This window comes from Corvus kubaryi, unplaced genomic scaffold, assembly GCF_017639235.1.
Source record: "Corvus kubaryi isolate FWS band 111438036 unplaced genomic scaffold, C.kubaryi_AGA036_p1.0 132, whole genome shotgun sequence".
Taxonomy (NCBI): domain Eukaryota; kingdom Metazoa; phylum Chordata; class Aves; order Passeriformes; family Corvidae; genus Corvus; species Corvus kubaryi.
The window spans coordinates 7,546,740-7,606,602 of record NW_024580666.1 but is presented as its reverse complement, the minus strand read 5'-3'; the positions used below and the strand labels follow the sequence as shown (position 1 = coordinate 7,606,602).

The 59,863-nt window shown below is 40.5% G+C and overlaps 1 long non-coding RNA gene across 3 annotated transcripts; it reads right to left on the bottom strand.

Annotated features, from left to right (window-relative positions):
- Nucleotides 1–10,523: 10,523 nt before the first annotated feature.
- On the bottom strand, nt 10,524–40,356 carry LOC121666246. Of its 3 annotated transcripts, none has more exons than XR_006016627.1 (5): nt 39,266–40,356; nt 35,599–35,685; nt 13,961–14,114; nt 11,824–12,852; nt 10,524–10,892 (listed from the first exon to the last, which is right to left on the bottom strand). It is a non-coding gene; the product is annotated as an uncharacterized LOC121666246 (long non-coding RNA). The 3 variants fall into 3 exon arrangements; XR_006016631.1 differs by lacking the exons at nt 35,599–35,685; nt 39,266–40,356 and adding exons at nt 13,023–13,128; nt 14,500–28,092; XR_006016624.1 differs by lacking the exons at nt 35,599–35,685; nt 39,266–40,356 and adding an exon at nt 14,500–28,088.
- Nucleotides 40,357–59,863: the final 19,507 nt, after the last annotated feature.

Genomic DNA, 59,863 nt, shown 5'->3' with positions numbered 1-59,863 from the left:
AAATGTTATAAGAAAAAATGAACAAACAGAAAAAGAAAAAAGAAAAGAAAAGAAAAGAAAAGAAAAGAAAAGAAAAGAAAAGAAAAGAAAAGAAAAGAAAAGAAAAGGAGACAGTGACCCAACAGGTTCAAATACGCTGAATATGTACCTTCAGATGCCTGCTTGAAACGCATGCTAGAGTTACAAAGGTATGAAACCTTCCTTTGCTGCTTTACAAAGTAAAACATCTCAGATTGAGTAATTTGGATCCTTGATAGCTAAGTGATTATTTATCAAAAGGTGCTAACACTCTATTTGCCCCTCGAGTAATGGTCACACAGTTGGGCTGAAGAAAACAAGACTGATCATCCATTTAAATAAAGCTGAGGAATTCTGGACTGCATTGGCTGAGAATCCATTTTAATTTGTGTTATTGTCTTTTCTTAAGGATAATACAGACCTTTTCAAACAATTAAAAGTAGGTGATATACAGTGTTCAGACTCCAAGGTTAGAAAAACATATTTTAAAAGCACAGCATTATTATTATAATTTTCTATTATAAAATATCAGCCAAGAAAAATATTTCTTGTCTTCATAAAACTGTTAAATTCCCAGTAGGGTGGGATGCAGATTACATTCCTAGTGGTTTGCTGTCTTGTTTGGAGAACCATGTGATTAACAGCTAAAGGGCAGAAATGCTTGCTACTGCAGAATTGCAGTCACCTCAAGAAAATGCATAGCCTAGAGCATTTCATAATTCAGCCACAGCAGAAATGCAAAGGCAAAGAATGGTAGGGAGAAGAGGTAATTTACTTTGGATTATTGGTGTGATCTCACTGTTACTTACTAATCTCAATTTGTACCAAAACCTTTGCACAATATTGATAACAGTGCAGTATTAAATATGGCAAGGCAGCTGCACCATAAAGAACCAAAATAATGGGGTTTACATTAACTCCTACTGTGTCACATTTCTGCAATAAAAACAACTTTTTACTGCTCCAAATCCAGGAAGACTTTATTTTTGATCTTTCAGGAAAAGTACAGTGATAAGCAAGTGCCTGTACGAGGAGGGGAAAATAGAGCTGATTCCATAAAGCTTTCACCCTTTTTATAACACACATGTGCTACTTCTTCCCTCAGAGCTTGGTGGGCTGCCAAGAGCCTTGAAATCTCAGAGCCTGGGTCCAGATGGATCAATGGATCCCGAGGAAACTGCTGGGAGAGGAAGCTACGGTGATTATTGCTTAAGAAGGACACAACGATGGGCTTTCTAACAGGTCTTTTTCCTCTTTGACATCTTGGAGGCAATCATGAAGCGAACAGAATGCCAGAGAATCATGAAGTGCATGAAGTCCAGTAACTTGATCTTCTCCAGTAATGTGATTTGGCTCTCTTTTAATGAGGAGGTTTCATACCTTCACCCCACCCTGCAAAGGTATGAATGACAGCCTGTTTCAAGGTCTTAATTTCTAGTAATGCTTATCAAATGTAATACAGCTATAGACTTGATGCCAAGCCCACACATTAGTCTGTGCAAAAAAACCCTATATATCTGACATCTCCAAAATGCTACACAAAGAAACCATCCCATGCTGCAAATTTTTTGGCTCCTATTACACTGGTGGAACTATGATAGTCATAATGAACTGCTAAAATTTCCTTGTAAGCTTTTCCTATATTGAGAAAAATGCATAGTAATCCATAAGACTTTGGTTTAATCAGTATAAATCACAAACAAGTGAGGCATTTTTTTCTGCTCAAGTAACATGAGACTCTAGGGTTTTTTCCCCTTTCTTATATGCGTTAAGTCAGTATTTAGTAAACCAACTCATAGTATGAGGAATCCAAAGCATCTCCTCTAAGCAACTCAGCATCTTCATCTTTAAAAAGTTTTGGCAAGAAATTGAGGCCTCTTCTGGTTTTGTTAAAGTTTATGGTAAATCTGCTTTTAACTTCAAACTGAAGCAGAAGTTTATCCTTAGTGTAAAATTCACAGAAATTTGGAGAAGACTAAATAATGGAGAAACTGTAAGCACTAAGAAAACAAAGAGAATTACTGGTTGCTTTTTTTTCTTTCTTTGTTTAATTACAAGTCCATTAAGCAAGCAAAGTAAAATCTTGCATACCGGGGCCAGAGCAAAGATAGCCAAAAAAAGGACATGATATTTTTATCTTTTGATAGATCGGATGATAAATGCTGACTATCACCATAGTTACAGGTCATTTCTGTATTTGAACACAGAGAGGCAGAGTACACAACCGATCCTGACTCATGCCCTACAAGGCTAGATGTTCAAGATGGATGGAGAAACATAATGAACTCAGTGCCACAATAACTGAAACAACCTTTTTCTTTCTCAGTGTTGGGCCTGTGCAAAACAACTAATTGATGTCTTTTGTTGCCTCATAGAGAGCTTGGCAACTGTACAGCTCCATGCAGTTTGTAAAGTAAGCACCACCATCAACAATTTCACAGGAGGGAAATGGGGGCAAAGACAGCAAGTGTCTGGTCCTAAATCACTCAGCATGTCAGTGTCTAGTGTGCAATCAGGGACATGGTAACGACCCCCCAAGGCCTGAGCCAGCCTAACACTGCTCTTCCAGGAATCCCCTTTCCACACAAGCCAGCTGGCTGAGAGACCAAAGCAGCAGAGCTGCAAATAATAAACAAATCAGGAGGGATGGGACCAAGTTCCCAATGGCAAATACCTCCAAGATTTCAACTGCTGTCAGCAAAACATATATCCCAACACAGGCATTACTGTCAGCAATAACATAATACCATTGTCTCTGGCTCTCTTCAGTGCAAGGAGTGTATAGAAGAAATCAAATGTTGAGTGGTAATGGTTAACTTTGTCATGCCTGATTCCCCTCACCCACATTGCTTGGTGTTACCTCTCCAACCTTCTCGTGCTGCTCCGTGGATAGTCATAACTCAAGTGGCAGAAAGGGTGGGGAGAGAGGAATAGCTCAGGCCCTGTCATGTTTTTACCCACCATTTGTGAACCACAGGATTGAAATCACTGTTACTCGTTGTGTGCTGCCAAGATGGAATTTAACAGAGTATGGTTGGGAGAGCTGAAAATAAAAGCATAACTTTATCTAACCTCTCTAGCTTACCACTGCATTTTTTTTTCCGTCCTGAAAGTATTCAATAAGAAATTTTAACTCTGAGATGAAAAATAATAGCTCGACCCTGCAGTTATCAAGGTCCTTCCTTGGTTTACATGGGATACTGTTCCTTCTGGAGTTTTGCTAGTTGGTTGTTGTTTCTTTCTGAGTAGTAGTCATGGTGCCTGAGCCCTGCTCGAACACTTTCTCTGACTTCTTACCAGGCAGCAATGTTGTCAGTTGTCATGTACCATCCTTATAAAAAATGCATAAATGGTGAGTCCAACAGTTGGATTTAAATCCATTATTGTTAAAATTGTGAGTTCAGAGAAGCAGGGATCTGACCTTCTATTCATTAATTTTTTTACTTTATTTGATGCACAAGAACTGACACACGGAGCTTCTATAGATACAAAGTAGGTAAGAAAAATAACTCAGTTCTCCCTCCTTCCATAAAGTGATCTAGTTTGCCTTTCTTTTCTCCTTTAGTGGGAAAGCAACCAATACAAATTGGAAAGCAGATCAAAAAATGCTGCCTCTACATGGAAAGACTAACCTGTATTCTCTACCCAAGGGCCAGGGAAAGCTTCACATCCTGGAGGCTGAGATAAATGGAAAATACCATAGGTTTGGCTCCATTTGCAGCCAAGCAGCACTACCTCTCCTGAGCCAGGACATGTCTGGTTTGGGATCATTCCTCACCACACAGAATAAAGGAGAGAGGTCAGGCTCTCAGAAAAGTTTCATAATCCATGTTCACTTTTGGGGTATAATCGGTGCCTGACATTGTCTCAGGTGGCTTGAGACAATGCTTTTTTAAGTCGGTGGAAAGATTTCTGCTGACCTCAGTGCTCCTTGGGCTGCTACTCCACATAAATCATGCACCAATTTGGCCATGGCTATGGGAAGTGGGATGCAGTATTTTGCATCATCTTCTGGTTTAGACTACACCCCACACAGAGCATGTTGAAATAGCTAATGTTTGTTGGGGTGGATCACATCAGCTTGTGTTGCTTTGGAAAGAACAAGCAAAAATGTAAACCAGTTCTTCTATTACACAAGTGTGCCGTAGCAGTGTGGAGCCCAGTAAGACATGAAAGAAAGAAATATCATAAAGGGCAGGCATAACTTTGCATCAGTCATCTGCACCTCCCTGTCTTCTTCTCCTTGCTAACTGACAGACTAGGCCAAGTCACCAGAAGGATGGGTTTCCAGCATCCACCTACATGTCATTATACCACAACCACACTCAAACTTACCAGTAATCTGCATGAAAAAAAATGTGACCAGGCACCCAAACAACAATATAATCTTGACCCACCAAGTACCAGACAAACCTGACAGAGCCTTATGCAGGTGGCACCTTCTCATTGTGTGCATCATATTGTCCGTTCCATTCAATCCCCAGTGGTATTTAGGTCTCTTAAAAGCCTGTTTCTCCCTCCATCACTACAGACCAATAACTTCCTTGAGCAAACAGGTCTGTGGCAACAATAGATTGTGCAGGATTGCACACCTACATAAATATTTGTACATTCAAACCCTTCCAACCCCACTGATATGTTCAGAAATTATGTCATCTGAATTAATGTCTTCCTATTAAAGCAGTGGTGACATCAGAACAAATTCAAGTCTCTGCTCTTTTAGAGTATCTATGATACTTTACATCCATATGCAGTGTAACTGAAATGAAGAGTTAGAATCTGTAGGAACAATTAAGTAATTTTCATGGAACTGTTTCCTTCTTTAGGTCCCTGAAAATCATTGTATGTCATTACTGCAGTTGTTCAGCTAAGGCTAATGTTCGTGGAAAGTGTATTCAGAAACACAAGACATAGATTTCAGCTAGCTGTCTCCTGAAGAAACAAAAAACCCATCTGTTGCAACATAAGAAAAATGAGGAACAGGCCTGAGGTTTTACAGGAAGAAAAGCAGTCTGGAAGAGAAAGAGGGAGAACAAGTCTTGCCTGCTAGCGATAACAGTTTTAAAGGAGGCACAGTGTTAGATCTTCTGAGGAACCCCTGGCCCCTTTATTTTATTACTAGTTGTGTCTCGAAACAGCCATTTATAGAAGAGATCCACTCTGCTCCTTGTCAATTACTAACATATGTCCCACACTTGGCAAACAAGACAACTCGGGAATGACATTTTGTGAATAATCAACAACATCACCCAAAAGTGGCTGCGTCTTTGCTTTGGGCTTAATGAAACATTTTTTCCCCAAACAAGATAGCTTTCTCACAATGGTGCCAAATGGAACATATTAAGCTTTAATAATGGCTGAAAACACTACGCACCAAAGAGGCAGGGATGGGGCTGTGAGAGCTCGCCTTGGACCTTAGGACAAACAGCTGCGTGTGCACCAGCCACAGATGGGGCTCTGCACAAAGGAGCCTCTGGGCATTGCTGCACTACAAATAATGCACTAAAATGGCAAGCTTTGGCAAACTGAACGTGGGACTTCGCAGAGGTCTGGGATTCAATCGTAAAACACTACAGAGAATGTAATCCTCAAAGCAAGCAACAAAAACTGTGGACAGCAAGGATAAGACAGGACATGGAAACTGCCAGCTTATTGCTGAAATGTGTATGGCCTACTAAGAAGCCCCAAATGTACAGACAGCTGCCATATACATGCATGCAAACAGTGAATACAGGCATAACGATGAACGTTTGCCTCAAGTGCTAAGGATTATGCTTGGCCTTTACCTCATTTAGCTTCCAAATATTTGTTTTGTAGTCCACATTCATTGTTCAGTCTATCTTTATCAAAACTCCAAGAGAGCAGATCAGCTTCCACAGTCCAGACTGCCTGCCTCTTTCCAGGGACTCTAACAAAACTCAGAAAAATGCCTTTGGGTGCTGTTTCACAGCTTATGTGTCTAGAAAAAGACAAGTGTCCTCTGTTCTTCCCTTCTTTCATACTCTTCCATCGTTCCAGGGAATCTCCCAACGCTGCCCCACCCTCCTTTTGAGGCAGCTCCATTCTCATCAGACACTTTCCTGAGCCATTTTTAGACTTTTGCTGTGTTAGTTCTCTGCTGCAGAGGGTCCAGTGGAGGGCCATGAAGATGATTAGGAGTCTGAAACATCGCTCTTATGAGGAGAGACTGTGGGAGCTGGGCCTGTTCAGTCTAGAGAAGAGAAGACTGAGAGGGGATCTCATTAATGTGTGTAAATATCTCAAAGGTGGGTGTCAAGAGGATGGTGCCAGGCTCTTTTCAGTGGTGCCCAGTGACAGGACAAGGAGCAATGGCCATAAATTGAAACATAAGAAGTTCCACCTCAACATGAGGAAGATCTTTTTTACCTTGAGGGCTGGAGAGCACTGGAACAGGCTGTCCAGGGAGGTTGTGGAGTCTCCCTCTCTGGAGACATTCAAAACCCACTCAAAGAGTTCCTGTGTAACCTGCTCCAGGTGACCCTGCCTTGGCAGGGGGTTGGACTAGGTGATCTCCAGGGGTCCCTTCCAACCCCAAAAATTTCATGATTCAGACCTGCCACGGACTGGATATGGCAGTTGCTGAATAGCCAGGCTGTTTTAAAACTTACCTCAGGAAGATACACTATTATCTCAATCCACCACAAAGTGCAGAAAGACAGAAGTGATCTCCAGGTCACTTCTAGGGCATAATTAGTCTTGTCTAGTAGTGATTTGTTGTTGCTTTGGGTTTTTTGTTTTGGTTTTTTTCTTGAAATGTATTGATTCTTCAGTCTTAAAAATAATCACTCTCAGTAGAAATGCCTACTAGCTCTTCAGTGCATGTGTATCATCCACATTTTGCTTTCCTTTATTTTAAATCAATTCCTAAGCCCTGAGAAAATCTAGCAGCCTTAAGAGCTTAGATTTGACAAAAGATGTAAAGTCATTTAGTACCATGCCACACACACACATATGTACATATCACTATCACCTTAATGCATTGCAAGCCCACAGTGGTTTTGCTGGATTATAATTCTCCCAAAATTATTTTCAAAGAGAAAAAGTACATTCCCCTGAAAAGTTCTCGATTACCTCAATTCCCAGACATATAAATTAAAATAACATTCCCTCTTTAAAGCATCTCAGATCAGGGCTCCAATTAGTATGAAATGAGGGTCTCCCACTGTTGCTCATGTGAACACTGCCAGCAGCTTAAAAGGTTTTGCTCTGGTGGGAAGAAGATGGGCCATGATTGAAGGGCTATGATTGAAGCACTGCTGTCATCTACTTAGCTAACGTATGTTGAGATAATTTCTCCCAACCGCCTTCTTTAAATCACTCACTTTCCTATTTCATCAAGATTCTTAACAGCTCCGAATCAGAGAGATCCCTGTAGACATCCAATTTATTCTGCAGTGTTTTCAGCTGTTTTCTCTCCATTTCCTGTTCTGTGCCTCCTTCGAGCTTTTACTTCTCCTCTCTGCAAGTTTGCTGTTTCTATCACTGCTGCAGGTATAGCTTTTCACCTTCAGACCTATCCTCTTCATTATACAACATAAAAATTTCACATAAACTGCAAAAAAACCCCAACAGAGGACTGAAAAACCTGGTGCTGTTAATGGCATCAAAGTGCTTTGAGAACAAAGCTTAAAGGACAATCCCTAATAATTCACCTGTGACCATTCTTCTAAATTCTTATACACTCTAGTGTGAAATGACTGTATTTTATTGTGTTACACTTAACACTTAGAGTCTGGCCTTTGGTATTAATGGGAATGTCCTTCAAATAGTGCTGCTTTTTGTTCCTTTTCTTTGATTCATTAGTTGTTTACTGCAGGCTATTAACAATCCTAGGACTAGCTTTAATCCACAGCCAGAGCCTTTAAATATAATACATCATCAACAGGTAATTATTCACTTTGAAGTCTTCCCTTCTTTTTTTCTTAGCTGCTTGAGGTGATATCTGAGGCTTTAAAGTATGGTAACAGAGTACTTGGATTAAAGCACTAAAATTAGTAATGCAAATGTCAAGAAGTTAATTTGCGTACTTCAAATATAAAGATGGCCTATCCTTCCTTCCTTTCTTTTCTTTCTTCCCTCCTTTCTTCCGTCCTTCATTCCTTCCTTCCTTTTTTCTTTCTTTCCTTTGATTTTTGTTTCTTCTTTCCTTTTTTTTTTTTTTTTTTGACTCCAGCTAGACGTTTGGAAAGCTTTTGATGCTTTTGCAACAGTGGTACCTTGAAAGTTTAGAATTGGGTAACTGCACTATATATGCCCAACACTGTAAATTCACTAGGATCATCATCTCTTTTTGTCATGCTTAGTAGGGTTTTATTTCAGTAGTCGCTCTAGTAGCCAGCTCAGAAATCCAGATCTATGATTCTTGGTGAGACTCTCTGAACATACACTGGCATAAGCACAAGTTCGTAGTGCTGTGTTGATTTCAGAGGTCTTTGACTCAGGTTCTTTAGCTTCATTTCAGGAAGGCTCTTAAGACCCTGATTAAGTGTTTCTATACTTAAGGGTTTCCTAAGTGCTGTCCGATACTGTTATATGTTTCCTGAACTAGGACCTTCATGTGCACACTTGCAGAAACTCCTGGGTCAGTCTCAGATACAGTGAGAAAGACATGAGTAGCACATATAGGGTAACTTGCCTCCACAGACTAACAGAACATTAGTCTGGGATCTCTGTAGCAAAGTGTTCATTCATTTGAAGGACTTCTAGGCCTTGAAAAGTCAAATGCATAGTATCATGGTGAACACCTGAGATAATTTTTCTTTTACTCGCCATGTTCTGTTTTAATCTGTCATGCAGCATTTTATAACTTTGGTCTGTACACACCCTTGGAAATAACTTCTGAGAAAGAGCTGGGCCATAAATGCAAGACACTCGTATTTATTGAGATAGAGGGTGCAACATGCTCTGATTATCCATATATGTCTCATTATGTGGTTTTGGGGTGCTCTGACACGTGGCTTCTAGCAGAGGTGTCACCAGGCATGTGGAGGATTAGTAGTAATAGTATCATTGTTATTTTCTTGCCCTTTTGCATGTATTTCTGTTCTCAGTCAGCAGTAATCACACACACCACATGTAACAGACAGACTGCTGCTCTACCAGCTCCCAGTGAGCAGTAGAGTGAGTGGGGTAACTAAGGCAGTCAGCATGTGGACCCAGCTGCTTCAATCATACCCCCAGAAAGCACTGAAAGTGAAGAGCATCTACTTCCCCTGCAGATGAAGGAGCTAAGAGCCAAGTTTCAGCCTCATTTCACTGAGGCTTTCATTGTTAAGATGGTAAGTAAATTATGGAAGGAATGTCAGGCCACTGACACCACCACTGACTGGCTTACCACAAGAGGAATAGTCAATCCAGCACATGAATTTGGAGTGCTGGGATGCTCTGTGCAGCCCCAACTACAGGAAGGCAAGTGTGAGCACGCTTTGTCTTCCCCGATAAGTAATCTGCAGTGTCATGAGAGAAAATGCATGCACACTGAAGAGTTAAAATGATGAAAATTAAGCTTACAGTGAACAATATTCTCGCTTTTGGGGAAGATCTAAAGGCTTCTCAGAGGGAAAGTAACAGTTAAAATGCTTTATCTTTGCAAGCATTATAAAAAAGGTCGTAAGCTGTATACACTACAAAGGCACTGCCTTCGCCCCTCCATCTTTGTGATTTCTTTAGATTGAAGAAACCTGTTGGCTTGAGTTCTAAAACCCCAGATAAAAGCTTTGATTTGTTAATTAAATTTTTACTGCTATCTGCATTTGATATCTCAGTCAAATTGTATCCGCTTGCAACAACAGAAAAAGTCACATCAAAGGAGAGCTCCACTTCCATGACCTGTAATTACGGAATTTACTGCAGTGTGACAGTGCCTCCAAGATGCACCTGCCAGGCAGACCCAGCTTACTATCTACACCTAAAACAAAGACATTTCATTCAGCTGGGCTGAGCCAACACATGCTGAACAAAAGGGCTATGTTTTGTCAGGAGCTGGCCTAGCATATTGCTTGTCCTGAGACAGACAGGAGCTTCTGAAAACAAGGGGGTTTTCTCTGTGTTATCACACTAAGTCAGCGATAAGGATGAGCTCCCACAGAGAAAGGCAGAACTAGGAAAAAAAAGAAAAGAAATTGGAATGGGAGGATAAAGGGAATTAAAAAGAAAAGGCAGAAAAAGGAAAGAAAATTAAAATCCACCTTGGTGGTTAAAACAAAAAGAGAAAATTTAAAAAGCTACTCATAAAGAAAACACTGAAAAAATATTAGGAAACATAGAGAAAGATAGGGTAGCAGAGAGAAAATAGAGAGGAAAACAAACCAGATGTCATGCATATATACTAGCATATCCACTGGAATCCAACTTCAGCCTGCAGTGTTTTCCCCCTTAAACACCCACACAGGTATTGCAGAAATCCCCAGTTTGTGTCAAGGCATTCTTTGGCCCTCCAGTTGTTTTGCACGATATTTTCAAACAAGCAGAAATGTAACGTGGCAAAGACTCACAACATAGTCTTTTTTAAACTTGGGAGCCCTAGAAATTATTGTAAGTATTTATGTTTGGGAAACAAAACACAAAGAAGGAAAATAAGTAAGGCATTGAATAGGCTTGCTGGGTAGGAATTTTTCCTGGAATGTTTAATATACACAAAATATCCATATTACAGAACAGGCATTTTCAGAAGGAGAATAACAATTTTGTTGAAAAAAAGTTCTGTTGGGAAAACCAATCTGACAAATTCATGTGCATCCACCCAGAAGGCACTTGTTACCACAGCTTCAGTGATGCAGGGATTTCCAGGGTGGCCATCAAAAAAAATCCCAGTTTGGTTCTCTTCCATGGATTAATGTCCAAGATAACCCTTCCTGCAAAAATAAATGAATAATAATTAAAATAATTCCTCACACATTATACTCTTTTCATTTAGGTTTTTTTTGAGAACTTCTAGTTTTCTGACCAGAATTCTTTCTGGTTTTTGGTTTTGTTGTTGTTTTTTTTTTTTTTAATGAGAGAAACAGAGAAACTAAAATCGTTCTTTTTGACTAACTTCAGCATGAACCTGGCTTCACTGTAACAGGGAAAAGTTTTCTGCTGCCTTCACTGGGCCTAAGATTTTGCACCTTGCACCCCTTTGGCCTCAGTGAGCACCGACTAAACAATGTTGCTGAAAAACATGGGGTGAGATGTGTGGTGGGATAAAGGGTCTGTAGACATCAAAGCTTTTCTCTGTTTTCATTGGAACTTCAAAACGCTGTTGAAATATTTACTAAACCAAACTGATGTGATGTCTCTGAAAGCTTGGATGAAAAGCACCCACTATGGCAAGCTGGGGTTTTAAGCCTGGAGCGCTGCCAGGGCATTCCTTCCAATGGCCATGCCCCAAAACTGGGCATCACCCTTTTGTCCAATAGTCTGTCCCTCTATTCTGCTATCAGAGCCATTTTCAGCAACTTTTCCACTGATGCAGTGTGGCTTTCCTCTGCTGATAATAGCAGGAATGCAGTCCCAGCTGAGGACAGGACCTGCTCAAATCCCACCATCATCCTCAAACTTTCCAGACGCTCTTTCAGAAATTACAGCCCCCCAAGCCTGGGCTGCAGTCACCCCCTGGGGTTTCATAACTGCGTAGCAAAACAAGGAGTAACCTGGGAAAGCTCTCAGGGGTAACAAGGCACATGACAGGCTGTTGGGCCTCTCGGTATCACAAAACAGGTCAGGGCTAAGTGGAGTTAGAAACTAGTACTAGCTCCCCATCCCTGTTAAATGACCAGTGTTATTTCTGGTATTGCTCCATACCATAATTTAATCTCGGGAAGACCAGGGGGCAGGCTACAGTCAGAGGTCAAGTCTTCACAGCTCCAGCCTGACAGCATCAAAGTCGTTCCTGACTCCGTGACCTCCAGCTTCTCCCAGTCTGGAGAAAAGCTGCCTCAGGAGCTGTTTCCCCCTCCTGAGAACAGAGAGGGTTTCTGGAAGGGGTACAGCAGCAGGCAGCTTTCAGAAGCAGTTAGGTTGTCTGTGTTCCCAGCTGGTACCCTCACATGGAAAAGGAGGTCAGCCTGGACCCATTCCCTTTCCCTCTGCTCCTTCCCTCCCTCCAACCCAGTCCTTTGGGCCTGAGGATGAAGGAGGTTTTGGCTTTTGCTGGAAGAAGGCCAAAACTCACTATTTTCAGAAGGTGACTATGAAACTTGAAACAAACCCCACAGGGTGCAAAATTAATGTGAGAACAAAAGCAGAGGATTACCACAGCTCACCACATACAGCTCTCGTGTCCCAAATCCTTGTGTTACACCAAATTCACAGTAAGCAGCATGATACCCTGCTGCTGTGAACTCCTGCTGTCAGCAGCCTTCACAACCTGGCTGAGGAAGCCTCAGAATTGGGAGGATTGACACTGCCCGGATCCTGGGAACTTCCCCAGAGCAGAAAGAGCTGCACATGAGTGAGAACTGACCTGCTATTCAAGCTGTTTCACCATGACAATGTGGGGTTGGACAGAGGGGCTGCTGCCCTATCAGGCATGCAGGGAGCTGGATTTTGGCGGATGAAGGCAGATAAGATGCTCCCCAGGGAGGAAGTGGGAGACAGTGGACACACAGGAGGACAGCAACAATCTAGCTGTGGAATGGGCAGGTGTGAGATTAGAGACCTGGTGAAGCTGTCAAGGTATTTTGTTTCCAGGTGAAGCTAGAAGCGCTCATGAAGCATCTTGCGGAAATAAATACACATTTGCCTTAGCTGGATTCAATCGGAAGTCTTGAAGTGGATCTTGATCAGTAAGCCTGAGGGCTCTTGAAATTAGTAAAAGGGCTTGCAAAACTCCTGCAAAATATTACCAAAGTACATCTGAAGTGCGTCATTTTGCAAGAGTGGTAAAACATCTTTCATTTCCACAAAGACCAAAGGAGCAGAAACACAAACGTTGAGTTTCCAAATATCGAGAGTAACATCAAAGGGCAGTCACTAACAGAGAGCATTAAAAGGCACTTTACCCAAATTGTGTGGAGGGTGCTGGATCACATTGTACTGCACAGGTAAGAGCTGGTCTATCATTTCTAGAAGAGGTCACTGTGTGGCAACCCTCAGGTTTCTGGGGATCTGTATGGAGGTGAAACAATAGAGACCACATCTCTGTTCTCTTCATAAACTATGTCCCAGTACAAGTTTACATTTTCTCTATGTGTGGGTCAAGCTGGTTACAAACAAGGCAAGAGCCCAGGGGGAGAGCTGGATTCCTGCCATCCATCTCAGTTTCCATACCAGGCAAGCCAATCTCCTGGCACCTGGAGCAAGCAAACATGTGGGCAACATCGATGGCTGAGCACCTCAGAGTGATGCTGAAATCATAGCTGACAGAGCAGACCCAGGCAGAAACACCAGAGACTGGACTAAAATACATTCAGAGACAGAGAAATTCCACAGCTGCTATCTGGACATGGAAAAGAGCTATATCTCTTTTGATTGCCCAAATCAAAGCAAACGAAAAGTGACCCTATACTACCTTCCAGGGCTGTCAATAGTCACACTACACTTAAAAAGCTATGTGTAAAAGTAATGAAAAGCAGTGAGAGCTATTACACACTTTTAAAGTCATTCATGTTCAGTTTTGAAAATATATCCGCAGTCTATTTGCCTAAAAGCAGAGTGCTGTGATCCTTGTTTACCAAGTAAAACAAACACCCTCTACAGCACAGGTAAGTGACCCACAAATGCAAGTCTTTACAAGCCTCCTCATTACAGCAAAATCAGAGTGTGCCATGTGTGCCTATCATTTTCTCAGGGCTTTTTCTTCTTCTCTTCCTGCTTTTTGTCAAAGCTCCTGGCTTCCCGTCTGCTTTCTATTTGCAGTTGTTAGAGGGAGGGACAAACCCACACACAATTAGTTTTGAGTGGGACAGAAAAAGGGATTAAAATGCAAATAAATATTAACCTGATGAATGGTTCTTTCCAATGCACGTCTTCATGAAAAGACCATAAAGGATACAGAGTTATGTAGGTACATCAATTGTATACAGTTTTGTAGGAAAAAACGTTCCCATAGACTGTAAATCCCACCTATGGACATTATATGTTCTTGGTTCTCTCTGCAAAGAAGCAAAAAAAAGTTGATACAGGGCACAGTTTTACAGTATTTTCCTCTCATCAAGAAAACATGCTTTCTTCTTTTGTGCCAACTTTGCCCCATGACCCTTAGGACACTACTGCCAGCCCAGGTGAGGTTCTTGGTTTGTATTTTTTCTTTCTCGGAATTCTTAATCAGTAACACTGCTCAAACCCTCCCAGAAGCTTCCCCTTTGCACTGATGGTCTTCTCCTTCCCCCAACTCCTGCATCAACAGTGATATTCTTCCTTCAAAAGCCTCTTGCTCTGAGACCTCAAATGCTGGCTCAGCATTTGTGCACCAGGGCAGCCCTCAGCACTTCAGTTCTCCCTGATGAATCTCATCTTCCTCCCTGAATGCTCACTCACCTTCAGGCTCCAAATCCCACCAGGTACTCCCTCTTATCCACCTCAAATATCTCCCGGTCACAGCAGGACAGTCACCATTTCATCTAGTCTGTGGTGCATTGTCATGAACAAAGCTCTGTTTCAGGATTTGAGAGAAAATAAGCAGGGGAGATTTTCTGTCCAGCCCCTTTTCTACTTTTGTATCTTTGAGAGAAAAGCAGCAGTGGGTACTAAAATAGTAATTTGGCATATGTACTTCATTGCTTATCAGCTCATTTACTTAACAACAAAGACAGGAAAATGCTGTGGGGGTCATTACACCAGGAGAAGGCTCAGAAAACCTGGAACTCTGTGATGAAAATCATTTAAATGGCATAGCCAATGATTAGAATGAGTGTCTGTGGCAGTAAATGGGAACATATTAAAGTGGCATGGGAAGCTTAATCAGTGATTGATCTCCCAACAATTACCTTGCTTTCTAAATCCCTCCATATCATTTAACGAGGTGATTTCAATGTTCTAATAAAATGTGGCAGGGGAATGTTTCCAGATGTCCAGTGTGTAGGGAAATAAATACTTCTCTGAAACCATAATCTGTGCATTAAACCAACCAACATTGTCTTCTGATTGAGTTACACTTCTGTCTCAATTACAGAGGAACGAGTCACTGAAAAGTCATTAGATTTTTAAAAATCCTTTCAAATCATGTCAGTTTTATACAAAACAGAAATCCTCCCTCTCTGCTGATTTCTTGGCACAAAACACCATCATTTCACAAGTGCTGAAATACCTGCTTTTACAACGTTTCCCTAAAATTGGTTGGTTATTCCTCCATTAGAAATGGAAAACGTTGCTACTCGTGCCCCATGATTGAGTTCTTTATCTCTGATCACTGCAAAAATCAGACCAATATGAATAAGCCCAGATGTCAAACTACACTTTGAGAACTGAGGAAAAGATTGTGATGAAAAGTCCAGGACATCAGGAATTTCACCAGATCAGTCTGCTTGGCAAACATGACCTGCAGCTGACACTGGGAGGTCATTGGGGTTCCCAGCCCACTGGGCAGCACTTCTTCAGCATGAAGAGTGACTCTTTTTTAAAATTATTTTTCATTTACAAGGGTGCCTTCGACAAGTGTGAGTCTGATTTCCGTACTTCAAAGAGCTCCTGCTGAAGTGTTCACGTGACACATCACCAGACTCATGCTCATGTACAGTGTACACAGCACCCATTGCACTGTGGTAGAGGATGTCTGTGAGCAGCCCTGATTTCTCGTGGTCCCCTTGGGTAATCGTGAGGGATGACCCATGGCTGCAGCATTTGCTCCAGGTTTTCCAGACCTGTCCCCCAAAAAATATTCTTCAGCCAACACTTAGGGTCAGCTTCATGTTCTTTAGAGTGTTTCAATACCCAGTGTCTCGGAGGAGCTCTGGTGTATGTACATATCAGTCAAAAGCAACTCCATGCCTTCATTGTCGAGGGCAAAACTAGCCCCCCTCACTGCCTCTCTCTTCACTACCTGCATTTTTGGGCAGTGACATATAAATACTGCAGTGCACAGGACCCATGTCTATTTTCCATCCACTTGAGACTAGATGGTTTGTCTTTGTATTCACCCATCAAAACCAAATAAAAACTCAACTAATCCATGACAACTGAGGTCACACTATGTCTTAATTTCAGTAAGTGCAAACACAGCCCTCTTAGCAGAGAGAAAGGAGGAAAATAGCGGCACACTTAACCCCCTCTGCTCTGTAAATAGTCTTGTTAGCTCTCAGCTATCACAAAAGCATATCCTGCATTGCATATGGCAAATATTAACCAGATATTGAGTGTGGTTCTATTCACATGACAGTAAGTAATGCGTTCAGTCCTCCAGGGTAGCTGTGCTTGGATGTGAGGGTCTATATTGACCTGTGAAAGATTGTGAAGGAGGAAGAGAATACTTTCAATGGTCTAGCAGGTCAGTGAGTGCTTAGTGCCACAGCTAAGAGCCCAAGAGGGATATTTCGTTCCATGCCTTTGAACATTATCTCAGTTAAACAAACTGAAATGTGCAACTGAGTTTATTTTAGAAATGGTAAAAAATTATGCTGAAAGCAAACTTTGTGCATGAAGTGTCTATCATATTCAGGGAGCCTGAAATTATAGAATATACTTATACAGATTGTTCACTTTAATATGTTGCCAAAGTGTGTGAAGGCCAAGTTGCAGATTAAATTTCCCTTTCTTTCTCTTCCCTGCATATGATACAGTGATATGACCCAGATGATAATACATGAAGAAAAACTTCTTGAATTTGCCTACCCACAGGGTTCATTTGGTTAACTTTGTGATTAATAATTCTAGTAATTAGTAAGTGCTAAACAAATGGGGATTCTTAAATCTGATCTTTTGAAACTGCAGTCCCAGAGCGTTCTCTTTGAATGTGTAAGAGGATGCAGTCCTGCCTGACATCCACAGTAAGAAGCCACTTAAGCTACCATCTGTGAATTTTGTTGCCAGAAAGCACAAAATTGGGTGTTCCTTGTCACTGCCCATGCTTGTTGGGAGCTATGCATTCTCTTAAAAAAAAAAAAAAAAAAAAGAGATGTCATTTCTTCATAGACCTTTTATGGTATATAGCAACCTTGCTGCCATTAGCTATTGCTGATGGACAATATGAGAGCTGTATCTGTTTTCTGTTCATTAACTTGGGCTAAGTAACTCATAGTGAGCATTTGTCTCTATCCAGAAGAGAGGGGGAAGAATGATTAAGGGCTAGAAGAGGTTGCATTGGTGCATTTTGTTTCTCACCAAAGAAAAGAGGGAGCATGACACTGCAATATTATCGTCATTTCTAGGGCCAAACTAAGTCTCCCTTTTTCTCACTTGGACATTCACACTGCTATCCACACCGAAGGGTGGGGACAGTGTCTTGTTCTTGTGAGGACCTAAACTTCTCACTGGGCTTTCTCAATGACATTTAGCAGAAGAAACTCTGTAAACACCATATTTTCATGGGTATAACATCAGGTTGTGTGCAACCCACACTCCCACCAGTGTACTGTATACCTTCCAGTCATGCTAATCCTTACCTTCCTTTTCATATCTGTGAGGACTGTTTGGAGATGTACATTTTATTCATTTACAGGTTTATTCCAAAAAGGAGGACACTTAGAGACTGAAGTCATCTCAGACTGGGGCATGACTTTTAAAAATGGCAGCCCTACTTGTGGGAGTACACTCTTGCCCTCGTTATGCAAAGGTCTCAAACCTACAACTTTGTCAGCTTCAGTGGGTAGTAGAGGAGGCCCCATTTCTCCATTCCTAGATATAATATCTTTTATGAGCTTGTCTAGGCACGAATTCATTCTATTGGTGCTGCTGAGTTTCCTTCTGCTATAGCTCCCTGCTATAACAAGAGGCAGACAGCAATGTAAAAGCAGCAATGTAAAAGCAGCAATGTATCTTAAGAAGCAAGAGAAATGAAGAGAAAAGAGGTTAAAATATATTAATTAAAGCAGGAATTCAAAACAGCTTCGAAAAAATAAATTTTAAAAATGGCTCAGCTTAAAGAAATTGTTTATCTTAATCTGCATGGATGGGAGCCACCATCTTAATTTGCAAGTAATGAAAAATCAGTTAATTGTAAATTACATGTGGAAGACATTTAAAGTTCAGGGAACAAAACAAGAAATACTGCTGTCAGAAGTGAAGCAAAGCTAGAGACTGGAGTAAATCAATCTGAAATTATTCATAAAATTACAAAGCAGTATACAGCTGTTACATTGGACAACTTTCTCAACATTTCAGTTACAAGGGAGTACACATTTCAAGTTTGCCACTTTAGGAGACAATGACTACGTGGAATAGCCAAGCAGAAATCTTGATGTAAGAGGAAAAGTTTTATTAACGTGAAACAGTCCAGAGTCCTCTCCTCATCATAACAAGTACAATTAAAAGTTCTTCCGCTAATGAATAAAATACTTCCTTCATTTTCAAAACAAGCTACTATAAGGAAAACTGTACACTGAGTAGACATTCATCCTCAAAGTTTTGCTTTATTAAAAGCTCAACGTGAAAAACTCTAAGGAATTCCAACAAAACAATTTGCAAATCTTCAGGGATACCTTATGCCATGCCTCAAACAAGACCCCAGGGCAAAAAAATTAGAAAACATTAAGATTGATGAGATAAGAGTGATCCTGCAATTATACAACACCTCAGGAGAGGTGCACATTTCACAGAGCACAGTTGCAAGATCTATCATTGCATCAAAGAGAACTGCATATAATAGCTAGCCCAGAGAACTCCAAACAAAGCTGAGAGCCATACAGGAAAAGCGGCAGTGTGATAAAGCAGAGGAAATCCAGCTGTATGCTGATAAGCATGAAAGGATTTCGCAAGTCAACATGAAGAGGCCCCGGTCCGGTGACTCCGGTCTAATAATGAGCAAATTGCTTGCAACATTCAGTCCTCTGTAGGACACCTTGAAGAAAAGGCTGGAAGACTCTTGTTTGCTGCAGCTTGTGTTTGCACTGCCCACACACAGCCAAGTTGCTAAATATTCACCTCAAAGTCTCTACCATATTTCAGAGAGTTGTAAGATCTTTGATATTACCGTTTGTTTCAACAAGATGAAAGTCATGTCCTGAGCTGCCCCTGCTAAACTGCAAGAGCCGCTGGCATTGCTGTTGATGGATAATCACAGTGTGCAATGCGGAAAGACAAGCAAACCCAAAGTTAAAGGGCGCCATCCTCTTCAAAGAAATGGCATTTTTACCTTCAGCTCAAATACTCACTGTGGGTACAGGGTATGAAGGTTGCCAATCAATTTTACTAGCATTTAGAAAGAGATAAAGAGATTATTATTCTTTCTTTTCCTTTTGAGTTATTTTATCTCTGACATGCTAAAATTGGGATGAGTCTTAGGACTTCAAGCTGACAGCAAAGTGCATTAACTTTCAATGGCTAAAAGATCTAAAATTCAAAGTGGAAATAAATAGAGTCAATTATACATTGGAAAAAGACATTAAGGGAAGTGGTAAATTTATCATATCTTCAGTCTCTAAATCATTGTTTAATAACTTCCTAAAAGAGGTGCTGCAAGTTAACAAAAACTTGCTGGATTCACTAACGGAATTATGTGACAATGCTCCTTGGTCTGTGAAAGCTTAAAAGAAAACAACTTGTTGGCTAGTAAAATTGTTTCCAAACTCAAATTTAAATGTTTCCAGTGAGTGAAACCTTCTGCCCACCCACATCCCATGGAAGTTCTCAAAACTGCACTGAAGTGAAGCTTAAATTGCACATAGGTCTTCTGCTGGCCCTCTGCGGTAGGGAGCAATGCATCCTGATCCATCAGGGAAGGCAGAGGTCAGCACTGGCAGCTACTAATCGCAAGCACACATGCACCTAGCCAGGCTTTAGTGTGTGCTCGTGGAAGTCTGCTTCATTACGTCACTCTCTGGAAGCACAAAAGGGACATTGCTTTGACTCTGAGTCACCGGGGCAAGCAAAATCTCGACTTTATGAAACGATACCTCTTCCATACAGGGGAATGTTTTCCATATGCTGTGGGATTAAAAATACCGCATTATATAGCAGAGAGTCATTTGGATAGATACATCTTGAGAAAAACCTTCTTCCTATGAAGAGCTATATAAGAAAATTAAAGAGAGGGAGACATTTTGTCTACACTTAACCATTAGTACCCTGAAATAAAACCTTAACTTCTTTTGGCAACTTCAGATTGTTCTGATCAGCAATAGAAAAAAAAGTAATGATTTTTTAAGGAATACTCATACTTTTATAACTAAGGCCAAAAATAATTATTATGTTGATTTAATTTAGGCACCTACTGATCAACAATACACCCCCACACCCTTCCCCCGTAATATCATGGAATAATCCGTTTACAGGAGATAAAATATTTGCATTCAATGACAAGTCATGGCTTAAGAAGAAATTTTTTCCTTGTTTAGAAATGTAAGCCTGGTTAAACAGGTACCTAATTTTTACACTTTTCATTCCTCTACATCATCCTTTAGCTTCTGGATGCCCTGCCACTGACTCACAAGTCAAAAATCTTACTGCATTCTCCATATGCAAATACAGAGTGTAACCACACCATTCCTTAAATTCTAAACTTATTCTCATAAATACACTATAAAATCTGGATTCCTTAAAGCATTCATTTTAGAACTTAAATTGAAGGCTCAAAAAGCTCTTTTTATAAATTTGCCAATATGTTTTTGAAAAAAAAAAGAAGAAAGATGAAGTTAGAAAGTCCTAGTTTTGCGGTGGTATTACAAATGCTACTAACATTCTACCTCCGATATCTACCTCAGTATCATAACAGTTCCTTTCAGCCACTACATCGTACCCAGAATTTTTTCAGCATCACTGTTCCTTAGTATATACACATCACATAAAAATGACCTAATTTCTCTGCTGCTAGACATAAAACTTCATCAGATAAAAGCTCTTCCAAGGTATCAGTCTCTAGGATATACCAGATCTACAGCAGGACTATTAATCAGCACTCATCAGAGAGCAGATCCCTGCAAGACATTCCTCCACATTAAAACCTCATTGGTCATTCAGAATTCTTTACTTTCCATTTGCTTGCAATTTATTGTTTAAAATTCAATGCTAGTCCTATGTCCTTCTTGCCTTACTGCTTCATTATCTTTGCTTTGGAAGAGTTCTGCCCTTCCAGGCATCTCAGGACACCAGGAATAGGTGAATATCACCAACACATTTTACAGCTCAATAAACTAAGAAACACAGCTGCTTGCTAGGGGGTTTTACACATAAGAAGATAAAATGAGAGTTAAGGCAGAAAGAGATCCCAGTCATAAAAGCGTGAATACAACTGCTGTTTCCAGATACCTTTCCTCCAAGCCAGTGCAAAAAAAAAATCGAGATTTGAGGCTAAACTGCACTCACTTTGCATTAAGATTCAAATATCACTCCAAACCAGAGTACTTCAGATTTGCAACACAGAAGTATTAGACTGACATAATTTCTCTACATAGACTCAAATTACCCTGTGTTCAAGCAGGATAGAGTTTCTCTGGTCCCGTCTGTTGGTCAACAAGATGTTACGTTTTGAAAAATTATGCTTCTTCCTGTTTTTCTTAAATGAAGAAAAAAATTTAAACCAAGTACATTTAAAGTCTGAAACTGACAGGAATTGAGGAAGGAGAATGTGTTTGTGCAGAGAGAAGTGCATTTCTCTTGACTGATTTTTGTTAATATTGATCACAGTGCTTGTGAACTTGCTAACAGCTTAAAAAACAAATATCATAAAATATTCTAAGTCTCTTAAAACTCTTTAAAAATACTAAGAGACATGAAAAATCAGGGGTTTAAGAAGACTTCTGTAAAAATGTGGGAAGAAGACCTAGAATCAGCATCAGTAACATGATGTTTATTGCCTCCAGTCTCTTCTCCCTCACTGGTTGTTCACCGTATGGGGGAGGCTTTGGTTACTGAGTGAAAGAAGTAAATATCTTAACTTTGTTCATCTCCTGCAGGCTTCATACAAACAGTGGGAAGGGAAATTTGAAGAAGCAGAGCTCTGAGTGAAGCAGGAAGCTTTGCAGGCCACCCTGAGGTGGCCGCAGTTCTCCAAGTGGCTCATGACAGGCATGATTAATGTAAGTGGAGAACTAAAAAGCTAAAGCTGTTTATTCGAAAGGACAATGCATTAGAGGCTTCCTGACTTCTAATGGGTCCTTATCCACTCCTATAGTGTACATTCTGGAGCAGTCATTAGGCAGCCCTGGAAGAATGTGTCCTGTCATTCCCACTAGCCTATGGCGCATGGAGGGTCAACATTTCACCTGCAAGAGAGGGCATGCGCAGCGTGCTGAGGAAACCAAAGGGACGGGAGGTACAAGTGAAAAGGGGACATGGCATGTGAAATTTGAGGACAGTTCTTTGCACACTTTACACATTCTGGGAATACATTTCATAAATTACAAGCAGTCTGTGTGCAAGTTTTCCTCATCAGCATAACCCACGAGCATGATAGTGACTCTAGAAATGTCATCCCAGTGTCAGTGTTTCTATCAGCAGTAGGTGTTTGCTAGCACAGACCTGCTTGCGTGCTTTTAAACCTCATAAAACACATACTCCAAGACTCATTCTAGACTGAAGATAATGCCCAATTAATACACTGGCTCCAAACAGCCTTGAATTTTGGGCAAGTTTCAGTTCAGCTCTGAACAGCCAGTTGCTAAGTCCATATTCTCATTGGAAAATTCTAAGGACTTCCATAGGTGTTTGGTACCCCTGCAGTTGGCATCATTTTGGGGGTTGCTGTAAATACAATGAAGGTAATAAGAAATGTTACTGCCTAAAGACCACACAGATAATACCAGGCCACACATGCAGGTAGGCTGTGCAACACAACAGGATCATTTCAGCCTTTAGGCTTGTGACTTGAGAGGAGCTGTGATGTGCATGTATGCTGTGGATTTGGCGCTCTCAGGGCAAAGGCCAAAGATAGTCAAAGTGTCAGCTGTCTGCAGATCCCTAAGCATCCCCCCTTGAGTGTTTTATCCTTCCCCAGGCTGCCATTCTCTCAGTTCAGCCCAAAAAGTGGTTGCTGGAGCCACACTGTAAAGACGGGAAGATGAAACTGTTCTGATTAAAAACAACTCTCTCTCTCTCTCTCTCTCTCACACACACACACACACACAAAAAGTGATCAGGTTAACTGGACAACCCCTTACAGACTACAACCAACCAACAGGGTAGCAAATGGTGGTGAGGTGAGGGTGGGAACAAGTTGTCAAAACTTCGTCTACCAGCACTGTCAGCAAAGCTAATACAGTCCTAAATTTAAACCCTAAATCTTCTAGGGCATGATCTGACTGACACTTAGGAAAGCTGGTTCATGCTTAAGTGCCTGAATGAAAGAGACCTTAATCTCTTTCTCTTTTAGTTGTGACTTGGAGTAATGAAAACATTTTAGACAGAAGCATGATTGTTATGTTGATGATGTCCCTTCAACTATTTACAGAAGTAGTGCCAAGATACCACAAGAAAGGCTGAGCATAAAGTATTTCCAGCACATCAAAAAGCAGGAAGCATGGGAAATCTTCCCACTAGAAAAGCCTGATCTCATGGGATTTCCAGCTCAGTTGCTTAACTCTTGCTGTCCCAGCAGCTCAGAGAGTACCTTACATCAATTTGCCTCAAATCTGCAATTTCAGTGATTCATAGTAAAGCTGATAGGGAAGTGGTGGAAACCATGACATTGAGGGAGAGTTTAAGTGAGTCTTTTCACTGGTTGAGCTTAAGGAAAGCCACAAATATAGTTGTTTAATTCAACTGCCAATGTGACTTGCTCTCTCCCAAACTGAGGCTTGGGGTAATTAAATCTTTACATCTTGACAAGATTTTGCGTTTTGCTGTGCTCTGATGGCCTGTGTGCCAGGGAAAGCAGCAGTGCAGGCCTGGATGGCAAGCAAACAAAACTACACACAAAAGTGCCTGTGTTTTGTCCCACAAATCACATCATATAGGAGCTACTTTCATGGCTGATTTTAGAGCTTCTGGGAAAACTGGCAGTGCTCTAAAGCCATCTACACGGGGTAAAGCAGCCAGTACAGCTGCCTTGGGACAAGCCCTGCAACAGGGTGCTAGGAAAGAGATGGAGCACAGCAATTTCCACTCTGCAGGGTTTGCACCAAGATGCCTTAAGTCTTCCATGTAAACAGGATGCAATAATATATAGATTGCTTGTGGGAAGAGTATACCAGCTGCTGTAATGATGTCTCTTAGCCACTTAGTTGACAGCCTGGTAACCCAGCTACAAGTTCCTGACTGCTCTGGAGCATCTGAGTTCCCAAGGGATCTTGTCTCTCCTGATCTCCACCTGCCTTGCTGATGGGGGAATCCTGCAGCACACTCCTGCTCCACTACCTGCCTAGCAGTAAACAGAGACTGCTTCAACCAGCCTAAGAGGTCTCCAAAGCCTTCGAATTCCCTTGGGAACCTGGGCTGTTAATACAAGGGACCAGAGCCATTCTCCTACGAAATACCTTGTATCAAAACAAAATGAAACAACCAACTTGTCTACTTTAATGGCTTTAATGAGTGCTTATCTTCTACCTTCCACCCTCCAATCTCCAGTTGCAAGGTGACCAAACCCCACATGTCATTTCTCTCCATGCTTCAGCAGGAACTTCCTTAGAAGGCTGTCAGTAATTTCTGATTTCTGTTTGGCAAAACAGAGGGCTATTTGCATTGCCTTAGATAGGTAACTAAGTAATTGGTCTTGGGAAATCAGACTCTTACACAGCAGGTCTTTAATTTCAGTTGGACCCTTTAGGGTTGACTTATGAGAAAAGTGAATTCCAGTGTTCTCACATCCCTTTTCTCCTCCTCTTCCTCACTGCAATGGGCTAAGCAACAGCATGGAGAGCAGAGCTCATTTTCAGCACCCCAAATGCAGGTATCGCCACCAGCAAAGAAACCAGGGAAATCTTGGGCCATGAATACACAAGCAGAGCTTGGGGAAGCATTCCTAGAATAAGGTGTGATGGGAATGAGCTAAGATTTTCCTTTCTACATGATCTTGGCTAATGTGCACAGGGAGAAGAAGAAACCTCTCATACTTGCATATACCTCCCACATTTCTGAATGGCCTGTAAGGGGGATGCCCTTTATTAATGTGTCAAAGGCACTGGCCTGTTTCCATTTCTTCAAATATTCCTCCTGTCTCTGTTTTCTACTGTGGTTGAGCTGTCATTGGTATGTTGACTGATCTGAAGCACCCACATAAATACTGTCAGGCTTGTATTTTTTTTACTTCGGCGTCTGCAGACCCCTCATTTTTTTGTTATCCATTAATCTGCTCATCAGTTCTCAGGCATCTCATGATGTCTTAAATTTTTTTTAAGTCTTTAACTCACATCATCTATTTGCCTTTGACAAAAACTCCATGTGACAAATGGATTTGCATCAGAATGGAAAGGAAAAATATTGTATTAATGAAGAAAAATTCATAACCAGAGGTTTTAGTTAGCATTTCAGAGTCTATTCAAGTTATTGCTTCAACCATCAAAATAATCCCTAGAAAAGGTAAATCCTGAGACCAAGATATTAGTTGCATGGACATGGTAAGAAAGTAAACTTAACTACATGGGTTTAACATCCTAAAGAAGCTGCATCTATTGAAATTAAGCTCTGAGCTGGGTAACCCATGAATGGCTGACTGAAACAGTGTCCAAGAGGTTTACAGCTACGATTAGTACAAGGTGCAGGCTCGAGCTGCTGAACATCTAAGGTGATTAAAAGTGTGTGTTGGGGGGGAAGCCATCTCCAGATCACATCATTTTACAGACCTATTTAAGAGCAATGAGAGAATGAGTTGCACAGGGTACAAGGTGAGGGGATGGACAACAAAGCAGCTGGCTACAGAAGTTCAGGGAATAGTTATCTCTTAACCTGGAGCACAGCAGACATACTGCTGTGCCTTTAGACACAGCCTCTTCAAGAGGCAAGCTGGTGTAATCTGGCGTGCTCCAGAGCAAAAGCAGGACTAATCCTCTTTCAACTTGACTCAGTCTCACCGCAGACTCAACTGCTGAAAGATAGTTCATTTAATGGCTGTAATGTCACCAAGTATCTCAGCCCCAAGGCTGAATGGGTTTAAAACAAACTGAAGCAAGCTGCTTCTAAATCAAACTAAGTATTCACACCACATTAAAATTTGTTTGAAGCTAAATGTGTCAGAAAAGATGCATGTTTTCAGTGAATGAAGAAGCCCTATAAGAATACCATAGATTTTTGCTGTGCTTTGAGTAGTATGTTACTCAAGACATTGTTTGGGTGTGTTATAGTAATGCTGATAGGCATGTACAAAGACTTGTGCACTAACATCTTTATGTGTTTGATAATTGCCTTAATTTTTGCCTTGCTGAGCATTATTTTAATTAATAGGGAGATTGTCTTAATTAAAGCACATGCAGGGGAAAACAGACTAAGCCAAGAAAATGTTCCTTCACTGCCTGATAGAGAGTTTCTACCACAACACACTCTGGTCAAAGAGGACCCACACAAAATGTTATCCTGTGTCCCAACCACATGCTCTTCTCAGAGAAGAGCATAGTCATTAGAATATAACTCTAGAATAGTACGTTGGAAATTGCATGATCTTAATATTCACAGAGATACAGCTGGGTATAAGCGTCATAGCTTCAGCCAAAATTTTCAAGCCATTCAAGGCAGGTTTCTGCTGAGAAACTGAGGGCACAGCACAAAACATTATTACATCTTGTTGAATGCTAATGCATGTTTCCAAGAATAAAAAGTGACCAGAAAGTCTGGCAAGAAACTATTGGTACTGATAACATTAAACACACAGCACAAAAATGCTTTTGCTATGAGGGATAGAAGGCTAAATCAATCTCACAGCAGTTAGAAAAGGGGTGAGAAGTACCACAGACATTTGGGGAAAGTAGAAATCTTAAGAAATCACCAAATCTCAGGACTGGGGATTGTTACTTTATTCTTTGAATAATCATCAGGATCCTTTTAAGTTTCAGAAGCAGCATAAAGGAAGAGGCAGATAAGATGATGCTAATGTCTGTAATTAAGTGAGGACTGGGTCATACTAAGAAACAAAAGCATTTTTCATCCTTTGAAAGGTGAGCTCAATAGCGCCTGAGCCACCTGAGTAAAGACAAAACCCTGTAATAACAAATTCCTCAGGATTTTACATACATTTAAAATAGACCCTGTATGTGTATGCATGCATGCTTGTGTGCACCCATGTATGTTACAGAGGCAAGGAGGTTACCAGGGTTTTCCAGGCATATGCAATGGACTTACGGAAAAGGCAAACAGTCTTCTTGGAAAGAAACAGCTACACTCAGTCCATACAGTAAGGGTTACCAAATTATTCCATTACTACTTTTGCTTACCCATATCAGAAGATTGCTTAAGTGTACAGTCAATGCCTACAAGACACTTTGAAACTGAAGAGTCTTTCTTGTGCTTTAGTTCTACACAATGCTCCTTGTTAATAAAATAATGGTGGATAAATGTGTAAATATAAGCAACAAGTTTTCCCCTCCTATCTTTATTTTCACCTACTTATTTTGATGAAAATATTGCTATCCTATCCTTCCTGCTTCAGCAGAAGTTCTTGTTATTCAAACATTAACAGGATGGAACCTTCTGGCTCCCAATTAAGCTGTCAGAATAGTTAAGCTACGGATTTTCTCTGTCTAGCAGTACTAGGAAAGCCACAGAAATGTTCTCCCCAGCAAAAGATAAGGGGGAAATGTGCTTCAAATCTGTGGTGGGCATGTCAGCAACTTTTATGATGGCATCAGGGAGAGCAAAGATGCAATTTGCCCTGCCAGCATGTTATTTCACAGCCAGAGAAATGCAGGAGTTGATTTAGAACACACAAAGAGGTTTAAGAGAAGTTCCTGAAAGGATTCAAACCTCTGAGAGCCAGGTTCACAGGCTAGAAAAATGGGGCTGGCTCCTTGTTTACAGGGTGCACACAACTGCAGAGGAGAGAGCAAAGCCATTGTCTGTGCTTTTTAGACAGACCCGGGCTACTCAGACTTGGCCAGCATGTGAGATTCAACTGCTGTTTCCCTTGAGCCCAGAAATAATAATGGTCTGTTTCCCTTTTTTTAATGTCCTTTCAACCATGCTGCTATTTTTATGCTTCACTTGCTGGCACATGGATCAATCACTGTAGGACCTGATTTACAACCTGTATTCCAGACACTGCTTCTACCAAGGTGGGGGGGGGGGAAGGGGCGGGGAGGGACAAGTGTGTTTAAACACTCATTGTGCAGTGTCTCGATTTGGCTCCAGGAGATATTTGGAAATATAAGGCTAAGGAAAGAGGCTGGATCCTCTATCATTTGTACTAACTAACTTCTGAGCAGTGAATCAGCCTGACTGTTTCCATAGAGTGAACCCGAGGCTTTCAGCCCTTGTCAGTGAGTTCCTCTTTAAAAGGCCGTTTTGTTTCCCAGGACATATAGCACAATCCCCCAACTCATTATGGATGGCTTTTCTAGATTAAAAGGAAAAAGGGTTGTTTTATTGGAGTAAACTAAACAAATCTGACATCCCACACCATTTATTGACCCCATCTGAGAAGTCCTTAGTTTAAAGCCAACACATGACCTTCATCTCCCTTGACACATGGGACACAAGCAATAATACTTGTTTTGATGACTGAGGACCAATTTTACGTGTATCCACATAAATCCCACTGCTGCTGGAGTCTGTTTAAGGGAAGATACAGAAGACAGACTTTCCCCAAAGGAGGGAGGAGTGGCAGAGACAATGTGTGATGAGCTGACTTCAGCTCCCATTCCCAACCCCCATGTGCCGCCTGGTGAGGAGGGATAGAAAATTGGGAGTGAAGTTGAGCCTGAGAAGAAGGGGGAGTGTGCTGAAGGCGTTTTAACATTTAGTTTTTATGCCTCATTATCCTACTCTGATTTGATAGCTAATAAATTAAATTTATCTCTCCAAGTCAAATCTGTTTTGCCTATGACAGGATTTGCTGAGTGATTTCTCCCTGTTCTTATCTCAACCTACGAGCTTTTAGCTATATTTCCCCTCCCTGCCCAGCTGAGGTGGCCAGTGCTAAGGCAGCTTTGGTGGGCACCTGGCATCTAGCCACAGTCAACCTGCCACACCAACATAAAATTCATTTAAATACACGTGAATTTTTAGGTTCTCTTCAGCACATCTTGGCCTGGATTTATGAAACTGTTCAACTGACTGCACACAGCTGATGTAACATACAACCTCCTTTTTGTCTCTGGATATTGGGAGAACTGTGAGCCATTACACAGATATACCAATCCCAGCATATGTATTTTCCACTTAGTGTTACTACTGTGAGGAGTTTTACCTGCAGAAATCGAGACAGAGACTATAATTCCAAACAATCTCAAGTAATCCTAAATGAAACCAAACCAGCCTTTCTTAAGGTTTATTTCTGGTTCATCAGGTTTTGCAGTAACATTTGAAGTTAAACACAGGTTGACAACTATTGCTTTGCACCTGATTCCATAGGAATATTGGTTTTTTGGTCACTGAATCATCACAGTAAAGGCCAGATCTGCAAGAGGCATTCAGGTACCTGGTTCCCACTCAGTGGGAGTTTAACAGGGCTTTTGTGGACATGATAATCACCGTTTTGGACTAGCAAAACACCTTTTTATGCATTAGCCAGGCAGGGATTTGACTTGCAAATTCCAAACCTGGGTTTATAGTGTTTACAAGAGGGGTTTGCCTCCCTATCAGAGCTGCTGCTGAGGCCCCACCAGCCCGTTAAACATCAGTGTCCTTATTAGCTCTCAGAGCTCATGACAAGGTTGGAGCCAAGTGCCACCAGGGAAGGCCAGCTTTGTGTTGTGGCATGGTCTGTCCCAGGAAGGACAGGAGGCTGAGCAACAAACTCCTGTCAAATATCATATCCCAAAGTGTAAGAAAGGTTTCCATGCTGCACAGCAGCTAGCATTGTAACAAAAGAACCACCCTATATTGCATCTCTCTTCATCAACTCTCCCTCCCCATATGACCTCAGCTACAACTCTCTCAGCCAAGTGAAAGAAAGATGCTCCACATGTCTGTGCTGACACCCACTGCACAGCTGAGAGGCCACTCACAACACAAGCAGAGAAAGAAATAAAAATGAAACTCCACTGTAGTCTGTAAAGCCTCTCACCAACAGCACTTCATCTTAGCGTCAAAAACAAATACAACAAAAAATATTTTCAGACTAGAAAGCAACCAATCAGTAACACTGCACCTTCACACAGACTAGGCACTGGTTACCACCTCTGCAATGGGTCGACCAACAAATACGTCTCTACATTCTCCCATGCTTCCTTGAAGAAACAATGTGAGAAAAATGGTCTTACCACATTTTCTTCTGGCTCTTCTGATGCATAGGCTGACAGAGCATGGAAAACAATGCAGCAAGAGGTGGACAGTTTGTTCAGCTTCTTAGCTCCATCCATGCCCAGAAGGGGAAAGCTCTATGCCCTTACATGGAGAGGTTTTTTTATGGTCCCATGAGCTGTAGATACTCATGCCAAGATAATGAAGTTGCTCCCAGAAAGGTATCTTAAGATAAAATAGCAAGAGTCAGCTTTGGTGAGATTTAGTTTGGGTCTAGGCCTTGCAGAAACAGCAAAAGTAAACAAATAATCTCCTCTGCCACAGAGAAGCACAAACCAAATGCCTCCCTGTAGGGAAAACAGGTATTCCAGAGGAGACATGGAGTGACGGCACTGCATTGCCACTTTGCTCCCCACACACACAAAAGCTGGTTAGAGGAAGCAACATCTTCCTCAACACTGAACTATTTCATAGATGTGTGAGAGACTTTTGGGGTACTGGAAGCAGAATAACTACAAAGCAGAATGACTTGACCACTTTTATTGCGTGATTAGACTAATTCCAGTAACAAATCTGCCATCCCACACTGCTGCATTGTGCTACTGTGGTCTGTACATATCCTTGCCAAAACTGCTGAGGCTGCTGCTGGGAACTCTAAGAGGAATTTTGCTTTTTTTTTCTTGTCTTGATGAGTTCCATGGAAAATAACGTGGTTGTAAACTGTTTCCAGTGCTGACCTGTATCTAGCAAGCGGTCTTCAGTCCTGTGCATTTGCAGCTCTTTAGAACAGATTTAGATAAGATTCTTTGCAGATGCCAACCTTTCTGGAACAGAAAAGTGGCATTTGAAGTATTGACAGAAGATTGATATGTTCTACTGAGACACAGGTTTCACTCAATAAGCGCAGATTTGGGAATGGATTGTTTCAGATTTGAGGGTGCAGTCGGTTTTTAAGCTGGAAATCAAGGAAGGAAGCGAGGAAACTGGAAGAGCAAAATCTGGGTGAAATAAAAGGTATCAGTTGTTGCCAAATTTCTGGGAGTTCACATTTCTAGACACCTGATACAAATCAGAAGGAAAAAATGTATGTTTCTGGAAACAAAATCTGGTTTTGTACCCCAATGATTCTCTCTGTACTCATTCCCATTTGCTGTTCCTTCTGCAGCTCCTCAGAGCCACAGGAGTCCAAGCATGGGGACCCAGCCATGACTGACACCAGGCTGCCTCCACCACACCTACCCACAGTGACCCAAAACTGGAGGTGATCTTAGAGAAAGGGAGAAATTTGGCTCTCAGAGGCGAGAATCCAGGAGTAGTCCCAGCAAGGGCCCTGACACTCAGCTCCCTGGGGAGAGAAGTCCTCTCCCTGCCGTGGAGACTATGGGGCCTGTCAGACCACAGAAAGTCTCTGGCAGCACATTCAGAAGGCGAAAAAATTTTCACTGAAGTATGGTTCTGGCCACAATTATTTCACTCTTGAGTGAGGTTATTATTATTTTTTATTATTGTTTTAGGAGGCTCCGTTTCATTAGAAGCGGGAAGTCTGTGTATACAAACACTCATGTAGTAGAAAAATCAATAAAGAGCCTTCTCTATTATAATAATAAAAACAATGAAAAAGACTTTTGAAATCTTGTGCTGTAAGAATAAGAATAAATAGTGCTCTAGTGAGTGAGTTCCTGTTTCTAATTAGACTTGGACAACATGACTCATTGGGCAATGAGGCCATTGTCTTCTCCTTAGAGGTAGGAACACGATGCTTCTCAAGTGGTTTTAAGTTGATGCAGCAGTGATAAAGTTGAAACAGGGACATGTGTGTCCCCAGCACTGCTGCCCTGAAGGCAGGAATTTGCTTCATAATACTCTTGCCCAGAAACAGTCTTGCAAATTTCACAGTTGTTGAGCACAAAACAGAATATGCTTTTTTGTTTGTATTTGTGTTTGTGTCAAGGTATTTAGTGATTGCCAGAAAGTTATGGGACTCTGGTCAACAAAGATTTTGGCCTTCAAAATGGCAATTAGAACTGATCATGAGATTTCTGACAGCACATCATTGCACTGGAAAACACTGATTCATCAGAGCCAGAAAATTTCATGTTTAAACATAAAATATTTCAATTAACCAACATCCAACCACATGTAGTTTTCCACTGGAAAACTGCCTGGCTTCCTGCCAGTGAGCCTGGTGGTCTGCTTGGGGCACAGGGATCATAGGCTTGCTGCTACCAAACGTGGAGTCTGGTAGTGCTGGGAGACCTGGCTGAAGTCAGCAGTCCCAAAGTATAGGCTACCATCCCCAGCCTTGTCTCATTGTGCTGCTCTGTAAGATCCAGCAGCAAAGCTGGAAAGAAGCACATCCTGGGGAGCGTATTTTATTTTGGAAATACCCTGCGTCATTGTTTCCTATTCCTATTTTTTCCCTATAAACTTCTCTTTTGTGGGTAATTTCGAAATAACTGGGTTCGTTCCAAATCAGAACAAAACCACATGTCAGAATTTCCCACGAACCAGGAATTTGACAATTTGGCCAGTCTTTCTGGCAATAATCCAGCAAATTTTCAATAAAATTGGATGTGCTGCTTGATGGCAATGAGCAGTTGGATTTTCAATACAACTCTGAATGCTTCTCAAAGCACTTTTCTATTAGAAGGAGGCTGAGATTTTACTTTCAGCTGCCAGTAAGTGAAGGTGCAAGCAGTACCTGGACCAGGACTCTTCTCCCAAGGGAGTGTCTACACTTCTTGGTCCTGCTGAGTCCTTAGAAAAGGAAAGCAGCCCTGCCCTCAACACAGTGAGGGCGTGGGGAAGAAGACACATGCCAGCTCTCAGGCCGTATCTTATTAAGCCATATTATAAAACAAGAAACTCTCAGAATGAAATGGGCCCAAGCAGAGCACATATCTGATGAGAAATAGAGTGATTTGTGTTAAGTGTTCTTCACTTACTCTTTTGTTACAGACTTTATGAAGTGACAGAGAGTTGATTTGGGAGGGAGAACACAAACCATTAGCAGTTTAACTCAAGACCATTGAGAAATGAGGACGGCAGCAGTTACTTCCCTTTATATCAAGCAAATGTTTCAAAACCCATCATGACTAGGTATAGAATCTTCAGTGCTTTTTATATCCACACAGCACTGGGCAAGGTGATACAATAGAGATCCAAGCATGGCTCAAAGCTCCCAGACGGAAGGCCGGACTCCAGGTCTGAAATGAGTTGTTTGGAGAGCTTGTGGTTTTCTAAGCCACCGCCACAACCAAGGACTCGATCCTGCCCTGCCCAGCCCTGGTTAAGATCCCACTGATAGCAATAGGGATGCCACACTCTGTATCACATGCATACAGATACTCCCAAAGCCGCTAATGGAGATTTCTCTGCAATGGAGAGTGGCTCAGTCTTGAGGTGAACTTGATGATTTCCAAAGAGTTCCATCATGGCCAACACAGAGAAGGTCAGCAGCTGAAGTGAAACAGCTTCATGTTGATACCTGAAATCATAAGCTGTGGACTATTTAAGGTGCAAACCAACCTAGTTTAGATTCTTCTTTGGATATGAGAACTGCCTGGTCATTATTTACTCACATGTAAATAATGTGTTTAGGACAGACTATTCCTGTATTTGAGCACTTTCCAGGACTAGCCACTTAGAAATTATACCAATTTAAGAGGTGAGAGAAAAAAGAACAAGAAACAAGTACCAGGAGAGAGCACCCAACAATGTCTTTCCAACAAGATAACTTACCTTTAAATGAATGTAAGGCTCAGTCAAAAGAAAAATAGATTCAAAAAATTTTGCCCTGATTTTGCTTACAACCACTCTACTCCATCAACTAATGAGGCCTACACAGGATTTCTACTTCAGAGACAACTGAATCCAGCTGAGTTAATATGTAAGCTTGCTTTGGTAGATGGCCTGCAAGGACCAGAAATCATTGGTGTCTATCCAAAACTCTACTGTCATCAGACTCAAAGCATGGAGAAAGCATTACAACCTCTGTGAGACTGTGCTGTAGCAATCACTAAGGCCTTCTGCATGTTTGCTTCAAAATACTTCAGGGTTTACCATGGATACTGCAACAAAAGGACACCTGCTATGCTGCTTTATTTTGTTCCCAGAGAAGTTGTTCTTAAGCAGCAAGAACATCGCACAGAGCAATGTGCTCCTGGGGCTGGCCTCCAAGATCTGCTCTCTAGAGCAAGGATGACCGGGGAACAAGTCCCTAAAGCCATGCTTTTTGGGAGACAGTAGGTGAGAGAGGAGACCTGCCGTTTCCTCTCTGTGAGACAGGCAGATGCATGGGGCTACTCTCTTTATCACTTACTACACTCTTACAGAGATAAGAAAGGAGAGTGCTCTCTGCTCTACAGCTATCCCTTTCCTGAAATCCAAATAAAGGAAAGATGCTCTGTTTCCTAGACAAACCCCTGAGATACTATCACCCCATGATCTGCAAGGAAAAACTTGACCTGCTAATCTTTCTCGCCTATTGACCTCTGAATGCTGGTTTGAATCCCAGCTCATGGCTGGGATTCTGTAAGTCAAGACAGGCAACAGGAAGAAAGGTTGGTGTTTGTGCATCTCTGGCATCCTCTTCTGTCTCACCACACAAGAAGCCCACCATTATGAGCTTTATTCAAGTTTGGGGAGCTTATAAACCATTTATTACCATCTCTTGAGCTGTGTGTGTGCAAGTAGAGATTCTGCCAGCTGGTAAATGCACTGGCAAAAACAAAAGATATCTGAAGAAAGGCAGCTCCCAGATAAATAAAACATATAGGAAAACATTAGCTACTCATTTCTAGTTTTAAGCCAGGAAATCAAAAAGGCGTTTTCCAATCACTGGCAGCAAGTCCCAGTCATGCAGTGCTAGGACAAACAGTTGAGGGGTACTTGGTAACAGCCTGGCAGGGGATTTGTCTGAGGGTGGCCATCTGCGTGGGTGTTGTACACAAGGTTTGTATTTCACTCTCCTCTATTAATAAGGTTAATAAGTAGAACCATGTGCTGTGCTTGTGTGTGACGTGCTAGGCATGTTTAATGCAATGCAGAATCTAACAGTCCATGCTTTAGAAGAGTTTAAAAAGAAAGATGTCCATGAAGTTAACTTTCCTGAGGCAAACAAAAAATAAGGTGAGGCCACCAGATCAACTAAAATTCCTCCATTTTTCTGCTCATGCCCTCAAGCTGGTAACATGAACCTCAGACAACAAAATGTCAAACATTCACCTTTATCATTGATGTAGCTGATTGGTGTCAGATGATGGCATTGGTTTCATCAAAGAGTCTGGTACATGTTACTGCTGATTGGGAAAGCTGCACAAAGGAGATCAAAAAGACAAGGGAAAAACACAGAGAAAGAAAAAAAGGAGAAAAAACATCAAAAATATCATCTCTCCTCTCAAGGGATACTATCTCCCACTCACAGTTCTGACACAATGAACAAACAAAAAGAGGTACAATACAGTTCAGTAAGTAAACAGCCTCCACAATTCAGACTTTCTTGCTGTAAACCTTTAATTTACATCTTGAGCTTCTGCTATAAAAAGAGGTATAAATGAGTCCTAAACATACATTAGAATCTACTGACTCACAATTTAAATGATAATTTGGTCTCCTCTACAGAATAAGTTGGATCAGATTTGCTATATAGAGTTTCTTCCAGCAAGAGAGTTTTTGAATTGTGCATGTGACTTTCTGTTTCTATGCCAGACTAATCTCCAAAGCAGACCACCTGCAATTTCAGATGCATTCCCAGAAATCTATTCTATATTCCTTATTTTCAATAGCTGCTGCTGTTGGTGGCAGTGGTCCTTTGTTCCTCTGAAATTTGTGTCATGCTCTTTCCTGATGCGTGGGTTCATCTTTTCAAAGGCTTCACGATTTCACAGTAAAAAGGTTTTATCAGATCAATATGAGTGCCAGCAGTGGTACGTAATTTTTCTTACGGCCGCAGCTGTGGATGGTTATTTCACAGGTCATTTGGCATACGCCACACAATTTTATGGGCTTTCAAAAGCATTTTCAAGGGAAAGAAAAAGTAGAGACCTTTTCTGTAGGTACCTTTCCAGTAAGCTTTGTCCTCCCCGCTTCTACCTCTGAGCTTCCATAGACCTAATGGCTTTCCATGAGGGAAGTTATTACTTCTAAAAAGAAGTAGCGTTCCAGTGCTACCATGTGCAACAGGTTGATTACAGCCTATGGGATGCATAAATCAATATGTGTTTGAGGACTGGTTGCCCTAATGTCAAGTCCAATCACTTGGTAGCATGAAAGTAATTCCTTATTAAGGAATTTTGTAAATTTATATGGTATATCCAAAGAGAGAAATGCATTAGACAAACCTCCAAGGGGAAGAAGTAAGGAGTGAAAAAACAACCTTGGAAGCAGAAAATTTAACACTGACTACTGAGACTGAAGTAACTTTTACCCAACTTGCTGTAAGCTGGGAGCATTTCAGGACAGCTTCATTGTGTATGTGAGAGTATTCAGTTACAATTTTATCTCTTTGGGCTGTGATGGTGTTGATTTGGCAAGCAGTGGGTCATTGTTATTCCAGCTGGGTAACTTTTAATAACAATAGGAATCCCGAGCTATTTGTCAGATACTTGAATCGACTAGTACTTCTTATTTTAAGGTATTAAGGTATAAACAAATTTGGAAAAAGGATTTTGCAGAATCAAGGAATGGGAGACACAATACCGACTGTAAACATTTTGTAAATGCACGGTTGGCAGAGTTTCTCATTATCTTTTTACTTTACTGTTTTCAAGCAAAATAGTAAAAGCAAGCAGCTAAATTCAATGCTTCTCTTCAACCCCTTCAGTATAGCACATCCAATTGCACAAATGTCAATGCTTCGGATATATGATTCCTTACCTTTCCATCTTTTCTCTTTTTTACAGACATAACTTCAATATTTTGGGATTTCTGCCCAAAATAGTAGCCCTAACCTACATTAAGAAACTTCCTGTAGTTCACAGAGCTCGTGGCTGTTTTCTTGTGGTAAAGGTTAGGTTCTAATTTCTATTATCAAAACAGATTATGCCACTCATGTGACTGTCTATCCTGAAATGTATCTGGAGGGCTGATATTTTGGGATTGTTGTGCAGGGAACACTTCAGAGTCTCAACAGTGCTGGGTCCAAAATAATCCTCTGTTCAGGGTAGTCACAACACAGAGAAAGAAATTTCTGGGTCATTTGCTGTAAATTTTGTTTTAAGTAATCTGAGAAGTACTAGAACTGAATCCTGTGCCCACTAGTAAGCACCGGGTTAATCTACAAGGGAAACCTCCACCTTATGAAGAGCCTTGGTTTTACTGCCTTCCCAAAAGCAACACCATCAAGGTGAAACATTAGACCACCACAAGCAGCAGAGAGGGACTATTGTAAATCTTTTCTGAAAACACCCTTCCAAATACAGTGTTTCATTTACATTTCTGGACATACATTGTTAACTTTTTGGGAAATATTCCAAAGGACAAGTTTGGAGTCAGCAATATTTTTTGAAAAAGGTTATTTCAAGGAGTAATCTCACTTACTGATGTGAGCATTCCCACTTAAAAACTCCTCTGTGTGAGTTACTCCCCTCCTACTAGGAAATACTGTGCAACCTGTGAGTTTAGGAAATCTGCCCACCATAATTTGAAAATCAGACGCCAAATAAGGAGCTGTTCATGAATCAAACTGCATGAAAGAATATTATTTCCTGAACCTTTTAACAAAAAAAAAGCCAATCAACCAACCCCTCACAAAACCACAGAGGTGTTTGAGCATATGGATGGATCACATCAAAGCATCAGAGACTTTTCTTATTAGACCCTCATCTGCCACATCCTTTTGTTCCCTGCCTGCAAATTTTACCCTTAGACTTTTATTTGCAGTGCTTGAAGTTCAACCTGTTATTTTATCACTTTTATATTGAGGCGAGAGCATGGAAGAAATGGCCCAGCTACTAAAACGTCCTGAATATCAATGAGGAAATTAATAATTCAATTCAATTCAATTGATGAAAGTTATGACCTTATTGTCACAATAATGATTCAGGCTCACAATCCTGGTTCTTTCCTACTCTTAAATGCCTGCTGAACCGATATTGATGAGACCCTGGCAACCCAAGTTTCTTCTGGTGATTGCAACAAGTTAACTTACAATTAAATAACTACACCAGTTTGAACATGCTACTTTCCTGGTCTTTCAAAAGAGACTTCTGTAAATCTGAAAATTATTCATTCAGTCAGATACATCACATCCACTGTAATGTTCTCAATAGAAACTATAAAATAAAATTCTAGCCTTAGAACAAAATGAGCTTAGGCTTAGCTCATATGAATTCAGGGGGAAAATGGTAAGAGGTGTTCACAAGACAGAACTAGTCCTAAAACAATAGACTCAATCTTCTAAGGGCTTTCTTCATAAAGAACAAAACAAAATCACTTTGCCTTTCCTCTCCAGAGGATTCACTTGGAAGAATCCATGTTGTCCCAGACATGGATCTCCAAGGCAGATTTTCTAGCACTGTGATGGTCTGATACCTTATTAAAAGTTAGGCTAATGCTCCATATCCATTAACAAGTATTCACTCTGAAGACACACTCAGAGGTCTAAAGAGAAGCAAGGCCTTAGTAGAGTAGGAGAAATGGCCAAGAGGTGTATTTTTCCCCTTGGTTGTGGTGTCTCAGCCATGACAGGGGGAACATTTAAATCTTTTTATGCTGAGTTTGCTGTGACTCCTTGCAATGAAAGTTCACAGGAACCTAAGAAGCAGAGGTTTCTTTAGGAAGTTCAGGGTAGGTGGAATTGCTTTTCTTCTGCATCTGAATGAAATTCTGCCAGAAATGTGCAAGTATTGGAATATTTTCTTTATTTTCATTACACAGTCATTATTTTACTTACAATGTGGTTCCAAAGGCCTTTAGGGTCTTTCAGCCCCTCTGGTCACCAGTTAATGGCTGGCAAAGTTTAAACTGGTATTTGGTTATTCTCCATGTTGTCTCTCCAAAACATTCCCATTGGAGGAGGCTGTTGCCATGAGTTCACCTCAGCCATCCTCAGCTACAGTTCAAAAATGGCAGCAAAGGAGCCGTAAAAGTCTGATGTGCTACTTCCACTTAGTCAAACAAACACTTCAGGCAAATGAAGGTGTGTTCCTAAAAAAAAGTGAATACGTAAATTGATGTTGCAGTTTAGGCACCATTGGCAAGTCCAATTTACCTACCTGGGCCCTGGGAAAAAAAAAAAAAAGAAAGAACTGAAGAATTTAAATGCAAAAAATAACAGGTCCCAGCTGGATATGTGGTCCTCAGTGATTTGGGAGTTCAATTCTGATGAGAAATTCTTACCTCAAAATGACTTTTAGTCTGTAAAAAAAACCAATTATTATATTCTCTTACAGAACAACCACTTCCAACAAAAATCATATGTGTATTTGGGATTATTTGCTTGATACAAGGAATTGAAGCTCTCCTTTTCCTTGTGTATGGACACTTTAGTGAACTATGGGCACAGTGGGAAGAAACTATGAGCCTCCGTGCTCTGACCAGGGGTCCCACATGTTGTTTGAAGTGTAACTGCTTCCCTGTGTATCCCATCCTCACATGGTTTCTTTTTTCTTAAATAGTCCAACAGGCTGAGTAACACAGTAATGAGCAATGTCAAAAAATTCTAGAACGACAAAAAAAAAAATCTGGTTTTCTCCTGGTTTGGGATTGCCAAGCGACTTTTCTGACATTTAAAAAGGTAAAAAAGCTTGCCCTCTGAATGAGCTGTTATTTACATCTCTCTCCTGAGGAGACATTCCCCAAACCCACAATAATTAGAGAGATGTAGCACCTCTCCTAGGAGGAAAGGCTGAGAGAATTGTGATTTTTCATCCTGGAAGAGAGGTTTTGGGGTGACCTAACTGCAGCCTTCTAGGATTTGAAGGGACCCTACAAGAAAGATGAAGAGAGACAATTGACAAGAGCATGTAGTGAGAGGACAAGGGGGAATGGCTTCAAACTGAAAGACAGTAGGTCTACATTAGATATTGCAAAGAAATTTTTTACTGTGAGGGTGCTGAGGCACTGGAACAGGTTGCCCAGAGAAGATGTGGATGCTCCATCCCTGGAAGTGTTCAAGTCCAAGCTGGAAGGGGCTTTGAGCAACTGGGTCTGGTGGAAGGTGTCCCTGCCCACGGCCAGGGGCTTGGAACAAGATGATCTTTAAGGTCCCTTCCAACCCAAACCATTCTGTGATTCTATGAAATGATATACCTGGAAGGGATGAATAAGGTTGTGCTGGTGCCTCTTTCCTCAGAGAGGATCACAGCAGGATCTCCTTAGCCATGGAATTGAAAGGCAATCACTTTGACCTGCTTTGAAACTTGCCAATGGAGTCAGGGAGGAATAGAGAGAGAGAAAGAGAGAGAAGAGTGTCTTACACACAGACACAGACGCCAAGTATGTCTTATTTCCTTGCAATGTATGGGTGAAATCCTATCTGTTATAATAAATAAAGCCTAATGGTTGACCTTTTACCTCTATCCTTTTCTCATATACAAATTTTTGTCTCTGCATACACACCTAGAACTAATAATTGCCCACATTTTCTTTCATCAAAGGAAAAACTTGTGTTATAAATAATATCTAGATTTAAACCTGCTGCTTAAAAAAAAAAACAGCAGAAGTCCTACACAAATTTTGGATTAATTGTCTAAGTAATGGTTGTGAGTTTCTAAATCCTGACCATAATAACACATCTTCATCATTCATGCCCAATCCACTAACAATGCTATTTGAATAAATCCATCTACTAGTGGAAATACCAGTATACCAAAATTCGAGAAGGCAACAATCAGTTAATCACTAACCACAAGTCACCTTACTGGGTATACTGAGAGGCAGTTATCAAAGTTTATATCACAAAGATATATTATAGTGTTTGCCTATGAGCACCTTAGAGTTGTCTCAAGCGATTCAGATTAATATCTTATACATTTTCTAAAAAATACATTGGTCTGAAAGTCGCTTCTAAGAAGCTACCGGAAAGAGAGAGAGAAAGAATATTTTTACGTTTGTTGGTTTACTCATACTGAAGTGCTTCTGAAAAGCACTACAAGGGCATGAACAGAACAGTTTTTAAGACAGATTTCTAGAAATCTGCCAGTGAACCTACCTGTAGCAATCGTAAATGAAAGCAGAAAGAATAAAACAGTGAAATAATTTGTTTCACTGAGCTTTTTCATGTCTATTCCTTTGTTTCACTAAGACTTTTGACTCAGGCTTCTGGAAAACAAAGACTAAATTGCATGATATAAAATTCTAACATAAAAAATTAAACTGAAAAATATTGACTGAGGTAACTGACAGGAGAATACTAGTTGCAGGCAAAAGCCAAAAAAAAAAAAAGCCGGTTTTGATTTATATTCAGGTAATTTTGGGCTTATGTGTGGACCACACAATGCGTGTGTTTGTTCTATACAGAAAGAAACAGACCACCAGGGAGTTTTAATCTCAAAAAAAAAATACAGAAAAATACTCCATGTAGAGGTACTTTGCAACTGAGTTCACTGAAAAACACATTGCTTTATCCACAGAAATAGAACTACTCTTTGTAACTTTGTCTTATTTATAGGTCTGGCATCTGGACCATGTTTCTGCTAAGCAACCAGTCATTCATACATCATTTATGAAAACAGTGCCATTAACTTATAAATAACACACACAGCATTTCTAATGCCCACTCACAAATCCCATCATTTGCACCTCAGATACTGTAGCTCTGACTCTTGCACCAGCTGCTGAAGATGTAATGAAAGCTGTGGGCACACGGATTGGAAGTCTCTCTAGGTCAAAGAATATTTTTCACACTCATCAAGAGAGCACATGCTTCCAAGTGCAAGACTGGTAGCTCCAAAGGCTGAAAAGCCAGAGGAGTAATTCCCTTCATACCATAAAAGCCCCAAGTGCCTCCCAATAAACACAAAGACACAATTCCTGTAAGGAGCCTGCATAGCAATGGCATAACCCTGGATTTGGGAAGGGATCAAGGTAATATTAAGCACTGAGCACTTCCATCAGAGCACTTCCCCCAGTATCTACCCCAAGTCCGCATTGCTGCTCCCTGCAAAGCCAGGCTGGAAGTAGCAAGTGTCTTTGGGCATTTCTGGTAAGTCTTTTGACAAAACCATGATTTCTCTTCTAGGGTGCACCCTATGTACTAGTCCCCCAGCTAACCTGGATGGGAATCAGCCAGGAGAAAGCAGCTCCTATCCATGCCCAAGTTTCCTAGGAAGGAAATTAGGATAGGACATATGGAAGAAAACCTTACATCCACCTGGCCACATGCTGCTGCTGTACCCCAGACTGATCTCTGAGGAAGCACAAACTGTTCCATAATGGTTATGGAGATCCCCCTTTCTTTTACTGTTTTGGTCCATGATCCCTTCAATCCTCCAGCTGGGCATGGGTCGAGTGACGGGGAAAGCAGACCCTTGCGCAAAGCAGTCCTCCAGTTGCTTTCCCCACTTCTGGCTCCTCTCTGCAGCAGCAGACGGGAAATACCTGTTATCCAAGCCCAAAATTTTGTCATAAAATTATTGTTTAGTTATTATTTCCCTGATGTTGACTTATGCTTTACATATTTCAAACTGAGAAAACTGTGAAAAATTGCCTTGCACAGAGAATACCTTCTATTGTCAAGACATCCTGCAGTTCTGAAAGCTTTTCCTTTTATCCAGGATTTGAAATCTAAGTGAAAAATAGTTATGCTAAAGTCATCTTTTTCTCCTCAAAGAACACAGCATTGATATTTATTTCAGTTTCCCTGGTATTAGTAAAAGTCTAAGAGGTTATAATTTAACCTTACTGCCTTTCTGATAGAATAAAAATCCTTGAGGGAGGCAGAGGTTTTCCAAAGTGTTTTTTTAAAGCTATTGATCGTTCAGACTGCTAAATATGCTTTGACATAGCTGTGAGATGCTTTGGAAAGTATTCTATAATGACACTGGTTGATTCTCCTCAGTAACTGCACATATAACAGATAAATTTGCTCTTGCTCACACAGTGTAAACATGGGAAAGATTAAAAAAAAAAAAAAAAGAATAAGTAAAAACTGGAAGATTCGATTTTTAAGAAGGAATTCTACCCTAGATCTAAGAGCTCTGTCATCGGCTCTATCCATGCATCTGTTTTAATTATTTAGTCACACTTTGCCGTCTATATATTAAGATGCCACTATCTATTATAAATGGATATATTTATATCTAGCAGAATAAGCTTTCACTTGTTAATTTTATTACACCAAAGATCAAATTTGCTTTCAGCCTCCTGTGCCAGAAGATCTTGGCTGTTTATTCTGTTTGGAGAACACGACAGTCAGTGCTACTTAAAAGGGATCATTTTTTATTCCATCCAAGTGATAAATGTTTTTAAACATTTAAGCACTCAAAGCCATGTGCTATAAGGAAGAAAAATTAATGTTGGCACTGCTGGGAGTTACTATTGTATTTAAAGCCATACTATTATCCAGCCTCCAGCTGTCTGGGAACACAAATGAGGAAAGAACATCTAGATATTTTTACCACGTATGATGCATAACTCGCAACATATAAAGTTGATCAGAGGGTTGTGCATAGTACCTACCAAAAATCATGTTGTCAGGTTGCTCTTGCTTTGTTTTTAAAGGGCTATTTCTAAACTACAGCTGTCAGGTTCTTACACAGTTTTCTCTTCATCATGGAAAAGCAGTATGTTCTATATTATTCTTCAGATAGTAGTAAGGAAATTAAATGGTAATGAAGAATCCTCCTCAGTTTTGCTGCTTGCCATGGCTTGGCTTTATCTGCCCACACTAAACATGCACTGGGAAAAAGAGCTGCCAGGGTTTTAGCAACTTGAGCAGTAACAAATCACAGGAGCTCCTATTATAATACTGGTGCAATAAGATGAATGAGAAGGTGTTGGTTTCAAAAAGAATGGATTTCTGAATACATGCCAAGTCTTATGTGACATAGCTATGAGAGAAACACTTCCAGACCTCATGGTTTGACCTGAATCTAAGGGCAAAATTACACTTGCCTACAACTGGTGTGAAATGAGGGTGGTTTTTAAGTGTATTCTCCTTCATTGATCACTGAGATCAAGACACCACATTGTCCCAAACTGGTCACTTAAATCAAGCAGCAGTGCTCACATAACTTGCAGTAATTCAATTCAGAGTTCAAATGATGCAAAAAAGGAGAAGGGGAAGCAAACAAAAAAGTCAAACAAACCAACCCAAAAACAAGGGGAAAGGAAATCTTGCCTGGAGCTATGTCTAGACTGTGGGATCCAAGAGTACTTCACACTCTCAGATCCTAGTGCGAACTCTTGCTGAATCCTGACTCCCTGTCTGGATGAGGTCTGGGCACATCACCCAAAAAGTCACAGAAGACTGAAAGTATCCTGGGAAAGTGAAGCAAAGGTCAAAGCAAAGTTATTGGTCTTGATGCAACCTTTTACTTACTTCTTCTCTGAGGGAGAACACCTTGCTTGATGATTAAGAAAGCTCCTCCAGATCTCAAATTTGAGAACTTCTCCTCATTTCAGTTCAGTGGAACACCTCTTTAAAAGCCAAAGCCGATTGAGGGTAAGAGAGCACAAGTCACCAGTGTAGGTGTTATTCAAAGAGCCTGGAGTTGTGATTTTTTTTTGTTGTCCTCTTCTGTCTCAGCTTCAGTCCATTTGCTACATCAATTACCAACACCAGAGCCTGGTTCTCATAGTGAAGACAGCAAATTGAGGGGGTTGTCTATATATCTGCCTGACGTCTCCTCTTAATAGTTGAACAAGAATAACATCTCTCACACACATATATCTGTTCACTCAAAATTTACTGCTTAGTATGAAAACAGAAGGAATGAGCAACTGCATCATTACTTTTAATAAGAAAAATAGTCCAATCTTATCCCAAGAAACTGAATATATTCCCACTGCAGTTACCAGATTCAGGGTTACACAATCTGGACCAGCGTGATTCTTTATTACTTTGGGACCCCCCACATAGGTGCTGAGAGCTTCTGGTTATACACTTATGCTTTCCAACAGGGTAGACAAATCCTTCAGAAGTCCTGATTATGTTGGATCATGAATGGAGCAAACAGTCCTGTCAGGGTGCCCCAGATTTGCACTGAAGTGGATCTGCTCTGAACAGCACAAGCAGCTAAGGCATATTTTGGAGGACAAAGTATGTCAGTCTCAGTCAACTAACCTTTCCTTCCTCTCACATTTAACCACCTTCATTGAATGATATGTTTTCTCCCCATTCTGCCTGTTTTCTGGATGGTCTGGAAATCCCCAAGGTTTGGAGTATGGAAGAGTAAGAGGAACATCCGACACCAAGAGGCTGAAGAAAAAGCAGGAGGTTGCACTGTCCCCAATTCCTCTCTTCTAGCATCTCTGCAAGGGAGAGCTTGCACACTGCCAAGAGAGAGTCAGCATGCATGACTTCTGTCTGTGTGTTTGGAATATGTGTTGGAGTCAGCAGTAGAAAGAGTGGGATGCTTCAGTCCCCATGTAGGCAGCTGGCTTGTGAGTCATCTCAACCTAAGGGGGCCATCCAGAAAAATGTGGGCTGTGCTCTAGAAGGTGGCTTTTTCCATGGGTGACTGGTGCCTGGATGACTAGTTTCTGCTGTAGGTGCCCAAAAAGTAAACACTTGCTTTTGGGTAGACCAGTTCCATTACCAGTTTCTCATTTGTAATCCCTGAAGCTGTGACCTCCTTATACCCTGCACCAAGGCCCGCATCATTTCTTCCAAGATTCACAGGAGATCTCTCTATTTCAGGAGAAAATTGTAAAAAGACATTGACATCTCAAAACACCATAGAAAAAGATAAGGCATGGGAGATTTAGAACAACTAAGATTCACTACTGGTCATTTTACCCATCAACAGAGGGGCTTTTGCTCCTTTGTTAACCTACAAAGAGTAAAGAAACAAGTATCTATGAAGAGTGCTCTGAGAGCACCTGTGTTATCCAATGATCCAGTGCCCAACCACAGTTTTCCAATTTGAAAGGAGCTGGCCCAGCCATGCCCAGTGTAATTACATGCTCTGATTTCCAATCCACCTCACTATTTGCGTGTCACACAGGCAGTTTGCTACTCAGGGGCCCCAAAGGAAAAAATTCCACTTCTTTATTGTAAGAAGATGCTGCTGACAGAGCTTGAAAAGCTTTTGCCCTGTATAATAGGGCAAAAATACACTAAAAATAGCTCACAGTGACATCATTCACATCTTCAGGAAACCCCTCTAATTAGTAGATTTCAGCATGCAAAACCTAATTAAGACTTTCTCCCCAACAAATTGTGGGAATTTTTTTTTCTTTTTCAGCTCAGTTGTGATTTGGGATGAGGTATTTAGTATGGGATGTTGAAAAATGAGTCACAAGATACCCACCCTGGGCTCCAGTAATAGGAAAGCACAGATCATTTTGGAAAATTAATGATTTGGAAATCTTAAAGGCTTCTTCAGAAATAGTACCTAAAATGATCCTTTGAATAGAGGCTTATGTATTCTAAGGATAAAATAAAGCAAGCTTATGCAATTTTAACTGATTGTTTTTCTGTATGACAGTGCATTTCTAAAGATTGTTTTACCAAATTGTCCCAACAGTTTTAGCACAATCTTACAAGTACACTAGAACTTGCTAACCATTACTTACATCCCTGTTATCACTGGCAATACACTAAAACTAAAGGATCTACTCAGATCAGATGGATCCTCAATATTAAAACACAGAATTATTTTCCCTTCTCTCTCTTCAATGCACTACTCTCCTTCCAGAAAGCAATGTCATGACCTATTAAACAGTCTTAAAAGTGAATGGGAAAAAAACAGCAAAATATTATTAAAATAATGGCTGTTTTTTTCTGAAGACTTTCTCCATCAGAGGATAACCAACGCCCATCATTTATGTGTGAACATTGTGCATATGTCCTCCTGTAGAAATGCATGCACTGAGTCTTAATATCATGGGCTAAAAGTGACATGCTTAAAGCTCTGAGCTACATATTCCCCAGGCCATCTCAAAAGATACTCTGTTTCCCTTTCCTCCATTATATATGTACATATGGATTTACCAGCGCAGCTGGGATTCTTTTGTCAGCACTACCTGGTGGGAAATGCACGCTCCAGATAACGTGATGGAGTTGCCATTCCTTCCATGTGCGTGTGGGCACATGCACACCCCACCCAAACAATATGTGCAGCTCGATTTGGGGAACAGAGAGCCCAGAGGAAAAAAAAAGACTGGCAGACTTCATCCTGCTGTTTTCATGTTTTCAGTGCAACAGCCAAACCTGTGCCTGCTGCAACATGTCTTTCCTTCTCTGTTGAAAAGCAGTAAGATTTATGGAAAGAAAAAAAACCAACAGAACTTTTAATTCAATAGCTCTTCAGTAGCAGGAGTAGCTGGTTGACAACACTGTTTCTTCTTGTATTTCTAAGCAGTGTCTGTCCCTGAAAACAAACTCCTGCCAGCTGCACTCACCCAAAGGTTTCCACAATGTTTGCCTTTGCAAGACATTTTGAAAAATGCATTGATTCCAGTGAGAACACTTTTAAAAGAGAAACATTATGACTATTTTATTTCAGAAAATTTTCCGATTCTAAGGGTATTTTGTTTTGGGAGGATTCTTTATGTTATTTGCATGCTATATCATGACATCTCAGATAAATATTCCTTTTATAATAGGAAAAAATATTAAAAGAAACTCTCAAAACACACTGTTTAATCTGTATTGAAATGCCTGCATTTCAAAACAAATGATTGCTTACTTATACATCCTAATATTCTGAAGCAATTTGTTTTACATGAAATCATAAAGCAATGTGTTTTCATTTTGAGTCAAACCAAAATGGATTTCCAAATGCTGATGTATCTAGGAAGATAAAAATGACTGATTTCAACCAGATCTTGTTACCAGCTCACTCCTCCAGGAAGCACAACAGAGTGTGTCTTTACCCCAGCCGGCAAAAAAATGGGCAACATCTGATCATACAAGTCTCAGCACAGCACATAATTAATACTGGCCAAGAAATCCAGACTCAGAAGCAGGAGAAACATTTTAAACTCTTATGTTACAGATGAGATTCCAACAGAGATAAAAATTATGCTTTCATATACAGGAAAGAGAATTAAGTGTGTAGTCATCACTGTTAACCACAAACTGGCATTCAGAGACTCTCATAATGGGCACAGCAATAGGACAGCACAGATTCTCTTAACTCACAGACATCCAAAAAAAAAAAAAAAAATCAGATTTTTCTATCCATCTCAACTACTTGTCCACCAAAAGGGAGAAAGGTTTATTCTACTTGTTCAAGACACTCATATCACTCATAATGTTCTAATTACTATGATGTTTTCAGGCCAGTGTTTTGTGAAATAAGTCCTTTGCATTGAGGTAAAATATAAAATAGCTCTCAGAACCTGAATGGCAATAAATTGTTATTACTTACATTTCCCTACAACTATGGCTATCATTTCTTTATTCTCTTGCTAACAATGGTGTTTATTGTAAGCATGAGGAGGGGTATTTTTAAGTTGGGGGTGGCTTTAAGTGGTTTAGATGTCACTAGAAAATTGTGAGCTTGTATGGTGAAACATACTGGAACTGATTTCCCAATGAGAATGGTTCATTCAAAATTGTAAATATGAATGGTAGTGTGGGGAGACTATTTCACCAGCTCACATGACTGCACTTTGGATAGGATTATCCTGTGATTATCCTGATGGTGGTCTAGAACAAGAGGAGAATCTCAGAAGCACAGTGTTGTTTTCTGCATTATTTCCTTTAAGTCACTACAATTTTCTTAGCACTGTTGAATTTCCTGGCTCTAGAATAGGAAATACAAGAATAATGTATAATAAAAGAAATGATGGACTATGGCCTGTTCTCCAGGTAAATGGACAGTTGAAGTCATTAGCTCGGTACAAGCAACCATACAGAGACCTCTGGAGAAGGTTTTCCCTTTTGGCCTGCCTCCTTTGACTGGACTGAATTAGCTTTCAAAGTTGTCCTCTCTTCACTGGCAATAAAGGGAGCCTTGATAACCAGCCTCACCTAGATCCACACATCTACAGGTTTTAGGTGGTCAGGCTGAAATTAGGCAGGCCATGCAACTTCTATCTTTGAAGTAAGTAAAGCAAAAAGCTCAGAGGTAGAACTGAAGCACCCAGTTTCCAATTCTGCAGGCAACCTAGTAGGATAATCTTGTAAAAATAATTTTTTCCTCGTTGGTACTTTGTGTAACCCACTGCAGATTCAACAGGGATTATGTCACAGGCTTATTATGACACTTCTTTAACAGTTATTTGATTTTCAGATGAAGGATGAAGGCAAAGCCCCAGTGTCCACATGGAGAAGTTTGCTTAGAGAGGTATGGCACTTGCTTGACTTAAGACTCTGTTATCAGTATTTGGACTAATAGAATAATCCACTACCTAAAGTTTCATATTATTTTTTCATTAAAAAAAAAAAGTAAAAAACCACAAACAAATAAAAAGCACTATACTTGTTATGTAGGACAGCATCTGAAACAAAGATGCACATTTTATTTGGTATGTGTGAGTCATCAGGATGCAGATAGCATGGCATTACAGATATTTTTATTCTTGTTTGAATCAACCCAGAGGCATATCTAAGAAAGAGTTCTGCTATTCCTGGTTGTACATGTTAATGTATACCACATACACCAGATTGTACTGTGTGCTGGCAGAAGAGCCACTCTGAGCAAGGGAAAAAAAAGAATAAGGAAAATAGTATTATCAAGCCTTTTGAAAGAAAACTTCTAAAGCACCTTTAAATTGTAACATCTTGAGCAAAGAAAAGCCTGAATTATGTAAAAGTGGGCAGGAAGCCAACATCTGGCAGTAATAAGATTGTTTTGTAAGCAAGCAGTTTTCCACACAGCACGCAGCTCTTGGTCCCCATTAGAGCTAATGGTGAGTCTGTGAAGATGTGCATGGTCTCTGGCTGCCAGGAGGATACCCTAGGCTTTGAGTGAAAATTTTTGTGTCATTTGATCTCCTAAAACAGCCAGCTGAGATGAGTTATATTCCCCCTGCCAGGAACCTCGAAAGAATTGTTCAAACCATACGCTCATTCCCGTTGAATTGAAAACAAATGCCATAGCTGCATTGTTAGACTTTGAAATTAAACTCTCCCTGATTCTTCCCAGCATTCCTGAGAACAAACAAAACTCCTCCCTGTGTCTGCCACTTTTGTCTCTGCAGAGGGACCTTCTTGCCTCCGCTCCCTGTACTCCGCATCCTTTCTGTCCTCCTCCAGCAACTGCAATCTCTCATTCCAGAAAGCCACATCACAGGCTTGCTCCATGTGTTAGTGATCTTCTGTTTGCTGCCATTAGACTTCGCCATCGCCTGTAGAAATGGAGTTGCTTAATTAGGTCCAGAGAGCTGGAGAACAACGAGGCCATTCAGGGTGGCACCCAGCCAGCAGCTTCTTCCCTTTGCTCTTTGTTTTGCTTTGCTTTGTTTTTCCTCTTTTTCTTAGAAGGGAAATATCTCAAGCCCTTCCCTGCTTCTTCCCACCTGTATAATCTACAGCACAGCTGAGTACGTTCAGGTCTCCAGCCAGACTCTGCACACAGGGGTTGTCTTTCAAAGCCAGCCCCAAAAGAAACAACAGAAATAAATAAAAGGGAAAAAAAAAGGAAAAAAAAAAGAAAACCACAGAAACACCTAAATTAGACATGCAGCAGGACCTTAAGTCTCCAAAAGCTTACAGTGTACTTCAGAAAGAGTAGGTAGCTAATGATAGTCACTCCCCAAGCCATGTAGGGCATTGATAGTCACAGCCACTCATCAGCACACTAGGGAAAAGTCCTTGGAGGCCATCCTCTCAGTGCTCAGAGCTGCATCTGGGTATGGTTTAGATTTTATTTCAGCCTTCATAGAAGTACAGTTGCTTCCTGTTACCAACAATGGTAGAACTCCATCTCAGATATTTAACTCTCCCAGCATTGTTGCTGACAATGAAGTATGCATGAGTGCTTTATTTCAAACTGCCAGACTGCCCTCCTTTTTTCCCAGCTCCCCCAAAGGGCATCCAAGAGCACGAGCACTCATAGATTTAACATTTCAAGGATATTGTGCTGCAGATTGGACACTCACCTACTGAATAATTTAATCATCATATCATCACATTTCTTAAATTTTCTTACTTGACTTGTAGTATTCACTTCATAGCAAGATGTCACCAGAGACCTAAACGAAGCTGTAAATCACCACTGCTGCATATCAGACCAGCTATTTGCTGGCATTGTCTAGGCTTTCATGTGTTTTCTCAGTAATATGTAGCAGTCTGACACACAAACATAGAAGTGATGGGTTTCCTCTAGAAAAAAAATAAACCTTTCTAGGTACTATTTTTAATTATTTTCACTGCTCTAAAAAGGCCTATATAAGTTGTCTGAGGCTCATCAACAGCTGTTTGAACCATGTATTTCGGCCAGCCCTGATGAAGGAATGCCATCGGGTTCTCTTTGGAAATTTAGTGCAAAAAGAGAAGAAAAGCAAAGATCCAATTCTCTAGCTGGAATTCTCAGCTCATTCCGAGCAAAGATTCAGTTCTCTAGTTCATTCTTTTTATACCTGGAAGCTAATAGGTTTCTTCTGAAATGACAGGCTATACCACAGCCCCTTGTGTTTCAAAGGCCTTGCATATTGACATATATAGCCTGGAAGCACTGCTAAGGCAAGGTGAAATCTGACAGGCTGTGGTACAAATGGAATACCATAACCGGTAAGGGTCTCCTATACAAAATATGGGAAGATTTTCCTTCTAGAGGATGAAAATGAGTCCAAAAGAACTATGTGGAAGCATGAAATACCCAAGTCTGGAGCTTAGTTTATCCTTTTATCTTGTGGTTTTACAAAAATATTCTACACAGATCTTAATCCCTCTCACCAACATGTGCCTGCAAAAACAGCATGTCTCCATGTGCATGCTGCCAGCCCTTAAGGGGAGAGCTTGATGCGTGCTCAGGAGCAGCACCTGGCTCTTGGGAAGGGTCTCCAGAGGAAGTGACAGAAGAGGCCTTCCTCTCCCAATTCAAAACAAAGCTTCACCAAACAGAAAATTCCTGGAAGCTACATTCATAAGCCCAAGGACAGATTTTTTCAAAGGAAGTTAAAGTAAGGGGAAGATCAAAGACCAGATAGGAAGAAGCAGGTTGTAGCAGTGGAAGATTCAATCAGGCAAATAAACAACAGGGTGCATGACCTTGGACAGGACCACGGGGGAGCTTGTCTTACAAGAAGAAAGGTGGTGGACTTCAGCGGAAACCTGGGCAGGGTCTGAGGAAGCCTGGGGAAAGTGCGTGCAGTGGTGATTTGCCTGGGCATCAGTGATACTGATGACAGATGGACACTCTGGAGGTAACATTTAGGTACACAGAAAGGAAGATACAGACCAAGATTTCTACAGTTTTTTTAGCTAGGCATGACAGGGGAAGCGAAGTGATGGTAGGATAAGGAGAGTCCTTGTGAGAATAAATCAATTAAAAGATGGAAAATGGAGTATAAGTAAGTGGTCACTTCTCACAACAGAGGGAGGTCACCAGTTCAGTTTTACTGGCACTGGTGCTGAGAAATGATCCATTTAATAAACATACACATCACTGGAAAAAGGAACAAGGCCTGAGGTAAAGATTGTTGATGACACTAAGTTATGCAGAAGAACAGGAACGTGAGCAGGCTGTGGAGAATTACAAAAGAGTCTGACAAGACTGAATGGCTGAGCAATAGCACAGCAGCTGAAATTCATTGTCTATGACTGTGAAGTGATGCATGTGGGGAAAGACAGTCCTGGATCTGCATAGACAGCGGTAGTTTCTGAAATAACATCTAGCATTCTGGAGCAAGACCTCAGTGTTATGATAGATGGTTCCATAAAAGCAAAGTGAAAATGTCAGGAACAATCAGAAAAGGAAGAGAGAACAAAGCTAAATCACTGCTGTTGTATTAACCCTTGGTTCACACTCTTCAAATTGCACACAGCTCTTTTGGAGAGAAAGGAACAGCACTGAAGGCACAAAGGGCTACAAGAGGTGTGGAAAGATTTCAAAAGGGAGAGGGTAGGTAGTATTAAAGATTTGTGCCCAGGGCCTACTTGTCCTAATGTCCCTGCTTATCATCACTGCCAGAGACACCCTTGGGAGAGGTGGACTTTAGGTCCAGACTGGCACTGCCGCTCTTCTTGGTATTGTGGTAGTGTCTCAGACCCAGGCAGATTGATTTCCCCTCTGACACTCATTAGTCCTCTTCTCAACCAGCAAACAAATGGAGGGCGAGAAGGGAGTGTTACCAGAGAAAAATATCAATAGTCAGGTTACCCCAGACACTGTCACTCACCACTTGAAGTAACTTAACATTTTCAATAACAGATTCAAATATTAATGCCATTTTTTTTCCTCCTCAGTGGCATTGCAGTATTTCTTCAGCTCATTTGGAACAGGTACCTTGAGTGAAACAACAGGAAAATGGAGTGCAACCAGAAAATTAAACCCAGATTTTTAATAGCAATTGTTCATACCAGTAGTTGATTTCATGAGTGAAATAAGGATAATCACAGAAAGAAAGGGTACTTTTAATTCATAGCAGAAGAAAAATGTCTTGGTTTTCCTATTTTACATATCTGTCTAGGAATTATTCCTCTGCATTTTTAATTGTTAACTTATAATAGCAAAAACATTTTAAAGGGGAAAAAAATTGGGGAGCAGGAGGGGTAGAACACATTAAAAAAAAAAAAATTTCTGCTTACTGTTCACCTGTATTACCCTTCCTAATAAGCTTTAAAAAAATTAAGTGTATATATATACACACACATTACTGACCACTAGAAGATCACCAGTTTAGAAGGGTGACCCTTAGGGTCTACTAGTGCCTGTAACTACTGAATCCAGGGGCCTGGCTGCGCATGACCTGCAGGAGAAACGTCAATTTGTAGTTCTGGGAGTTGAAGAGCTTATTTAAAAGACAAATTTATCAAAACGATAATTAAGGAGGAAAGATTATATCAGGCCAGTGTTCAGAAGTAGCACATGTAACGAAAATTTAAAACTTACTTCTTGCATGGTGCTGAAACAGAAAATATAGCCCTTTATGAAGGGAGATCAGAGGCCTAGCTCACCAAAACAATTCAAGCATTCCTTTAAAAGCGTACTTCAATAAATGGGGTTTTTTTTTAAGTAGGAAATCACTGAACTTATGGTTATAATTTTAAAAATACCTTTAACACCTTCAGTTGTTCCTGTCTGACCATCAGTTTTAAGCTCTTCCGAATGTACTCTCCACTGCTCAAAATGAATGTGCTTTATTTTAAAAGTACTGAAAGCATTTGATGCCCACCTCAAAAAATCCCCATGAGAACTGCACCATTAAAATACACATTAATTTCAAGTTTCTCTTACACCTCTCAAAGCTCAGTTAATATCAAAGGGAAAATAGTGCACAAGACAGTGCAAAACCATCACACACCTCTTGATTTTAATATATTAACATTTCTCACAGAAATAGCTCAAATTCCAAAACAGTAGGAGATGTCATTCTACCCACAGTGTGACCCCTTCCATAACCTTATAATTATCATTGTAAATTATGGACTTGCTTGATTAGAGAAAGATAAGAAGGAAAAATCACAGGACAAAAAAAACCCTGCCTGCATTAAATGTCTTTTTTGCAAACACCATTTTTCTCAGTCCTTTCCCACTTCCTGTCAGAGTGACGGATTTTGGAAATTAAACACAAAATCAAGACGTGTTCAATTAAGCTCAGTTAGAAATAGCTGAAACATGGTCTCAAGAATTCTGCCCACTCCTAAAACTACAGAAGTTGGCAGGGATGTTTGGGGGTTTGGGGGTTTTTACACTATATATATATATATACACATACACACATATATAGTTTCTCATTTCCTTTTTTTGTGTGTATGGAAGGCTCACATTCACAACAGATGGAGAAAGCATCTGATTTAACTGAAGTAAGAGCAGCTACAAAGTGTTGTCAAAGAAGTGTTGTAAACTGCCTAAAAGAACAAATATCAGTTTCTTCCCCTAACTTTCCACTCACAAGGGGTTATTTCAGACATGCAAATTGTTGTGCATTCACTGACCAAAACATTGATCCAAACTGTTTGTGCCTGTTTAGGACAGGTGTTTTTCCACATGCAATCCCATGCCACATTTACCTGACTACCAAAAAAAAGAAAAAAGAGAATATACAATAAAATAGAATTAATTTTTTTCATGCTCAAAAAAGCTTTTGCTTCTTTGTATTAATGTTCTTCCTATATCAGTACTTTTAGCTAAGAGGTAGCCAACAGAGGAAAGATTATTACTGCATCTATAGTGGCAAACAGATACTAGCGCTGTCTTCTAATGACACTATAAGCTGCTCTGGCAACTTAACGAAACCCCCATGTTTTAACAAATCCAGCTTATAACAATTTTTCAAACCAAATTAATTTGCTTTGTAACCATGGAATAGCCCTGTGAGACCACAGAAAAAAACATTCTCATTGTGAATGCTCTGATTCTGCAGCTTGTGTACATGCTGGGGCAGCAGGGAGGCTGCTCCAGGCAGATGGCCGTACTTTCTCATGCAGATTAAAAAATAAGAGAAAAAAACACTCTGTCTTTCTCTTTTTAGCAAGGTATAACATATTCACTTGCGATGGGCAGATATTTATCTCCAGTTTATCAGTGAAGATGAAAAGTGGGAAACAAGCAGTATTAGCACAGCCTTCGACCTGTCCCAGTTTCAGCTGTATAAATGTCCTGTCACAAGGATCATTAACAGCAGCAGCCCCACACGTGCACTTTGTAGGCCCACACTGCACTGACTTCAGTTGCAACATTTCTCCATACGTCCTAGAAGCCTTCCAAACCTCAAATATGCCAGTCAGTCAGTATGTTTCACTCTTGAATCCTCAGAGGAACTGTCTAAGAGGGGTGCCAGACCCCAGCATTTCTCTTCAATGGGACATTAAAAAATATTCCTGGAATCTTGGCATGACAATGGAACAGGAAAATGAAGTGTTGAAGCCCTGCAGTGAAGGGGAACCCCCCACCAGTTTTCTGAAGCTGCCCAAGTTTTCTGGAGCTGCCAGAGGTAGATTAAGGAGCCATGCACCTTGGGAAACTTAAGATCATCCACAGCAAGCCTGGGAGAAGCAAGTATATGGGAATCAATTCATCATTAAAACACTGAAGGTGCTCACCCCTGGCAACGGAAGCTCTGGCTTCTCTAGACCTCCTTGGGCTCCTATCATCAGTCAGGTAGCTGCTGGTCAGGAAGCCAGAAGGTCAAGTTGTCAAGAAGGAACTCAAACGCCCATCAGAACTTGACACTGTTGGGTCATGCTCATTTCAGTGAATAAATACTTCACAAGGATGAAACGCACAATCAAAAAAAAAAAATCTAAGATGTCTTATTGAGTCAGAAACAATTGCCCCATTTGATCCTAGAAGAGAAAGCAAACAAATGGACGTATTTTTAGGAATCGGTTGCTATTAGTGGTTTTCTCGGGTTGCTGTGCCTTCTGATGGCTGCAATCACCCACTGAGGCAACAAGATTTTCTCACTCCCCAAACATGTAGACAAACCAGTACCTCAAGCCCCTTATCCTTTTAGGGTATGGGATTAAAACCACATCAAACCATTAAGGAAGCAATTCTTTTCAAGACAGACAATTCCCAGTCTCTTCTTTCCTTGTAACTTTTGCAGACCTCTTCTGTTCTCTGAGTCCTGGGAATTCACCTCTTCCTTGATGGATGACTAGAAAACGTGGGAGGAGAACTGCTAAACTTTCCCCCTTTCCTTCTAACCAATACCTCCTTCCTTCCCTTCTCAAGCTAGCTGCAGGTCCTCAGCTTGTTAACTAGGTCTCCCTAAGGTATGCAATTCCCACAGCAGTTCAGGACCTCTATAGCATCCTTTTGCCAAAGCACACCATACGAAGGTACAGGAAAAAGGCAAAAACATCCAAGAAGGAAACTATGAAGAGCAGTCTGAGTAAATAAAGACTCTTAAACTTCCTGTATGAAATTAGACAACCAGACCCAGACTAAAATCACTTCCAAATCACCTCCAAATTTTGACAGAAGTAAGAAAAATCAGTGAGATTGGAATACAAATCACCCGGATGTGATCAAAGTCCTACTGATGGAAGAGTGAACTATAGTAAATCTGGAATCAGTCAATAGGCAAATGAAAAGTCAGATGCCTCAGCCACAAGATCCACCTGTATTAAAAGTTACCCAGAATATTCTAATAATCATGGGAGACTTTGGTTACTCCCATGCAAACCAGAAAACTGAAACAGTGGGTTGTGAGGCAAAAAGCTAATTGATTTGTTTATTTTTCACATAGTATAAATTACTGCCTCCTGGAGCAACCAGTCAGAGAGGCTGCAGGATGAGGAGCATTTTTATACCTAGTTCCAAGCAATCCACAGGACTCAGTTCAAAATTTGTTGCAAAGGATCTCCATGATTTCTATTCATCATAACATATTCAAATTCAAGATCCTTGTAGGAACAAGGTAGGGAGAAGGAGGAACATGCTCCATTATTAATAAGAAACTGTATAAAAGTGGGAGAGTAAAAGGAAAACAAGGTAAGTTGCTAAAAGGGTAATGCACCTGAAGTCATCTAGGACACTATCTAAAAAGATTTTACTAGGGTTTCAGTGTAAACATGTACCACCTCTTCAAAAACATTTTGAACAGGACCATAGCAATCTAGCATTGTTAATGTCAGACTACAGGAGGCTTTTAAAAGTAAAAAGATAATATTCAGAAGTGGAGGCCATGTCCAAGTGAAGAAAACAAAAATAGTACAAAAGTTTATATATAAAATGCAAAAACATAATGAGACACAAAAACATTTTGAAGTACAACTTGCTACAGGCATCCCAATTAATCACAGAAGTCTTGCAAACACAGCCAGAGTTTGCGTGACTAATAAATAACAGAGGTGTAAAAGAAAAGTTCAAGGCTGTATCAGAAAAGCTAATTGAATTATCTGAGTTGGTGTTTATAAGGGAAAAGCTCAGACAGGTTTTATGTGTGAAGCAAGTCTGAAATCTCTAAGTGAAGTGTCAGTGGCAGGGGATTAGAGCAGGTCAATAAAACAGTAGCAAATCTCTAAGACCAGATGCCATTCACCCAGCAGCCCTAGAGGAACTAATATACAAAATCCTAAGTATGTGATTTATCACTTCAATGGCTTCAAAGGGCTCCCAGTCCAGAAAAAAAGGAAGGCTGCACAGATGACAAAACTTATAAACAGGTCTCAGGAGCAAGGAAATAGAGGATACTACAGACCATTAGTTAGGTTAGGTTTCTATATCAGGCAGATTGGTTGGAATTTTAATAGCAGATATACCCATAAATACCTCACAACAGAGAAGAAGAAAGTGGTTTTTATCGAGGCCTATCATACTTCCTAGATGCATTGCAGTTTTTTGAAGACAACAATTACATGTGAATAAAATGATTCATTTAATTTATTATATTTTTATTCCCAAAAAGCCTTTAACATGTTAAGAGAAACATAAAGAAGCTCAGTTGTCATGGAAAATGAGAAATTTATTAAATCTGGAGAGAATCTAATTACAGATTTTTTTTTTTTAAAGAAAGAAAAGCTGAAATAAACAGCCACTCTCAAGGAGAAGGATTTGCTCTGTGAGCCCTACTTCTCAACCTATCCAAAACAGATCTATAGCAGAGGACAAAGAGTTAGTAAATGTTACTCATAATACAAAATGTCTTACCATCATATAAATTAAAATGCATCACAGCAAGTTACAGAAAGATTCCTGTGTGACTGATCAATAAGATGTCAGGTAGTTGTACACACCATTAAAGATAAAATAACATGTATCAGTAATACTAACTTCAGCTCTACAAGCAGAATGATCAGCTAATTATCATTCAAGAAGGATCTAGGAAAGAAATTTGGAATATGTAACAAAAGTATGATTTTAAGAATATTAGCTTATTAGAGGCTACCAAACTTATAGGAGAAGAATAGAGAAGTTAGAAATATAAGACATCTCTGTCAATGACTTTATAGTGGTATGGTGATGGGTCTGTGGCTTGATTGATGAGGACAGAGCTTGTCACTGAAAGGAGATATATTAAAATAGAAAAGGTACAAAAAACCCCATTAGGATAGAAGGAAGTGCAGAATAATTTCTCCACAAGGGAAAAAATTAAATAAGCCTGGAAAAGAGACAGTAAGTGACAGATATGAGAAATCTGCAATTTCTGAAGAGGACGGAGAATGTGAATAGAGAAATGTTAAACTTTACATGATCCCACCAAGCAACAGAGTTAACACAAGCTGCTGAAGTCCTTTTTCACACAGCAGATGACAAAATTGTGTGACTCTTTGATATGCAGTATTATGGGTACTAAAAGCAAAAGGGTCCCAAGAACAATCAGA